This window comes from Marmota monax, unplaced genomic scaffold (genome assembly GCF_021218885.2).
Source record: "Marmota monax isolate L192 unplaced genomic scaffold, Marmota_monax_Labrador192_F-V1.1 WCK01_AAM20220418_F8-fsc00046, whole genome shotgun sequence".
Classification (NCBI taxonomy): Eukaryota; Metazoa; Chordata; class Mammalia; order Rodentia; family Sciuridae; genus Marmota; species Marmota monax.
In genome coordinates this window covers 11,454,548-11,526,636 of record NW_026692486.1, presented here as the reverse complement: position 1 = coordinate 11,526,636, position 72,089 = coordinate 11,454,548, and the positions used below count along the sequence as shown (strand labels likewise).

General features: G+C 35.4%; 1 pseudogene; it reads right to left on the bottom strand.

The window, feature by feature from the left end:
• Positions 1 to 39,561: 39,561 nt before the first annotated feature.
• On the bottom strand, positions 39,562 to 69,369 carry LOC124091908 (calcium-activated chloride channel regulator 4-like; annotated as a pseudogene).
• Between the last annotated feature and the right edge of the window lie 2,720 nt (positions 69,370 to 72,089).

Below are 72,089 nucleotides of genomic sequence, written 5' to 3'. Positions count from 1 at the left end.
CTGATGTTGGATGCAAATATATATTTATAGTTGCTATCTTTTTGATGAATGGAATCCTTTTTATTATATAACATTTTTGTCTCTTTTTACAGTTTTTGACTTCAAATTTATTTGTCTGATGAAAGTACAGCCAATCCTGCTCTCTCTATTTTTTTTCAATCTGTAAAAGACTTTACTCAAGATACACAAAGAACTCTTAAAAGTCAGTAATTAGAAAGCAAACAAACCGAAAAAAAATAGGCAAAATATCTTACCAGCCACCTCATGAATGAAAGAAGATACACAGATGTCAAATAAGCATAAAAAGCTCAACATTATATATTGTTAAAGAATTGCATATTTAACAACAGCAAAATACCACTACATATAGATTAGAACCTCAATCCTGCTCTCTTATAAGAGTTATCATTTGCATGGAATATTTTGTTTAATTCCTTAATGTTCAACTTATATATTTCCTTAACATTAAAGGGAGTCTCTTATTTTACCTTGTATATAATTGTTCCTTAAAGGTTTTGTAAAACTCTGCTGTATACCCATCCGGTCCTGGGCTTTTCTTGGTTGGAAGTCTTTTGATTGCTTCTTCTATTTCATCTATTGTTATTGGTCTGTTTAAGTTGTGAGTATCCTCCTGACTCAGTCTGGGCAAATCATATGACTTAAGGAATTTATCGATGTCTTCACTATCTTCTATTTTATTGGAATATAGGTTTTCAAAATAATTTCTAATTGTCTTCTGTATTTCTGTAGTGTCTGTTGTGATATTGCCTTTTTCATCCCGTATGTTAGTGATTTGAGTTCTCTCTCTTCTTCTCTTCGTTAGCATGGCTAAGGGTCTGTCGATCTTATTTATTTTTTTCAAAGAACCAACTTTTAGTTTTGTCAATTTTTTCAATAGTTTCTTTTGTTTCAATTTCGTTGATTTCCGCTCTGATTTTAATTATTTCTTGCCTTCTGCTACATTTGCTGTTGTTTTGCTCTTCCTTTTCTAGGGCTTTGAGACGAAGTGTGAGCTCATTTATTTGTTGGTTTTTCCTTTTTTTGAGGAATGACCTCCAAGCGATGAATTTCCCTCTTAAAACTGCTTTCATTGTGTCCCATAGATTCCGATATGTTGTGTCTGTATTTTCATTTATCTCTAAGAATTTTTTGATTTCCTCCTTTATGTCTTCTGTAACCCATTGATCATTCAGTAACATATTGTTCATTTTCCATGTGATGTAGGATTTTTCCTTCCTTCTTTTATCATTGATTTCCAGTTTCATTCCATTATGATCAGATAAAATGCATGGTATTATCTCCACCCCTGTATATTTACTGAGGGTTGCCCTATGGCATAATATATGGTCTATTTTTGAGAAGGATCCATGTGCTGCTGAGAAAAAAGTATATCCACTTGATGATGGTTGATATATTCTATATATGTCAGTTAAGTCTAGGTTGTTGATTGTGATATTGAGTTCTCTAGTTTCTTTATTCAGCTTTTGTTTGGAGGATCTGTCCAATTGTGAGAGAGGTGTGTTGAAGTCACCCATAATTATTGTGTTGTGGTCTATTTGATTCTTGAACTTGAGGAGAATTTGTTTTATGAACGTCGCAGCACCATTATTTGGTGCATAAATATTGATAATTGTTATGTCTTGTTGGTGAATGATTCCTTTTAACAGTATATAATGTCCTTCCTTATCCCTTTTGATTAATTTAGTCTTGAAGTCAATTTTATTCGATAAGAGGATGGCCACCCCTGCTTGCTTACGAGGACCGTGTGCGTGGTATATTTTTTCCCAACCTTTCACCTTCAGCCTGTGTATGTCTTTTGCAATCAGATGTGTCTCCTGGAGGCAGCATATTGTTGGATTTGTTTTTTTAATCCATGTTACCAGTCTATGTCGCTTTATTGGAGAGTTTAAGCCATTAATGTTTAGAGTTACTATTGATATATGGTTTGTACTTCCAGCCATGTTTGATTATTTATCTTCTTCTATTTTTTTTTTTTAATTTAGTTTGTTTCTCCATGGTTAGCTTTCCCCCCGCCCTCTGTCTTTATAGAGGCACTTCCCACTGATGGTTTTGGTTATTGTTTTTCATTTCTTCCTCGTGTAGTGTTTTGCTCAAGATGCTTTGCAATGCTGGTTTTCTGGCTGCAAATTCTTTTAGCTTTTGTTTATCATGAAAGATTTTTATTTCGTTATCGTACCTGAAGCTTAATTTTGCTGGATACAGAATTCTGGTTGGCATCCATTGTCTTTCAGTGTTTGAAATACGTTGTTCCAGGATTTTCTCGCTTTCAGCGTCTGTGATGAAAAATCCGTTGTTAACCTTATTGGTTTACCCCTGAATGTAATCTGCCTCCTTTCTCTTGTAGCTTTTAGTATTTTCTCTTTGTTTTGTATATTGGATATCTTCATAACAATGTGTCTTGGCGTTGGTCTACTGTGATTTTGTGTGCTCGGTGTCCTGTATGCATCTACAATTTGTATATCCGTTTCCTTTTTTATTTCTGGAAAGTTTTCTGTAATTATTTCTTTCAGCAGGTTACTCATTCCCTTGGTTTGAATCTCTGTACCTTCTTCTATCCCGATGACTCGTAGGTTTGGTTTCTTTATGTTATCCCATATCTCTTGGATGTTTCTCTCGTGATTTTTAACCAGCCTTTCTGAGTTGGCTAGGCTCTTTTCAAGATGATATATTTTGTCTTCATTATCTGATGTTCTGGCTTCTACTTGCTCCACTCTGTTAGTGATACTCTCAATTGAGTTTTTAATTCGGTTTATCGTTTCCTTCATTTCTAGAATTATTGTTTGGTTTATTTTATAATCTCAATCTCCTGATAAAGATGCTTAACTTCTTCTTTTATCTGTCTATGTAATTCATTTTCAAAGTGTTCTTTCACTGTTTGGATTTGCTGTCTCGTATCTTCTTTAAGGTTCCATTCCATCTGTCTAAGGTATTCCTTGAGTTCTTTATATGACCATTTTTCTGCTGACTCTAGGTCCTCCTGAATATTTAGGCTGTCCTTCATTGTTTGTACTCCTTTTCTTCCTTGCTTTTTTATGCTGCTCATGTTACTTCTTGTTCTGTTTGACTGCTGAGTTACTGTTTACTCTTATAGATTTATTTGATGCTTGAGAGGAAAGATATTAGAAGGGAAGGGAAGAAGTCACTAAAGAGAATGAGAGTAGGCAGGTAGAATTCAAGGAAGGGGGAATAAGAAAATTGAAAAGAAATGAAAAGACAAAAGAAACAAGAATAACAAAGATTAGATAAGAAAGAAAGAAAGAAAAGCCGAAAAAAAATTTTTAACAAAAATAATAGCGATAATAAAAAAATGAAAATTAAAATTAAAAAAAAATAATAATAATAAAATAAAAAAAATTAAAAAAATAGAAACATTGAAAAAAGTTAAAGAACAACAACAAATAAAAATTGAAAATGAAAGAAAAAGAAGAAAAAAAGAAAAAAAAAGAAAAAGAAAAGAAAAAAAATGATAATAATAATAATAATAAATGCAGTCCTAGAGTTCTATTAACTTCTCTTCCAGTAGGTGGAGCTGTGCCCACTGGGCCAAGCTTCTCCTCTCAATAGGTGGGAACCATTCACTGTGCAGCAGCTCTTTCTCCTAGACTGGGCGGGTCTCCAATCCTGAGTGTCTAGGGCCTTGTCTTGTGTTTCCTCAAGCCAGGCCGTGCTCACCTGTGGCGCTCACCACAATACTGGCTACACGCCAGGTCTGCTGCTCCTGGGAGCCCTGTTTTCATGAACACCTGGGCTCACTCTCCCTGTTTGCCTCCCTCAGACCCTAAGTTTGTAGAGCTTGGGGCTGAGATCCCCCAGCGAATTTGCTTGCCCTCCTGTAGCCACACCCCCGGTAGCTGGTGCAAGAGACCTCAGTTGTCAGCACTGGTGGGAGCGGTAGCCGGGAGTTCCGCGCCGCGAGTCCCGCGCCACTCCTGATTCCCTCGGTCTGGTTATTGCGTTCACAGGAGAGCTGGGAGTGGCCCTTAAGTTTTCCCTGCTGTGTGGAGAGAGATGACTAGGGGATTACACACCTGTCGCGCTGGTTTCAATGCAGTTATCTCCTCCGCCCGTGACGCCATTTCTCTGCCATGGTGGTATCCCTTGCAAATGGTGACCGTTTGTTCCCTTTGCCGGGCGACCAATGCAACGGGTGGGTCCTGACTGTCTCTCCCAATCCCCGTTTCAGTCCTGTGGCCACTGCCTATGAAGGCTCGGTTGGCTTTTACCTCTGTAAGTTCCTAAGGGCCGGCCAATTATTTCAGCGGGATCGTTAGTGCTGAGTCACACGAAGCAGGCGAACCGGAGCTTAACTGCCTCCGATTCGGGCTCTGTGTGTGTGTTCTGAGGGACCCAGCCTGTACACCCCAGATCCACGTCAGCTCAGCATTGCCTAGTGATCCTGAGCAAACAGCATTTAGACAGTTTACGGCTCCCTATGCCCGCGCAGTTGAAGATGTCAGAGACTTGATCTCTCTGCGCCTGCCACCATGTTACATCTCCTCAGTGATATTCATGTTGCCCTTACAGCTTCCTGGTATAAGCAAGTTCTTGGGATTATACAAACTGCTGCTTCTGTTTCCAGTCCAGATTTCTAGAAATGAAACCCTGCCGACGTCGCCTCCGTCTCTGGGCTGCGCTCACGAGCGCCGCGCTTGTCTGCGACCGTAGCAGAGCCGCCCTGGCCTCCACAGCTCTTCAGCCCGGTGCCCGGCCCCAGGGGCCCAAGCGGCTGCTGCCGCGGCTCTCCGTCCCCCTCCTCCGGAGCACGGGTCCCCTGGCAGGGGGGTGCAGAACGACCCCAGATTAGGCTCTGCCCGAAGGTGCAGCGGCGAACAGGCCACTGAGACGCTCGAGGCTGCAGTCCAGCCTTCGGAGGACAGGGCTCGGCACGCAGCCCAGCTCCAACCTCTAGGTGTGGCTGCCGGACAGTGTATACAGAGCCATCAAGACAGCAAGCAGAAAGCAAATGGCGGCTCCCGCGGAGTGGATTTTCGGCACAGAAACCACAGCCCCGCCAACAATCCCAATCCACAAACTCTCCCTGTATAAAAAATATTCAAAAAAAAGAAGAAAGAAAAAAAGAAAAAAAAGAAAGAAAAAAAAAAGGCGGGGCGCACTGAGCTTTCTTTGCCTCGGGTACTTACAATCCACTGCTGATTACACATTCAGCTTCTCCACCCGGAGCCCCTTGTATATAATTGGATCCTGATTTTTTTATACATTCAGCTGATCTACATCTTCTGACTAGGTAATTTAATGTACTTACTTTAAAATAATTATTGATAGATAAGGACTTAACTATTACCATTTTGTTAATTATTTTCTGTTTTACAGTTACTCTGTTTCTTTTTTTCCACTCTTGCTATATTCTTTTGTGATTTGATGATATTTTTATAGTGATATCTTTAAAGTTTTCTTTTCCTCTTTTGTGTGCCTACTACAGTTTTTTTGTGTGAATACCATGAGATTGCTTACATTAAAAAACTTTGTTATAAAAGTCTATTTTAAGGATTAAACAACTTCAGCCACATTTAAAAGAAAAAAAACTAATAATTTTACTTTCATCTTCCACACATTTTATTTATTGATATCACAACTTAAGCCTTTTAATGTGTATCTACTAAGAAATGATTGTAACTATATTTTAATACTTAAAAAAACCTTATGTCAGAGTTAAAAGTGACTTATGCACCATCACTATCATAATAGTTTTCTGAATTTGATAGTATACTTACCTATACTAGTGAATTTTGTACTCTTATATGTTTTTCTGTTGCTAATTAGTATTCTTTCATTTCAACTTGAAGAACTCCCATTAACACATTTTTTTTTTTGTAAAGACAAGTCTAATGGCAATGAATTGCCTTAGCTTTCATTCGTTTGTGAACATCTTTATCTCTACTTCATTCCTGAAGAACAGTTTCATCAGGTAAAGTTTTCTTGGTTGACAGCTTTTTATTTCAGTGCTACATCATCCTACTTTCCTGGTTTGTGAGATTTCTGCTGAGAAACCACTAATAGTTTTATGAGTTTTCTGAATAGTGATATATCTTTATCATTGATTTTTGAAAACTCGATTATAATGTAACTTGGTAAGAACTTCTTTGCACTCAACATATTAGGAGTTCTTTGGGATTAATTGATCTGGATATTCATTTCCTCCCCCAAATTAGAGGAGTTTTCTGTCATTATTTCTTTTTTTCATTTTTAAATTTTAATTTGTTATATATGACAGCAGAATGCATTACAATTCATATTATACATATAGAGCACAATTTTTCATATCTCTAGTTGTACACAAAGTAGAGTCACACCATTCATGTCTTCATATATTTACTTAGGGTAATGATGTCCATCTCATTCCACTGTCTTTCCTACCCCACTGTCAACTTCTTACCCCTCCCTCCCCTTTTCCCCTTTGCCCTATCTAGAGTTAATCTAATCTTCCCATGCTTTGAGTCAAAGAAATAATTCAGCATTTGGGTTTTTGAGATTGGCTAACTTCACTTAGTATTATATTCTCCAACTCCATTCATTTACCTGCAAATGCCATGATTTTATTATCTTTTAATGCTGAATAATATTCCATTATATACATATACCACATTTTCATTATCCATTCATCTACTGAAGGGCATCTAGGTTGGTTCCACAGTTTAGCTATTGTGAATTGTGCTGCTATAAACATTGATGTGGCTGTGTCCCTATAGTATGCTGTTTTTAAATCCTTTGGGTATAGACCAAGGAGTGGGATAGCTGGGTCAAATGGTGGTTCCATTCCAAGTTTTCCAAGGATTCTCCATACTGCTTTCCATATTGGCTGCACCAATTTGCAGTCCCACCAGCAATGTTTGTGCCTTTTCCCCCACATCCTCGACAACACTTATTGTTGTTTGTATTCTTAATAGCTGCCATTCTGACTGGAGTAAGATGAAATATTAGAGTAGTTTTGATTTGCATTTCTCTAATTCCTAGAGATGTTGAACATTTTTTTCATATATTTGTTGATTGATTATATATCTTCTTCTGAGAAGTGTCTGTTCATTTCCTTGGCCCATTTATTGATTGGGTTATTTGTTTTTTTTTTGTGTTAAGATTTTTGAGTTTTTGATATATACTAAAAATTAGTGCTCTATCCAAAATGCATGTGGTAAAAATTTGTTTCCATACTATAGGCTCTCCATTCACCTCACTGATTGTTTCTTTTGCTGAGAAGAAGCTTTTAGTTTGAATCCATCCCATTTATTGATTCTTAATATTAATTCTTGCACTATAGTAGACTTATTAAGGAAGATGGGGCCTAATCTGAAATGATGGAGATTTGGGCCTACTTTTGCTTCTAATAGATGCAGTGTCTCTTGGCATTGACAAATTTCTAGAGTCATATGATTTGCCCAAATTGAATCAAGATAATATATCCAATTTAAACAGATAAATTTCAAGTGACAAAATAGAAAATACCATCAGAAGCCTACTAACCAAGAAAAGCCCAGGACCAGATGGATACATAGCCAAGTTCTACAAAACCTTTAAAGAAGAACTAATACCAATACTCTCCAATTTATCCCAGGAAATAGAAAAAGAGGGAGTACTTCCAAACTCATTTTATGAGGCCAATATCACCCTGATTCCAAAACCAGGCAAAGACATATCAAAGAAAACTTCAGACCAATATCTCTAATGAACATAGATGCAAACATTCTCAATAAAATTCTGGCAAATTTAACACAAAAACATACCAAAAAGATAGTACACCACAATCAAGTGGGGTTCATCTCAGGGATGCAAGGGTAGTTCAACATACGGAAATCAATCAATGTAATTCATCACATCAATACTCTTAAAGATAAGAATCATATGATCATCTCAATAGATGCAGAAAAAGCATTGACAAAATACAGCACCCCTTCTTGTTCAAAACACTAGAAAAACTAGGGATAACAGCAAACATATTTCAACATTGTAAAAGCTATTTATGCTAAGCCCCAGGCCAACATCATTCTAAATGGATAAAAATTGAAAGCATTCCCTCTAAAAACTGAAACAAGACAGGGATGTCCTCTTTCACCACTTCTATTTAACAGAGTTCTTGAAACACTGGCCAGAGCATTTAGATGAGAGAAATTAAAGGGATATGGATAAGTAAAGAAGAACTCAAATTAGCACTATTTGCCGATGATATGATTCTATACCTAGAAGAGTCAAAAAATTACACCAGAAAACATCTAGAACTAGTAAATGAATTTAGCAAAGTAGCAGGATAAAAATCAACACCCATTTGAAACCCAAAGCATTTCTGTATATCAGTGATAAATCCTCTGAAAGAGAAACAAGAAAAACTACCCCATTTACAATAGCCTCAAAAAAAAAATACTTGGGAATCAATAAAAGAAGTCAAAGACCTCTACAATGAAAACTACAGAATGCTAAAGAAAGAAATTAAAGAAGATGTTAGAAGATGGAAAGATATCCCTTGTTCTTGGATAGGCAGAATTAATATTGTCAAAATGACCATACTTCCAAAAGCACTATACAGATGTAATGCAATTCCAATCAAAATCCCAAATGACATTCCTCATAGAAATAGAAAAAGCAGTCATGAAATTCATCTGTCATCATTTCTTTAAAAAACTTCCTGCCCTTTCTCCCTCTGACCTTTCTCATCTGATTCTTTTGGTACTCTTATAATACATTTACTGGTTTACTTGGTGATATCCTATAAATCTTGTAGTTTTTCTTAATTCTTTTTTCTTTTTCTTTTTTTTCTGATTGAGTGGAAAATTTCAAATGTTCTATCTTTGAGTTTACTGAATCTTTATGTTACTTGATTCACTCTGATGTGGGAGCTTTCTATGTAATTTTTCACTTAAGTCATTGTATTTTTCAGCTTCAAAATTTCTGTTTGATTGTTTTTATGGTTTCTGTTTTGAATGTCTCATTTTTTTCATGCATGGTTTCCCTGATACCAATAATTTATATATTTGTATTCTATTTTAGTATTCTGAGTTTTAATACTATTGTTTTGGATTCTTTGTTAGGCAATTTATATACCTCCATTTTCTTATGGTCAGTCAATGGAGGTTTATTTGTTCCTTTGGTGGTGTCATTTTTTTTTTAATGTTCTTTGAATACTTACATTGTATTTCTCATCTGAAGAAGCAGTCACATGCTCCATTCTTTGATGAGTAGCTTTGGAGAAGAAATACCTTCACTACTCAGATTGACTAAAGATCTGGAGATGTTTTAGAACTTTTCTACTGATATATCCACTCTACTACTCTTGTTCCTTCTTAGGGGGGGTAAAGATTAGGATTGTGAGCCTTTTCTTTTCTTTTTTAAAAAATATTTTTTTAGTTGTTGATGAAACTTTATTTTATTTATTTATTTATATGTGGTTCTGAGAATCAAACCCAGTACTTCACACATGCCAGGTAAGTGCTCTACCACTGAGTCACAACCCCAGCCCTCGTGAGCCTTTTCTTGATCCCACAAAAATAAGCCAGTTTCTTAGAGCCTCTAATTTATTTCTTCTAATATAGTACCCTGAATGATCAAGATTGTGTATCTTCTTCCTATTCAGCAAAGTTGAGCCTCTACTGATATATATGTGCTGTTTGTGGAGGCTAATTTTTGCCATCTATAGGGGAACACGTGCACTGTCTACAGGATAGAGTTTGGGATGCCATCTGGGAAAGATTGTGGGGATGCTTATGATGGTGAGGGTGTATGTGGCATACTGGGATGTGTTTCAGCTATTTGTGTGGGTGGTCTGTGGGTTAGACTCCTGATAGAGTCTGCAAGTGGCCTATAGGGTCTGTGGGCTGTTCTGAGTTTGGAATTCTGTGAGTTACTACCTCATTTTCCCATTCCTAGTTTTCCTCAAATGATTCAGCTGTGCTGATCCCTTCAGTCTTCTTCCCTTCAGTGAGATAGAAGTAGGTCTTTTGGGCATTGTCTCACAATGGGGGGAGTTAGGTGCTTACTTCATCTTTACTTTCTTCCCCTGTGGGAAAAGTCCACCAGCAAAGAGATGTTATTGGCACTAAGCTCTGCTGCTTTGGAAAAGGGTGACATGTGTAAAGTAATACTGGTTTACACTTTAATGCATCTATTCCTGGATTTTTTTCTACACTGAGGTTTTCAAACCTTTCAGTTGGACCCTTAAGCCCTCATAAAGGTATTCTTATCCATGGGTGTTTGTTATAATTGGTATTTCTATGGGGGTTTGAGAGTTGAACTTTCCTATTCCTGTTATGTTGTTATTGTCTAGTTAGAATCTTTTTACCTTTATACCCTGAGGACAACGCACAAAATTTGGTAGGTACACATTTAAAAGACACGTGTTGTAGACTTTATAATTATAAATAATTGAATGACTGATCTAAACATTAAAAAACTTTTGAAATTCATGAACAAGTATTTATCCAGTGCCTGTATGAATCATTCTACGCTTTGTAAATGCACTAAATTGTAAGCTGGATGGAATCCCTATCTTCAAGGTTCTTATCAAGAGGTGACATTTGAGTTGAGGCTTAAATAATGAGGAAACTTAGCAGTTTGAATATCTAGGGAAATAATATTCCAAGCAGAAAAACAACAAGTACAAAGTGCCTGGGAAAAACAAATATACAAGCAAACAGGTAAGTGAAGAAGTGGTAATTCATAAGGAAACTGGGAAGGATCAACATGGCTAAGGGGTAAATCACTGGCAGCTCAAGTATTACCCTTGTTTCCTGTGAAAAGTTGTAGGTTCCTCGTCTAGCAGAAGGATTGGTGACCTTCTTATACAGAGGCTCTTTTATTATATTTTATCACTTCTCATTTCAAAGATATAATGTGGAGTAATGATCAAAAGAAGAACTATTCTGCTAGTCACTGCTATATTCCTTGGGGCTTAGCCATGTCCACCACTGCTTGGGCCTTTCTCATCTGCTTAACTGGCCTTCTTTGGCCTAGTGCCAGGCCTCTGCTGAGACTCCCTCTTTCAGAATCTTTTATAGTTTCTTCTTCTTCAGGGGGAACCTTTCCCTCCATTCACCTGCCTTCCCTTCCCACCACACCCCTTACACAAAATGAAGTGATCATTCTCCTTTCTCAGTCATTAAAGCTTGCCAAACAGATACTACTCATGCATGATAAATTATATTAAGTCTGTTCTCATGGACTAATGTGAGAAGGCTAAGAACTTTGCTCCCATGCAATGAGCATTTGAAACATAAAATTTTTGTGCAACTAATAGGCACTCAAAAAATATTTGTTAGTTCACTTGAACCTGAAGAAGTGACTTTACTAATCAGAGGTGAAAAGGGAGGTGAAAAGGCAGGAGGGGAATAAGGGGGTGAAGGAAACACGATAGGGAACTTTATACAAAAATAACTGCAAGTAAACAACTGTTTTACACCTGTATAATTCTGTGAGGTATTTTTCTATGACAATAATCAGATGACATTTTTGTTAATATTTCTCCTTCACAGGGTCGTGTTCTGTATACCAAGATGGCTAATGTTATCATATATTTGAACTAAAGTAAAGAACCGTTTATTATTCAGATTTAGGAAGTTTGAATGTTGCTACAGCAAAATAGTCATTAATAGACATTTACCTCTTTCTGAAAGCCAAGAAAGATAAAAACTACACAAATGAAAAGACTGAGGGGTGGTCAGGGCCTTATTGAGATATCTGTAAACATGCTGAAAATGGGCTTATTAATTTCTCAAAGCAAATTAAAACAACTATGGAGAACTTTTGTATTTTTAGTGCCTGGCACTGCATTAACAGAGTTAAAAGCCAATTGATAACAAAGGCTTCTTCTCTTCCTCTTTTTAGAATTCAGTTGTAATTGTAATTGATTAATTTCACTTCTTTTCAGTCTGAGATTAATTCTAAGAGAGTGGGGATTACATTTGTCTCATTTATCCTTATAGCTCAGGACCATAGTAGATACTCTGCAAACATTAGAAAGGAAATGATATGAAGACAGGAAAAAATGATTGAGCACATACTAGGTGTGATCATTTTGACAGGTGCTTATAAATTACAGTATCTACTTTATTTTTATTTCCCATGACTATTCTTGAAGAGATTTATTTTTGCAATTTTATGCTTAAGAAAACTGGAAAGGAAAACTTACATTGTTGAATATTTACTATTTGCTAGATTTTATGCCAGGAAATTTATATACATTTTCTACATGTAGATCCTTAAAATACCACAGAATATGTGTTTTAAATTTAAAGAATGTTGCTACAGCTTATTACAAATTGGATACAAATAATGTTTGATGAATAAATTCATGGATCTTTGGTTCTTATTAGTTTATTTATTGATTCATAGATACTTATTTGTTCATAAAACTCTTATAAAAAGTAACTTTACCCATAACACTTACCTTAAGCAAAAGTAAATGTCAGGCTTCCACCTAAAAAATAAAAACTGGTACTTTGAAAATGTTTTCTATATAACTAACAATAAATGTTGGTGACGATGTGAGGAAAGAGGAACACTCATACATTTCTGGTGGAACTGTAAATTGGTGCAACCACTCTAAAAAGCAATATGGAGATTCCTCAGAAACCACCATTTGATACAGTTATCTCACTCCTCAGAATATACCCAAAGGACTTAAAATCAGCATACTATAGTGTTGCAGCCATCTCAATGTTCATAGCAGCTCAATTTACAATAGCTAAGCTATGAAATCAATTTAGGTGCCCTTCAACAGATGAATGGATAAAGAAAATGTTGTATATATATAAATAATGGAGTATTATTCCGCCATAAAGAAGAATGAATTAATGGCATTTGCTGGTAAATGGATGGAACTGGAGACTATCATGCTAAGTGAAATAAGCCAATCCCAAAAAATCAGAGGCTGAATGTTCTCTCTGATATGTGGAGGCTAACACAAAATTATAAGGGGGTGGTGGTGGGAATAATAGAAATTCATTGGATTATGCAAAGGGGAATGAAAGGAAGGGAGAGAGATAGGAGTAGGAAAGACAGTAGAATGAATCAGATATAACTTTGTTATATGTTTCCTGTGTTCATATATGAATACAAGACCAGTAAACTCCACATCATGTACAAGAATGGAAAGTTATACTCCATGTATGTATGTCAAAGTACACTCTACTGTCATCTATAGGTAAAAAGAACAAATAAAAAATTAAAAAAAGAAAATCTCTAAAATTGATTTCAGCTTCTACTTATCACATTTAAATAATCTCATTTTCAATAAAAATCTAAGAAATTTGTTCATAATATCTGTTTTTAATTAAGAAATTTCTTCATAACATACATTGAAACCCATTTTCTCCTCTTTTCTTAGTGGGAGAAAATTCAATGGTAATATATTTTGCAAGTCTTAGTCTTTATGGAGTCTCACTTGTGCATACAATGTGGTTCTATAAATACAACTGGAACTTTAAAAGACTAGCTTTAATAATAAGTATATCATTTGCAGCCTTTTAATTTCATGGCCTTAGAAGGATATTCTAATAATTTAAATCTTTGAAATTTCACATCCTTCCATTTCCTGGCCTTGGGTTGTAAAGTTTTCCCATTTTTAATTTATGCCAGTAGTAAGTCTCCTTTTCTGATATTTACTGATTTGTATTCCTTTTTTTTTATTTAAAGAAAGAAAAGTGTTTTTTTTTAAGGAAAAAAAAAAAAACCTTTGTTGAAGGTCTTCCTTTTCACAGAACTGTGTTAGAAGGTCTTCCTGTCAATGAAGTGACAGTGTTGGAAGTTCTGGGCACAAAAATAGTTTATGGTCCTTCAGATTAGCTGAATCAAAGAGGGTAATCAAAGTGAGTGATATATTTAACAGGCCTATTCCTCTCTAATCCATATTGAATGTTCCAAATTAAATAAAATGAAAGATAAAATTTGATTATGAATGTATTCTGTGTGTATATAAACAGTTGAAACCTTTCTAATTATATATGCAAGATATAATACAATCTGGGGCTGGGGCTGTAACTCAGTGGTAGAGCACCTGCCTAGCATATGTGAGGCACTGGGTTCAATTCTCAACACAATATATAAATAAGTAAATAAATAAATAAATGTCCATCAACAACTAAAAAAAAAATTTAAAAAGATATAATTCAATCTTACGAACACTGTCAGATTCAGAGCAGAATTTTAAAATGTTGCTAATCCAGTTTAAAATCTAAATGAATCAGTCATTAGAAAAACACAAATTAAAACCTCCAAAGTATGCATTCATTTAAATATCATAATGAAACAGGCAAATTTCATATTGCAAATACAAATCATCAAAGTAGAACCAGTCATAGAAAACCTGATTAGACAAAGAATCAAATTATGCCTAATGAATCCATAAGGAAAAGATGAATATTATACCTGAAAGATGAATCAGACATAAATGCCATTTATAAATAAAACAGCCAATAAACACATGGAAGACTATAAGTTCATTAGTAAGTAAAGAATTTAAAATAAAAACCACAATGAAATATTTTAAATATTAAGTGACAAAAATTTTAAAAGCACAGTAATATCCAACTTGGTGAGAATTTGAAGAGGAAAATACTGTCATGTACAGTTAATAGTAAAATGAGTTGCTAACACTTTCTATAGAGTAAACTGCCAATGTGAATTTTAAAAAAGTAAAAAAAAGTTCTTGTCTCTGAAAATTCACTTCTAGAAATTCTCCCTAAAAAAACTAGTAAAAGATATGAACTAAGATTTTGCTATAAGAATATTGATTTATAGAAAATGTCATTTTAAAAGAGTGAAAAATTAGAATGGATCTAAATTTCCTTGAAAAATTTTTGTTACATGCATATAAGAATATTAAACATGAGTTTATATTTCAATGTTAGTGTATAGCATTGAATTTAATAAGTTTGTAATGTACTTCAATGAGAATGAACAAAATGTAACACTACACAGTGATATAAGTGACTCTCACATATATATTTGAGTGAAAGCAGCCATTGACAAGAGTATGTACTCTAGATGATTCCACTTGGATAAAGCCCACAAACTGGCAGAAACAGTCTATGCTGTTAGAAGTCAAGATAATAGGTATCTTTGTGGGAGATGATGACTGGAAGAGAGCAGAAAGGGGACATCTGGGATGCTGGTAATGTTCTTTTCTTAATATTGGTCTTAATTACATGGATGTGTTTGGCTTGTAAAAATTCATCTAGTAAATAACCAGACCTTGTATATACTAAGCTCTAGAAAAAAGAGTAGAAAAACTGATAACCTAATCAATAAATGGGCAAAGGAACCAAACAGAAACTGTTAAAAAGAAGAAATATGAATGGTCAACAAATATATGAAAAACTGTTCAAGATCTCCAGCAATTTTAGAAAAATGCAAATTAAAACTACACTGAGATTTCATCTCATTTCAGTCAGAATGGCAATTATTAAGAATACAAATAACAATAAATGTTGGTGAGGGTGTGGGGAAAAGGGTATACACTCATACATTGCTGGTGGGAATGCAAATTGGTGCAAACACTCTGGAAAGCATTATAGAGATTCCTCAGAAATCTAGAAATGGAACCATCATTTGACCTGGTTATACCACTCCTAGGTATATATATTCAAAGGATTTAAAATTAGCATACTATAGTGACACAGCCACATCAATATTTATAGGAGCATAACTCCCAATAGCTAAACTATGGAACCAACCTAGGTGCCCTTCAACAGAGAATGGATAAAGAAAATGTTGTATATATACACAATGGAGTATTACTCAGCCACAAAGAAGAATGACTTTACAACATTTGCCAGTAAATGGATAGATCTGGAGAATATCATGCTAAGTGCAATAAGGCAATCCCAAAAAAACAAAGGTCAAATGTATTTTCTGATATATGGAAATTAACCCGGAGTAAGGGAGGGTGGGAGGAGAAGAATAGAAATTCATTGGATTAGACAAAGGGAAATGAAAGGAAGTCGGGGGTGGATAGTAAAAAAAAAAAAAAAAGACTGTGGAATGAATCTGACATAAATTTTCTGTGCACATATATGGATACACCACAGTGAATTTCACCATCATGTACACCCACAAGACAGGGGTTCTAATTTTTTAGAATAAGATATATTCCATGCTTGTATAATTATATCAAAATGGATTCTACTATTATTTATAACTGAAGAGAACCAAAAAAAGAAAAACAAGTCACCACTGAGAAATGTACAAAGGAAAAAAAAATGATAGTGATTGGGTTGTCAGGTAGGCCTCTCTGAAGAGATGAAAAGAGATCTGAAGAAAAAGATTTAGGGATCCAACATGGCGGCGGGCGGAGAGGCAGTGATCTCAGTACCTGCTCAGGGTTGGGGTCAGAGAGACGCATAAATACGCTTAGATTCTACCTGTGGAGAATCTCCTAGCAAAATTCCACTGAAGAGAGACCAGCCGGGAGTTACTAGGATTTCTAGAAGTGACAGTTTGCCCCAGATGAGTGAATCCCCGCCACGAGACGCAGAGGTGCAGACCCGCCAGACGCTGTCCGCGCGCCGCAGCGCGGCTGCCCGCCCGTAGCAATCGTAGCAATCGTGACTGGGTGGCTAGCCTCCGAGACGCAGCTTGGCAGGAAGAGGTCTTTAGCCAAGCCTTCATGAAATAGCAAGCCGGGAGCTGAGGCCAACCGGGGATGGACCAGTCCGACCCCTCCCTTCGGACACTCCGGCAAGGAGCCTGGGGCCCGCCATAGCAGACAGGTGACGTCACCGGAGTTCGGAGTTCGACTGATGGAATTCCTTCCCAGCAGAAGCCACTTTAGCAGGTGTGTGACTCCTACCCCATCCAGATACAAGCAGCCAGGAAACCTCAGGAATCTCTCCGGGGGCGTGTCTGTAGGGAAGCAGAGGGGATTCCCGACCCCCAACCCCCCATATCACCAGCAGCGACTCCCAAGGTCTTAGCCGCCAGTTTACCACAGCACTGGGGCTTAAATGGGACGCACGGTGGGGCTGCAAGTGTAACTAGATCTTTGGGGAACCACTTCCGGTGATCAGGACCTGGCTGGCTGACAGGAGGAAGGGGGGAGGGGCCAGAGAAGTGAAACCGCTCTGGACTGACAAGATTGAGAGACTCCCAGGAACTGCCTTACAGGGTTTGCTATCGGCACATAGAGGGCAGAAGCTTGGCTCGGAGGGCACAGCTCTGCCTACTGGAAGAGAAGAAAATGGATCTCTAAGACTTCAATTTGTTTTTGTTTTTCTTCTCTCTCTGTTTTTTTCTCCCCTTTTTCTTCTTTCTTTCTTTCCCATTTCAAGTTTTATTGTTCCTTTCATTCTCCTCTAATCTATCTATCTCTATCTCCTTCTTTCATTTTAAGGGCACCTTCCTTCCCCTACCCCCCAACTTTCATCCCAAGCATTATGTCTTTCATTACGTGTAATTGTCTAAATGCAAATAGGTGAATGTCTCGAGGCTGTCTATAGGGCTCCTAAATACCTAGCTACTACCAACACCCTAATCCAATCGCCTTTTAGTATCCCCCTTCAGTAGAGCAATCTTTTAAAGTAGCCAAGACATACTAACCCTAATACAATCATAGCACCTAACCTAAACATAAAGTCCTAAGAACAAACAACAAATCACTATATGCATACAGAACCCGGAAGCCTTTTATGAATTGAATGAATCAGCTTTAAAGTACAATAAAGCCCAACATTTCTAGGCATAATCTCCCACCACAAAGGAGAGACAACAGAGATATACAAAGCCAAAACAAATTTATAGGAGAAAGCAGTTACACAGAAGTCAAACAGAGCTGGAAAGTAACATGAACAACATGAAAAAACAAGGGAAAAAAGGATTACAAACAATGCAGGACAACTTAAATCTACAGGAGGACCTAGAAGCATCAGAAACATGGACAGGGAAAGAACTCAAGGCATACCTAACTCAGATGGAACGGAATATTAGAGAAGACATGAGACAGCAAGTCCAAGCAATGAAAGTATATTTTGAAAACGAATTAAACAAATTCAAACTGCAAAGAACGAGCTTTACAAGGAGATATTAAAAAAAAAACAGTAATCCTAGAAATGCAGGAAACCATAAATCAAATTAAAAACTCTAACGAGAATATTACAAATAGACTAGATCAAGTGGAAGTCAGAACATCACATAATGAAGACAAAGTTTATCAACTTGAAAAGAATATAGTCAACACAGAAAAGATGCTTAAATCTCACGAGCAATCTATCCAAGAGATATGGGATCTCATAAAAAAACCAAACTTGAGAGTCATTGGGATAGAAGAAGGTATAGAGGTTCAAACCAAAGGAATGGACAACCTATTAAATGAAATAATCCTAGAAAACTTCCCAGATATGAAAGATGGAATGGATTGCCAAATCCTGGAAGCCTACAGGACCCCAAACATTCAAAACCATAATAGACCAACTCCAAGACATATAATTATGAAGATAGCCAACATACAGAACAAGGAGAGAATATTAAAAGCTACGAGAGAAAGGAGGCAGATTACATTTAGGGGTAAACCAATTAGGTTAACGACTGATTTTTCATCACAGACTTTGAAAGCGAGAAGATCCTGGAACAACGTATTTCAAACGCTGAAAAATAATGGATTCCAACCAAGAATACTGTATCCAGCAAAATTAAGCTTCAGATTTGACAATGAAATTAAAATATTTCAAGATAAACAAAAGCTAAAAGAATTCGCAGCCAGAAAACCAGCACTGCAAAGCATTTTGAGCAAAATACTACAAGAAGAGGAATTGAAAAACAGCACCCAAAACTAACAGTGGGAGGTATCTCAGTAAAGGGGGAGAAAAATAACCAAAGAGGAAAAACTAGCCAAACTAAAATAAATAAATAAATAAACATGACTGGAAGTACAAACCATATTTCAATAGTAACCTTAAATGTTAATGGCTTAAATTCACCAATCAAGGACATAGGCTAGTAACCTGGATTAAAAAAACAGATCCAACAATATGCTGCCTTCAGGAGACTCATATGATAAGAAAAGACATACACAGGCTGAAGGTGAAAGGTTGGGAAAAATCATACCACTCACATGGCCCTCGGAAGCAAGCAGGAGTGGCCATACTCATATCGAATAAAATCAACTTCAAACCTAAGTTAATCAAAAGGGATAAAGAAGGACACTATATACTGTTAAAAGGAACCATCCACCAACAAGACATAACAATTATCAATATGTATGCACCAAACAATGGTGCTGCAACGTACATAAAACAAACTCTCCTCAAGTTTAAGAGTCAAATAGAGCACAACACAATAATTATTGGTGACTTCAACACACCGCTCTCTCCATTAGACAGATCCTCCAGACAAAAGCTGAATAAAGAAACTATAGAACTCAATAACACAATCAATAACCTAGACTTAACCGACATATATAGAATATATCAACCATCATCAAGGGGATACACGTTCTTCTCAGCAGTACATGGATCTTACTCAAAGATAGACCATATATTATGCCATAGGGTAGCTCTTAGTAAATATAAAGGTGTAGAGATAATACCATGTATCTTATCTGATCATAATGGAATGAAACTGGAAATCAATGATAAAAGAAGGAAGGAAAAATCCTGCATCACCTGGAAAATGAACAATATGTTACTGAATGACCAATGGGTTACAGAGGACATAAAGGAGGAAATCAAAAAATTCTTAGAGATAAATGAAAATACAGACACAACATACCAGAATCTATGGGACACAATGAAAGCAGTTTTAAGAGGGAAATTCATTTCCTAGAGTTCATTCCTCAAAAAAAAGAAAAAACCAACAAATAAATGAACTCACACTTCATCTCAAAACACTAGAAAAGGAAGAGCAAAACAACAGCAAATGTAGTAGAAGACAAGAAATAATTAAAATCAGAGCGGAAATCAACGAAATTGAAACAACAACAACAAAAAAAAATTGAAAAAATTGATAAAACTAAAAGTTGGTTCTTTGAAAAAATAAATAAGATCGACAGACCCTTAGCCATGCTAACGAAGAGAAGAAGAGAGAGAACTCAAATTACTAACATACAGGATGAAAAAGGCAATATCACAACAGACACTACAGAAATACAGAAGATAATTAGAAAGTATTTTGAAACCCTATATTCCAATAAAATAGAAGATAGTGAAGATATCGATAAATTTCTTAAGTCATATGATCTGCCCAGATTGAGTCAGGAAGACACACACAATTTAAACAGACCAATAACAAAGGAAGAAATAGAAGAAGCCATCAAAAGACTACCAACCAAGAAAAGCCCTGGACCAGATGGGTATACAGTGGAGTTTTACAAAACCTTCAAAGAAGAATTAATACCAATACTTTTCAAGCTATTTCAAGAAATAGAAAAAGAAGGAGCTCTTCCAAATTCATTCTATGAGGCCAACATCACCCTGATCCTGAAACCAGACAAAGACACTTCAAAGAAAGAAAACTACAGACCAATATCTCTAATGAACTTAGATGCAAAAATTCTCAATAAAAATCCTGGTGAATCGAATACAAAAGCATATCAAAAAAATTGTGCACCATGATCAAGTAGGATTCATCCCTGGGATGCAAGGCTGGTTCAATATACGGAAATCAATAAATGTTATTCACCACATCAATAGACTTAAAGATAAGAACCATGTGATCATCTCGATAGATGCAGAAAAAGCATTCGACAAAGTACAACATCCCTTTATGTTCAAAACACTAGAAAAACTAGGGATAACAGGAACTTACCTCAACATTGTAAAAGCTATATATGCTAAGCCTCAGGCTAGCATCATTCTAAATGGAGAAAAACTGAAGGCATTCCCTCTATAATCTGGAACTAGACAGGGATGCCCTCTCTCACCACTTCTATTCAATTTAGTTCTTGAAATACTAGCCAGAGCAATTAGACAGACAAAAGAAGTTAAAGGCATAAAAATAGGAAAAGAAGAACTTAAATTATCACTATTTGTGGATGATATGATAATATATCTAACAGACCCAAAAGGGTCTACAAAGAAACTGCTAGAGTTAATAAATGAATTCAGCAAAGTGGCAGGATATAAAATCAACACACATAAATCAAAGGCATTCCTGTATATCAGCAACAAAACTTTTGAAATGGAAATGAGGAAAACCACTCCATTCACAATATCCTCAAAAAAAATAAAATACTTGGGAATCAACCTAACAAAAGAGGTGAATTTTTATACAATGAAAACTACAGTACCCTAAAGAGAGAGATAGAAGAAGATCTTAGAAGATGGAAAAATGTACCCTTTTCATGGATAGGCAGAACTAACATCATCAAAATGGCGATATTACCCAAAGTTCTCTACAGGTTTAATGAGATGCCAATCAAAATCCCAATGGCATTTCTTGTAGAAATATTAAAGCAATCATGAAATTCATATGGAAAAACAAAAGACACAGAATAGCAAAAGCAATTCTAAGCAGGAAGTGTGAATCTGGAGGTATAGTGATACCAGATTTCAAACTGTACTACAGAGCAATAGTAACAAAAACAGCATGGTACTGGTACCAAAACAGGCAGGTGGACCAATGGTACAGAATAGAGGACACAGAGACCAATCCACAAAATTACAACTTTCTTATATTTGATAAAGGGGCTAAAAGCATGCAAAGGAGGAAGGATAGCATCTTCAACAAATGGTGCTGGGAAAACTGGAAATCCATATGCAACAAAATGAAGTTGAACCCCTTTCTCTCGCCATGCACAAAAGTTAACTCAAAATGGATCAAAGAGCTTGATATCAAATCAGAGACTCTGCGCCTGATAGAAGAAAAAGTTGGCTCCGATCTCCATATTGTGGGGTCAGGCTCCAAATTCCTTAATAGGATGCCCATAGCCCAAGAGTTAATAACAAGAATAAACAAATGGGACTTACTTAAACTAAAAAGTTTTTTCTCAGCAAGAGAAACAATAAGAGAAGTAAATAGGGAGCCAACATCCTGGGAACATCTTACTCCTCACACTTCAGATAGAGCCCTAATTTCCAGAATATACAAAGAACTCAAAAAAATTAAACAATAAGATAACAAATAACCCAATCAACAAATGGGCCAAGGACCAGAACAGACACTTCTCAGAGGAGGACATACAATCAATCAACAAGTACATGAAAAAATGCTCACCATCTCTAGCAGTCAGAGAAATGCAAATCAAAACCACCCTAAGATACCATCTCACTCCAGTAAGATTGGCAGCCATTATGAAGTCAAACAACAATAAGTGCTGGTGAGGATGTGGGGAAAAGGGTACACTTGTACATTGCTGGTGGGACTGCAAATTGGTGCGGCCAATATGGAAAGCAGTATGGAGATTCCTGGGAAAGCTGGGAATGGAACCACCATTTGACCCAGCTATCGCCCTTCTCGGACTATTCCCTGAGGACCTTAAAAGAGCGTACTATAGGGATACTGCCACATCCATGATTATAGCAGCACAATTCACAATAGCTAGACTGTGGAACCAACCTAGATGCCCTTCAATAGATGAATGGATAAAAAAAAATGTGGCATTTATACACAATGGAGTATTATGCAGCACTAAAAAATGACAAAATCATGGAATTTGCAGGGAAATGGATGGCATTAGAGCAGATTATGCTAAGTGAAGCTAGCCAATCCTTAAAAAACAAATGCCAAATATCTTCTTTGATTTAAGGAGAGCAACTAAGAACTGAGCAGGGAGGAAGAGCATGAGGAAAAGATTAACATTAAACAGAGACGAGAGGTGGGAGGGAAAGGGAGAGAGAAGGGAAATTGCATGGAAATGGAAGGAAACCCTCAACATTATACGAAATCACATATAAGAGGTTGTGAGGGGAAAGGGGGGTAAAAAAACAAGGGAGAGAACTGAACAACAACAGATGAGGTAGAGAGGGAAGATGGGAGGGGAGGGGAGGGGGGATAGTAGGGGATAGGAAAGGCAGCAGAATACAACAGTCACTAATATGGCATTATGTAAAAATGTGAATGTGTAACTGATGTGATTCTGCATTTTTTATTTGGGGTAAAAATGGGAGTTCATAACTCACTTGAATCAAATGTATGAAAGATGATTGTCATGAGTTTTGTAATGTTTTGAACAACCAATAAAAAATAAAGAAAAATATTTAGTAATTAAAAATCAAGTAGATGGAACAGCAATTTCAAAAGAAAAGATGACTTCTGGGTTTGAATGCTGGGTGGATCAGTGCTATTGTTTATATAGGATGTAGCAATGTATAGAGGGGTTGAATTTCTCAAGAGTGAAATAAGTTTTTTGGCTGCTTTTGGATGCGTCTGGCCTTTATATCTTTGAAGGTGATTTGAAAGACCAAAGTCACGGGCAGATGTGTAAAGGGTCACCGTGGAAGTGGGAATTGAACAAAAATATTAAATGAAAGAAAATTTATGTTAAGATCTGAATCAACCTAAATGCAGGCTGAAGGCTAGTTGGGAGATTAATTAAGAGGAAACATTAAATCAAAGTTTGTTATTGTAGTAACAGTGAGGATATAGTTTAAGGTACGTTTTCCTTAATTTAGATGGGATGACTCAGCATTTATGTCTAAAGATATCATATTTCCTTCCTGTAGCTTGATTTTCAGGTTCCTGTAGCCATGATTTTCAGGTTGTTATTGGCTTCTATTTGTGATCCTTTTGTCAGTCCTGTGACTGATTCATTAAAATTGATACTTAGAAGAAGATGGACTTCATGCTATAATTTAACAAATATTTACTTAAAAGCATAGTGATGTTTTTGCGGCATCACGATGAATAAAGGATTGTCTCCTGCCCTTAAGATTCTTATTTCCTGAAGGGAATAAAGACAAATAAATGGCAATTATGATACAAACAGTTAAAGTAAACTCCAGGGATGAGAATGAGGTGTGGTTAGAGGAATTTAAGCCAGTGGGGGCAGGAGATGGGGAAGTTATGGAGGACTTGCCCAGGTGAGTGTTGGTGTGGATGTGGACAAATATTGGAGAGGGGGCACTGATAGAGAATGATAAGCACCTACCAGTCTTGGAGAGAGAGCTCCTGGAAGGTATTCAGAGAACTAGATGCCTTCCAGGTCATAGGGATGGAACCCTGTGTGTGATGTGAGGAGATGTGAGACTGGAGAGGGGAGACGGGAGAAGGACTTAAGGGCACTCATTATCAATTATACTGTGGGGATGAGACTATTCTGAGTGCAAAGGAGAGTCATTAGAAGGTTTTAAAGAGTGACAGGATCAGATTTTTCATTTTAGAAAGACTGGATACAAGGTGAATAGTGGTTGGAATATGCCTGGGTTGCTAGCACTGAAGTCTTGTGTGAATTAGAAAAACACTTGTAAATTAGAACACTGTGTCCCTTCGGGTACACAGGCTCTCTAATAGTGCCCTGATCCTGAGAGTGGAGTTGGATGGTACTTCAGGTCCCACTCCTTGAACCTGGGTGCCTTCAACGTGTGTAAGAACTGGCTCTATTTGTAAAAGAGTTTTGTGAGGAATCCTGGTAAGAAATGCAGAAGGCCAGAAGAGATAAGCAGAGGCTCTTTAAGATATTAAGAATTGGCAATGATAGGATTTGGTGACTCACTGGGTGTAGAGGGAAAAAAAAGGGAGAGGAATAGATCTGTGTATTTATGAGTATGTTAGAATGTTTAATACTCTGTCCTTTCCTTTCTCTCTTTTACTTTCCTCAGGATGTAGTCCCCCCTCCCCCCAAGAAATTACTGAATAGTTGAGGATTGCCGGGGAGGGCAAGTATATGAACAAAAGGGGGAAGTGGTTCACTTTGTTTGAATGGGGGGAGAGGGAACCAAGAAGGGCAGTAGATGTGGCATAGAGGAAGGAGGCTGAAGTGGGTGGGGTTAAAAGTGGAGAAGGAATCATGGAGATGGTTTTCTGACAAAGTTATAACACAGTGTGGTCTTTGACAAAACTGAAAGCCCACTAATTAAAGCTATAGAACAAGAGGATATGGTTCAATTAGAGAAAGGGAAGCAGAGGCAAGAGCCAAGTGTTGGTTGCATTCATTCTTTTGACAAATATGTAGATGCCTTGCAAAAATTGATGAATAAAATAGGCAAAGTCTCTGCCTTTTCAGAATTAGGACTTCATTTATGTATGTATGTATGTATTTATTTATTTTTATTTTTTTGAGAGAACAGAAAAAGTTTTATTGCTTTGCTAGCAAAGGAGAAACACAGGGGACTCCTATCCTAGAGACTGTGATTCCTGCCCATTAGCAGGAACAAGGGACTTTTAAAGAGGTAATTCAAAGGCTACATTCCACCTGTTCTCTGTCTGGAGTTGTAATTCACTTGTTAATTTGGGAGATAGTCATTTCTGAGATCCTCTAGTACCATCCCCAAAGTCTGGATTACTTTGTTTCTATGGTGGGTGTGTACTCAAGGACAAATAAATCTGCCTAAATGGGAATGAAAGGTAATCTTATTTCTCCTGAGATTAGGGATGGGAAGAGATTAGTGGAGGACCAGAGAGGAAGAGAAACATGCCCATTTAAATACTGAGTTGCAGTGGCAGAGAAGAGCTATATTCAAAGCATAAAGTGGACCATTGTTACATTTCCCCACTGTCAATTTCTACATTCCATTTCTATGTAAAAATGGGTGACAACATCTCCAAGCTGCTTCTTGTTGAAAGAGCATAAAGTTGGGGGAATTAATCCAGAGTCCTTGAGGATATTCAGTATTAGAGCAATTCAGAGGTCCACAGTGGCTAATAGCAGGTGACTGGACAAGGCATATATAGGGCAGGGATCATGCTAAGACAACAATAAACCAAGACAGCACAGCATTATTTTTTGTAAACAATTAGCACCAAAACAAAAACAATTAGTATTTCAGCCAGTCTCTGAAAACCATGAAAACAGTAACTCATATCAGTGAAGAACAGATCAAGTTCATCACTGTAAGAGGTTAGGAAGATTTGTAAGTCTCAAATGGACTTAAAAAAAAAAAAAGATTGTGACTCTGATGGTCTCTCCCCCTCCACCCCCAGAAATAATATACTTCATAAAGGTATGATTATCCTGATACTGAAATCAGACAAAGACAATATCAAAAAGAAAGAAAACCCCAGGGACTGTAGGTGCGAAAATCCTCAAGAAAATACTAGCAAAACAAAATATTAACTATTTTATTAAATATAAAAACTATGTGCTCTGATCAAATTGGATTTATCCCAGGAATATGAGATTGACTTAAGATCTAAAAACCAATTAACATAACACAGGATATCAATTAAAGGGCAAAAAACCCACATCTTAAGTAACAGCTGCCATTTTAAGAAAAATTTTGCTTTCTTGCCCAAGGGAGGTTCTGAGGAAAGCTCATCACTCCCTCATACCAACCCAGCACTTCACCACCTGCATTAGGACCCACCTGGCTCTAATCCTTGAGCCTGCCCCATAAAAGTCCTGAACATCAATCCTGTTTTGCCTCTCTTGTCTATGGAGAGATGTGTCCTTATTTGTCAGCTCTGATGAATAAACTCTCCTGTATATCTCTGCCTAGTCTCTGTCTTTCATTTCTTGTTTGCCTGTCTCCCAGTTCCTCGCTTTCCTTTCAAATCCAAAATTCTTCTTTTTTTTTCCATTTATATCCCTTCCTCTTCCTTCACTCCACTCTACCTAATCCAAAGTACCTCTATTCTTTTCTAGCCCCCTGACCCTTATTTTGAATAAGCATCCATGTATCAGAGAAAACATTTGGCCTTTGGTTTTTGGGGACTGGCTTATTTTGCTTAGCATGATGTTCTTCAGATCCACCCACTTAGGCAAATGCCTTAATTTCATAATTCTTTAAGGCTGAGTAATATTTCATTGTGTATATATACCACAGTTTCTTTATCTATTCATCTGTTGAAGGGCAGCTAGGTTGGTTCCACAGTTTAGCTATTGTGAGTTAAGCTGCTATAAACACTGATGTGGCTGCATCACTGTAGTATGCTGATTTTAAGTCTTTTGGGTATAAACCAAGGAGTGGGATAGCTGGGTCAAATAGTGGTTCCATTCCAAGTTTTCTGAGGAATCTCCATACCGTTTGCCATAGTGGTTGCACCAATGTGCAGTCCCGACATCCTTGCCAACATTTATTGTGATTCTGCCCATCAGCAGGAACAAGGGACTTTTAAAGAGGTAATTCAAAGGCTACATTCCACCTGTTCTCTGTTTGGAGTTGTAATTCACTTGTTAATTTGGGAGATAGTCATTTCTGAGATCCTCTAGTACCATCCCCAAAGTCTGGATTACTTTTTCCCCACATCCTTGTCAATATTTATTGTTGCTTATATTCTTGATAATTGCCATTCTAACTGGAGTGCAATGGAATCTTAGAATAGTTTTGATTTGCATTTCTCTAATTTCTAGAGATGTTGAACTTTTTTTTCACATATTTATTGATCTATTGTATTTCTTCTTCTGTGAAGTGTCTGTTCTTAGCCCATTTATTGATTTTTTTTTGGTGTTAAGTTTTTTGAGCTTTTTTACATATCCTGGAGATTAGTGCTCTATCTTAGGTGCATGTGGTAAAGATTTGCTCCCATTCTGTAGGTTCTGTCTTTGCATTATTATTTCCTTTGCTGAGTAGAAGCTTTTAAATTTCAATCCATCCTATTTATTGATTCTTGATTTTACTCATTGCACTTTAGGAGTCTTGTTAAGGAAGTCAAGTTTTAAGCTGACATGAAGATTTAGGCCTCCTTTTTCTTCTATTAAGTCCAGGGTCTTTATTCTAGTGCCTGTCTTTGATCCACTTTGAGTTGAGTTTCATGCAGGGTGAGGGATAGGAATTTAATTTCGTTTTGCTACATATGGATTTCTAGTTTTCCAGCACTATCTGTTGAAGAGGCTATTCTTTCTCCAATGAATGTTTTTGGTGCCTTTGTCTAGTATGAGATAACTGTATTTATGTGGATTTGTCTCTGTGTCTTCTATTCTGTAATACCTGTCTAGGTGTCTGTTTTGGTGCCAATACCATGACATTTTTGTTACTACAGCTTTGGAGGATAGTTTAAGATTTGATACTGTGTTGCCTCCCGGTTCACTTTTCTTGCTAATGATTGCTTTGGCTATTCTGTGTCTCTTATTTTTCCAAATGAATTTCATGATTGCTTTTTCTAGTTCTATGAAGAATGTCATTGGGATTTTAATAGGAATTGTATTAAATCTGTATTACATGTTTGGTAGTATGGACATTTTGACAATTTCAATTCTGCCTACTCAAGAACGTGGGAGATCTTTCCATCTTCTAATGTCTTCTTTAATTTCTTTCTTTAGTGTTCTGTAGTTTTCATTGTAGAGGTCTTTCACCTCTTTTGTTAGATTAATTCCTGAGTATTTTTTTTTAAGCCTATTGTGAATGGGGTAGTTTTCCTAATTTCTCTTTCAGTGGATTAAACAGTGATAGATAGGAATAGGTGTTGATTTTATATTCTGTTACTTTGCTGAATTCATTTATTTATTTTTTTAAAGAGAGAGAGAGAGAGAGAGAGAGAGAGAGAGAGGGAGAGAATTTTTAATATTTATTTTTTGGTTTTCAGCGGACACAACATCTTTGGTTGTATGTGGTGCTGAGGATCGAACCCGGGCCGCATGCATGCCAGGCGAGTGCGCTACCGATTGAGCCATATCCCCAGCCCTCATTTATTTTTTGGATTTTCTAAATAAAGAATTATGTCAATAGCAAATAATGATAGTTTGAGTTCTGTTTTTCCTATTTTATCCCTTTAATTTCTTTCTTCTAATTGCTCTGGCTACAGTTTCAAGGACAGTACTGAATAGAAGTGGTAAAAGAGAACATACTTGTTTTGTTCCAGTTTTTAGAAGGAATGATTTCAATTTTTCTCCATTTAGAATGATGTTGGCCTGGGGCTTAGCATAGATAGCTTTTACAATGTTGAAGTATATTTCTATTATCTCTAGTTTTTCTAGGGATAGAAGTGCTGTATTTTGTCAAATTCTTTTTCTGCATCTATTGATCGTATGATACTTGTCTTTAAGTCTATTAATGTGATCCATTATGTTTATTGATTTCCACATGTTGAACTAATCCTGCATTCCTGGGAATCCCACTTGGCCATGGTGCACCATCTTTTAAATATGATTTTGTATGCATTTTGCCAGTATTTTATTGAGAATTTTTGTATCTGTGTTCATCAGGGATATTGTCTGAAGTTTTTTTTCCTTGATGTGTCTTTGTCTGGTTTGGTACCAGAGTAATACTAGCCTCACCAAATGAGTTTGGAAGGGTTCCCTCCTTTTCTATATCATGGAATACTTTGAAGAGTATTGATGTTAATTCTTCTTTAAAGGTCTGGTAGATCTTTGTTGAGAATCCATCTGGTCCTGGGTTTTTCTGGATTGGTAGGCTTTTGATGATGCCTTCTATTTCATTGCTTGAAATCAATCTGTTTAAATTGTGTATGCCCTACTAATTCAGTTTGGGTAGGTCATATATCTACAGAAGTTTGTTGATGTCTTCAAGATTTTCTATTTTATTGGAGTGTAAATTTTCAATATAGTTTCTAATTATCTTCTGTATTTCAGTCTTCTCTGCTGTGATATTTCCTTTTTCACCACATATTTTAGTAATTTAAGTGTTCTCTCTCTCTTTGTTAGCATGGCTAAGAGTTTACCAATTTTTTAAATGTTTTTTTCAAGGATCAAATTTTTGTTTCATTAGTTTTTTCAATTGTTTAAATTTTATTGATTTCAGATGATTTTAATTATTTTCTGTCTCCTACTGCTTTGGGGTTTGCTTTGTTCATCTTTTTCTAGGGCTTTGAGATGTAATGTTAGATCATTTATTAATTGGCTTTCTATTCTTTTAATGAATGAGCTCAATGCAATGAATTTTCCTCTTAGCACTGCCTTTATAGTGTCTCAGAGGTCTTGATATGTTGTATCATTGTTCTCATTTTTATCTAAGTAATTGTAATTTCATCCCTGATTTCCTCTATTCATTTATTATTTAATAACATATTATTTAGTCTGCAGGTATTATAGTAGCTTCTATTTTTTATTTTACCATTAATTTATAATTTTACTCCATTATTAGCTGGTATAATACAGGGTATTTCTCTCTCTCTCTCTCTCTCTCTCTCTCTATATATATATATATATATATATATATATATATATATATACACACACACACATATACATACACACACACACACACACTCACACACACACACCACACTTTGTATTTGCTTAGAGTTACTTTGTGGCCTAAGATATGGTATATTTTAGAGGAGGATCCATGTGCTGCTGAGAAGAAAGCATTTTAGTTCATTGATGGATGAAATGTCCTATCTATATTCGTTAATTCTAAATTATTGTGTTGATTAGTTCTATAGTTTCTTTGTTTAGTTTTTGTCTGGAAGATCTATCCAGTAGTGAGAGAGGTGTGTTAAAGTCACCCGGTGTTATTGTGTTGTGGTTTATTTGATTCTTGAAATCAAGGAGGGTTTGTTTGATGCACATAGATGCTCCATTGTTTGGGGCATAAATATTTGCAATTCTTATGTCTTGCTGATGTATCATTCGCTTAAGCAGTATGAAATGTCCTTTTTTGTCCCTTCTTATTAGCTTTGGCTTGAAGTCCACTTTCTCTGATATGAGGATGAAAACCCCTACTTGTTTATGTGATCCAGATGAGTGATATGTTTTTTTCCCCATCCTTTCACCCTCAGTCAGAGGATGTCTTTGCCTATGAGATGAGTCTCTTGGAGGCAGCATATTTTTGGGTCTTGTTTTTTAATCCGATCTCCCAGTCTATGTCTTTTGATTAATTAGATTGATTAGTTTAAGCCATTAACATTCTAGGTTATTATTTTTCTTTAAATTTTTAGTTAGGTATATATGACAGCAAAATGCATTTTGATTTATCCCACTCCAGTCAGAATGGCAAATATCAAAAAAATCAAGCAACAATGAGTGCTGGTGGGAGTGTAGGGAAAAAGGTACATTGATTCTTTGCTGGTAGATTGCAAAATGGTACAACCACTTTGGAAAGCAGTAGGGAGATATCTTAGAAAACTTGGAATGGAACCACAATTTGACTCGGCTATCCCACTCCTAGGTCTATACCCGAAATACTTAAGAGCAGCATGCTACCACAGTGCAGCCACCTCAAAGTTTATAGCAGCTCAGTTCATAATAGCTGACCTGTGGAAACAGCCTAGATGCCCTTCAATAGATGAATGGATAAAGAAACTTGGTATATATACACAATGGAATACTACTCAGCCTCAAAGAAGAATGAAATTATGGCATTTACAGGTAAATGGATGGAATTGGAGAATATCATGCTAAGTGATGTAAGCCAGTCCCCTCAAACCAAAGGCCAAATATTTTCTCTGATAAGTGGATGCTGGTCTATAATGGGCACAGGGCAAGGGAAGAATGGGGAAATTTTGGATTGAGAAGAGGGGAAAGAGAGTATGGAAGGGAGGGAAAGAAGAGGGTGTGTATGGGGGGAAGATGGTAGAATGAGATGGACATTATTACCCCTATGTATGGGTATGGTTGCATGAATGGTGTGACTCTACATCATGTATAATCAGAGAAATGAAAAGATGTGCTTCATTTCTGTTGAAAAAATTAAAAAATTCTATTCTTATTTTGCATGTTAATCATTCTCATTATGATGTGCCTTGGTGTGGGTCTATTGTAATTTTGTACATTAGAGGTCCTGTAAGCTCTTATATTTGATTTTCTATTTCATTATTTAGGTTTGGGAAAATTTATGATATTATTTCCTCAAAAAGATTGTACATTCCTTTGGTTTGTAGCTCCACACCTTCATCTATCCCAATAAATCTTAAAGTCGACCTTTTAATTTACCCCATAATTCTTGGAAGTTCTGTTCATAGTTTCTTACCATCTTCTCTGTGTGGTCAATTTTATTTTCAAGATTCTATATTTTGTCTTTATTGCCTGAGGTTCTGTCTTCAAAGTGGTCTAGCCTGTTAGTGACACTTTTCATTAAATTTTTTATTTGGTTTATTGATTCCTTCATTTTGTGGATTTCTGTTTGCTTTCTTTTAAGAATCTCTATAGCTTTATTGAAGTGATCCTTTAACTCCTGAAATTTATGCCTGATTTCAGTCCTTACATTATTCTTTACATTGTAGATCAGTTTAACAATGTAAGTTCTAAACTCCCCTGAACTTTCTTTTACCCTGTTGCCAATGGATTCTATAATTGGAGCATCTTGGTTTGTTTGGGGTGTTTTGTTTCCTTTTTTTCATGTTATTTGTGTGTCTCCCCATCTAGCAGTGTGGATCTGAGGAAGTATAGTTTCTACCCTATAGATTTAGTGGTCCTGAAGGTTTTCAGTACCTTGCCTTTAAGAGGGAGACCAATATTAACAGTGCCCAATGCAAATAATATACAGTCTTAAACCAAATATTTCCTATTAAGACATCTACAGTTTTGTCACATGATAAACTCAAATGATGTTTTCAATTATTGTCTATAATATCAATAGTAAGTTTGTAAAATGGTTATAATTCCAATCATGGACAAAGAGAGAACAGAAGTGGTGTTGGATGTGATGTTTATAAGGAAGGAGAAGATAAGATAGAAGTAAAGGATTATAAGAAGAGTGAAAGAGGAATCAATAGAGGTTGGCTGTTAGCAGAAGAGAGAAAGAGAATCCAGGGGAACAAGTAATTGAGAGGATATATATGTGTGTATGTATACACACACACACACACACACATATATATATATATATATAGAGAGAGAGAGAGAGAGAAGTAAAAATAAGAGAATACACAACAAAACTGTAATATACTATTCAGACGTCCCAGTCCTCAATAAACTGATGCATGAAAAATATTTGGTTTTAAAAATGGTAGAAATGTGAGAGAGAGAAAAGAAAAAAAGAAAAACATCTCAATAGAAAGTTGAACAATTGTTTCTGTTGGAGTTCAAGAGTTTCTCAGCTTCCCTTCTCAGCCAATAGGTGGTGTTGTTTGGAGTTTGAGGATAGCTCCACCCTCAGGATGGTGAGGGTTGCTAGGGTGGAAGGGCTAGTCCTGGAGGTAGAACTCCTGGAGGTGGGGTATAGCAATTGCCAGTCCACATTGATAGACTATACCCCCTGGAATCTCCTCTGGGTTCTACTTGTGTGATGTAGGAGCCTGATCTTAGCCCTTTACCTTGCCTGCAGACCCCAGAATTCCTGGTTTCTGACTTAGACTCCAAACTTAATCTCTCCTACTCCTGCCATTTTGAATTCCCTGTCAGGCACTTCTCTCCCAAGCGGTCCTGAGGGCTGAGTGCTGGGGACCTGTGCAACTGTCATGGAGAGCTATTCTGTATCAAGACCAGATGCTGAGAGCTGTGGGATGACCACATAACTGTGAGTTCTGGGCCTGGTTGGTGGCTAGGGAGGGGTTTGGAGACTGGGAATTAGGGAGCTTGAGTACCCTATTGGGTGTTGGATCTTGTGGGACCAGGGGATCATTGGATGTCAGACTGGGGAGGGGGTCAGGGACTAGGCTGGTGACAGGGCCTCACAAGTGCTGGCCCAAGTACGCTCTGGGAACCTGGTGGATGCTGGACCAGCTGGCTGGGTGAGCCGAAAGCAAGATGCTCTCACACCCACTTCTAACCTTCTAACCCATTGTTGCCAGCCCTTTCTACTTCAGGACTCACAGAACTGGGGAGAGCCCAGCTTTCCATAGGATTGCTAGGCTTGGGCAGGCTCACATAGACCTAGCTATGAACTCATGGATCTGGGTTTCAGTTTCTATAGTCTGCCATGCTTCAGGCCTAAGATCTCAATGTTATTTTAATTTACAATTAGACACACTACCAGGAATGTGCTCATATAAAGGAAGATACAGCAAGATGGTAGCTATTAGCACATATTAGACCATGTGAAGAAACAGCAAGATGGTAGCTATTAGCACACCTAGCAGGAAGACCTCACATGTAAACAAACCTGCATGCACCTTGATAATGGAGTTCCAGGCCCTTGCTCATGTCCCAAGATGGAATTGGGCATGTGGTGATGGTGGTGGTGGTGGCAAACCTGCAGGCACCTTGAAATTGGACTTTCAGGTCCTGGCTAGTGCCCCAGATGGAGGCTGCCACCTCTCTAGATGGCAATGGTGGCGATGGTGGTGGTGTCCCAAGACAGAGGTGGCTACATTCCGAGACGGGATGGAGGCATTGGGTTGGGTATCAGTGTTGGGTGGCATGGCAGTCTAATAGTGTCCCTCTCTCTCTCTTTTTTTTTGGTACTAGGGATTGAGCTCAGGGGGCATTCAACACTGAGCTACATCCCCAGCCTCCTGTGTATTTTATTTAGAGACAGGGTATCACTGAGTTGCTTAGTGCTTTAGTGCCTTAGTGCTGTTGCTGAGGCTGGCTTTGAACTTAGGATCCTCCTGTCCCAGCCTCCCAAGCCACTTGGATTACAAGTGTGTGTCACCACATCTAGCCTGATAGTCTCTTTTGATAGTTATCAAGCACTCCTGTCTAAGAAACTTTCCTTTATAGCTTCCGGCTTTACTTACTTTTGGTGGGACTGACAGAAGTATACATCTTATAGTAAAAAAACTATTGTTTTTCCTTTTGAATGCCCATGTATGGCTGTCCTTTGGCTGTAACTCTCTTGCCAGGTGTTTAAGACCAAGCTGGTCAATTGACCTTTTTCCTATATATTGTTAAGTGTCAGCTGAGTTTCCTCAGGGTGTCACTCTTGGGAACTTGTGAGAAGCCTCTTAGTTTCTCTAGAGGAATCTTCCAGGATAGATCAGGGTCTTGCTAACCATGCATGGCTTTTGTTGGAAGCATCAGGGACATTTTCTTCTCTAATAACTCTCCTTTTTGCAGAATGTTCACTGGTTGGTGTCCTGTTCTCTAGGGTCCCATTGATCCCTGTGTTTGGGATATTGTGTGGCCCAGAGTTGCAAAGCCCTTAGAGAAGTAGGACTTTTGTCTTGAAAGCAGTGTGGGGGCTATTTAGGTTTTGCTCAGATTAATTTGGGGTGAATGTGGTTTGGGGAAAGACTGATGATACAGAGAGTCTTTTCCAGAAGATAAGGAAGGCTGAACTAAGGTAGTATACTGAAGTGGCAAGAGTAGGTGCGGAGAGAGGTCAGGGTGAAGGGAATGTCACAGACAGCTTGTTCACATTTTTGATCTAAGGGGTAATAAAATTGGAGGCTGAAGAGATGGCCTTCCTTTTGTTAGGTGTAAATGACTAGGTGGTGAGATACTTTTCTTTCACCAAAATAGAAATTCAGCAGATAAAGGTGAAGAGAACGAACTTAGTTTCATAAGAATTATACTATTTATTGACCCAAACTCAAACCTAGATCTAAATATATCTTGAAAGCACATGTTGGCTTGGATTGCATTAGGTAATATTCCTGAGGATGAAGTGAGGATTAGAGGTGCAACAGGCAGACCATAGTGGACTTTCCTATTTTCTTCAGATAGCATTATCTGACACTAGACTCTTTGGAATTTGGAGAGTTCTGATTTGCACTATAAAGAAGGCCTGATTGAGACTGCAAACACATTTGAAAAACTGTAATGCAGGTTTGGAGAAAACCACAACATTTTGATAGATGATAATTACAAGTCCAGTTACAACTTCAAATTGTGGAATAAATGATGGCTCTGATTTTATGCTACCAGACTCTTACTGTCCATTTCTCTTGGGTCTCTAAAACAACTTGTAAAAGGCACTCCCTTATTTCCTGAAGATCAGGTGACAACAGATAGCAGGACACACAGCCTATAGGACTTTGCTCATGATCCTAATGCGGTTAAATGTACCAACACCTAATGTGCTGATTATCACATAGATTATCAAAGAAAATAGGGCACTGGGACCATAAATCATATAATTAATTTTCAACTATTATCATATAAAGAGACGTTATTTATTAAACTATGCTGTCAGGTCTAAGGCTTTAAAACAACTTCTTATCACAAGGAACAATATAAAATCATCCACAAAGAACACTTATTTTCTCTTATGTTAGAGTAGGACTGCCACAGGAGGATGCAGACATTGTGTTGTAAAACTCCAGTGGTTATTCATGAAGAGTATGATTTGAACAAATCCCTTTAGAGTTCTGTGATATGGTAGCCCTAGATAAGAGTGAGGGTCATATGAGAGGAAAATACAGAAACATAGGGAAATCAGGCTGATATAAAGCACCAGAACAAAAGTATTGCTGGGAAGCAGAAGCGTACAGTAGATGTTAAGGAGCATAGGGTGTGAGATGAAGACAAGTACTTGCCAAGAAGTCATTATGTGAAAAGATTGGAAAAAGGAAGAATGAAGGATCCTTGAAAGAGGGAGAATGGATGATGAAAGTAAAAACAAAAGAGTTCTCTGTAGAATGGAAGGAAGTAGAAAGACAAGTAGGAGTTTGGTGTCCAGAGAGTAGGTCTGTATGTCAGTAGATTTGTCACCATAAACTTAAGCAGTGATATTGTTGAATATGATTGCTATGAAACACGTTTACTTGAGCAATCTCAACTCACTACAATATAAGCATGAAAAACCTCAATATTTCCTGGTAGCTATAATTGTGTATGTTCTGTTGAATTCCCCATCTTATCCCAAATGGATTAAGCCCAGCCACCTTCCACAGTGTCCACTTTGTAAATAAGAAACTCTCCACTCCTTGGTGTACCAAACATACATGCAAACCCATCTCTTTAGTTTCAGCAGTATAAAAATGCTGTTCATCTAGTGGTCCAGTCATGCTGAGAGGTTTACCATCTCTTGACTTTCATGGTCTCCTAAGAATCACACTGTACTTGGCAGTGAACTTTCAGAACATCTCACTTTCCTTTAATGCCAACTAATTGCTCTCTTCTGGTTTTCTTCTATATTGAGAGTTTCTTAGAACAGTGGGAATGGTGGATAGGACTACAATTTTGGCTGACCCAGCATTTCTGACTTAATTTAAGAAGTTGCAGCTGGAAATTTTCTAAGCTTGAAAGCTGGGATACATAATACTCTTTGTTTTCAGATTTGGTCCATCATAATTGATTTTGGCAAAATGAAATTCATATAACTATTAAATTCTATTCAATTTAAATAGCAAAGGTTTTATGTTGAGAGGAACTCTGTGGACTCCTGGACAATCTGAAAATGAAGAGAAGGTCATGTTGTGAAAATGCCAGGATTTTTGCTATGGGCTTGGTGAGTTTCATGGGAGATAGGGTTGCTAACTCAGGGTGTGTCTTAGAAAGGGATAGCAAACTACTGGGATCTAGTGGAGCCTACTTATTGTACTGGAGTATTTGGGAGGGAAATAATCAGGCTGGCAGGCTTTGCTTCCAGAGTTATAGGGTAGATAGGTGGGAAGGACACAGGGAATATATGACTGCTGTATAATATTTCTATTGACAACACAGAATTTTGGGTCTTCATTCTCTTCTTGGCATATGGCCAGTTGTCTTATACTTATTTCTTTTCCAGATTTTCTTCATGTTCACTTCTATAGCCTTAGGCATCATCACTGACTTATCTGGTACTAGCCCACTAGAGGAACGATGATTGCTAATAGACCTTCTGTCTGAACAGCCCAGTCCCCAAATGTCTAAATGCAGACCTCATGTTCCACTGAATCATGAGAGTAAATCAGAGCATCCCTGTAATCAAAGGTTTCCCACTTTCATTTTCTCATGCTCTTTTTCCATTCCCATTTAAATGGTAGGGCTCATCTTGCCACATCTGCAATTTAAATGGGAAGTAGAGAAGGAAGCAAATTAATTCATAATAAATTAATTATGCCAGGCTAATAAGTGTGATTGAAAATTGTTAGGGGTGATACTAGACTCAACTGACATAGTTTACATTTTGGTTTACTTCCAAACCAGGAAATAACTCCTGCCAAGTGTACCTGAGATAAGGATGCAAATGAGAGGATACTATTCTTCAGGTAATCAGGGAGCTGAATTTTGGTGGTAAAGTTTCCAATATAAAGTGGGAAAACTGCCAGTTGAACAAACAAAGAAACCATATACTTGTAAACTTAGACTTAAAAGTCTACCTACTTAAGGGAAATTCTTTCAGCACCCAGATGGGCCATAGTTATATGATCTGTGTTCCAGTTTGTTTACATCATTAGGGCCTCAGCATGCATGGCCACATCTTGCCATTGAACTCTGCTCTTCTTAATTTCCATGCTCTTGTTATCGATCTCATTCATTACTGTTTTTAATGCCATCTACATACTAACAGCAGTGAAATGTACATCTTCAATTAGTAACTGATGTTGAGCCCTAGGCCTTGGGATCCAATGGTCAGTGTAACAATACTGATTAATATTTATTCACATGTTCCTCAAATGTCTTATCACCAAGGTCAGCTATCTGTTACCTTTATAGATATTTCTTCTCCCTGAGTCTTTCCACTTCTCAGTAAATGGCACTTCCATTTTTCTGTATTTTCAGTTTGAAACTTGAAATTCATCATTGACTGGCTTTCCTTTTTTCTCCATACATGACCATATCTTCTCTGCTCCCCTTAATTTATTTTTAATGTACCCACTTTTCCTCATCATTCTCCTCTAAGCTAAACTCATTTCTTTCTGTAGACTATTCCCATAGTCTTATCACAGATAGTATTTCCCTTTATGTATCTCCAGATTCCCTTTGCTACACAGCAAACACAATCATTGTTTTCAAATGAAATGTATAATATACTTACAGTTTGTCAATAACTTTCTCTATACTTAGAGTGAAAGGAACTTGGACTCATTTTCATAATTTTTGGGCTTGTCAGGATGTGGTAGACAACTGTACCTCGAACACTTTCTTTTGAAATTAAGAAGATGATGTTTTGAATTCTGTTTCTTTCCTTTAGTCTGTGACTCAAAGGATAAAAGATATAGTGTGTATTAAAAGTATTTTTCATTTTTTTAACCTGAAAACAAGGGCAATATAAAGTAGCTTCATTAATTCTTTCCCACTATGAAAGAAAAAGTATCTAGGGATGTGTTACTTCTTAAGGACACAGGCACAGATTATATGTTTATATTGAGATGAAATAAGGAAAACATGACATCACAGATGGTGAGTGATTTCAATGTTTTTACTCTCAATTTCTATAAACCACAGTAAACATAACCTTAGTTATTATAGCACAATATTAGATGTGATAATGTTAATAATTCTCAATAAACTGAGACCAAATCTGTTTTTTTCCAAATATATTGTTCTTTTTTTCTATTTGTTTCAACTATATGAATATATAATTTTAACTTCAATGAAGTTTGAAATAAATTCCAAAAAACTTTTGTATAAAATAACATAACAGTTTTATACAATAATATAAAAGCTCTTTTATTCATCGCTATATATGATAAAATGAGTAAATACAATTATTAATTATTAAAGTTGATTTAGTCTGTATTTTGAATATATTTGGATGTTTATATTTAATTAAAGTATTCTTTCTAGACCTCTTAAAATTATTTTTATGAGTTAATTATCCAAAGAAGAATTTAAAAATTCACAGATATCCCTCAATTTTGTTGATCATATTAAAACCAAGTCCTTTGTCTACTTGCATTTTTTTTCTTCTTTAAAATATAAATGGTGGTACTTAAAATAATACTAACAACTACCACAGATCCAACCACTGACAACATCAAGGTAGAAATGTTAACTCCAGGGTTTGGTTGGCTTTCATCAGGACCAGGATCTGCTTGGGGGATAAACAAAGCTACGTGTGCAATGTTGGATACTTTTGATATCAAATTGCTTTTGTCTACACTTTGAATGGCAATGAATATGTGGGTTGCATTTTCTTCTGAGATGTTTCCTGGTTTAAATTCGAAGGTTTCCTTGGAGTTGGCCTCTTTTGGTAACAGGTTGGTAGTATTAACTTGAAGCGCATCATCAAAATTGTCTCTTAGATCCATAATACTTCTACTTATTCTTATGATATACTGTTGAACTAAGAAAAAAAGTTATGCATGTTGTAGGATCTAGAGTATACCATTTTAAATTCCTTTTTATTTATTCTTTCAAAAATGACTAATCATGCAAAGAGATGCTTATATTTACATCATTATTTACCTTTTGATAGCTGTTAAATTCTGACTTTTACAACTTTGCCAAATGCTAACTTTTTTTTTTTTTTGGTGAGAAAAGTTTGGACCAGGTTAACATGTGTCATTTGATTAAGTCAAAGAATCAGATTATAAAACTAATTCTTTGTTAAATCATCAATTAAAAACTTCCCCACTCCTCCACCTTTATACCTTCAATTTTGCAATGAGTACCTTTCATTTATAACCATAAAACATTCATCCTTACCTTTTCCAACATCAAAATTATCTCCTGGTGCTGTCCATGTTAGATTGATCTGATTCCCCTCAGATGTGGCATCAAGGTCTGTGATTTGACTTGGTGGGAACTGGTCAGGCAAAGGAAGCTGTGGAACTTGGGATACCACAAATGCACCTCCAGATGCTGTTCTGCTGAAACTCTCCAAAAATGTTTGAGTATCCTCATCATTTTCAGGACTTGGTAGATTCTCTTCAATTTTACCTGAGTTAAAAATTTCCTGGTTTTTAAGGAACAGAACAGTACTAGTACTTTTAAAACTCAACAAATGAAATTCTCCACTGGTCTTTTACTTTTTCTTCATATACATGTCACATTTTACTAAGTTTTGTGACAAAGTCAAAGGTCAAGAAAGAAAAAAGTGTTGTGAAACTGTAACCCAGAAGTATTATATAAAGGTTATAAAAATCATTTGCTCAGTATTGTTTTTAATGATTTCTAGAATATTCTTACACCTGATGTTTTTGAATATATAACATCTAATTGATCAGATATTCTTTTCTTGACTACTACAGATTACCCCTTTACTATCCTATGTCACACAAATTATATAGCTAACTTGGTAATTCAGATACTGCCTATGCATAGGTGATACTGTTCTTCAAAAGTTATGAGATTCATTGACTTTGTTTTTGTGCATTCAAAAATCTTTGGTAAGGGAATTCTATCTTTAGCATCCTGACCAGGATATTGCAGGATACAATCAAATAATGAATTGTTTTTTAATTAAGGGTACTTAGAATGGAAATAATGTTACATAATTCAATAACTACCCTTTTACAGTCACATAATAATTGTACATATTTATTGAGTATAATATAATGTTTTAACACATGTATACATTGTGTAATTGTCAAGTCAGGGTAATTATATATCCATCACCTTTTATCATTTTTTGTAATTGTGAGAACATTTAGCACTATTAATTTCTTTTTCTTGCCTAGTTGCTTTGGCTAGGACTATTGGTACTGTCAAATAGAACTGGTAAGAGTGGCATTCCTGTAATATTTTCTGATCTTATAGGACAAACTTTTAGATTTTCAGCATTGAGTATAATGTTAACTTTAGGTTTTTCATATGTGGGCTTTTTATGTTGAGCTACTTTTTTTCTAGTTTGTTGAATTTTTATCATGAAAGACTTAAATTTTGTCAAATTCTTTTTCTGCATCAATTGAAATAATCATTGTCTTATTCTGATAATGTGGTATACTATACTAATTGATTTTTATTGGACTATCCTTGCCCTCAAAAAATAAATCCCACAAGGTCATGGCATACAATCTTTAAAATATACTACTAAATTTTGTTTTCTGATATTTTTGTTGGGGACTTTTGTTTCAGTATTCATAAGGAGTTGCAATATCTGAATGTTTGTCTCCAGAATTCATATTCTGCAATCCTAGCCCTTTTGGTGGTAATATTAGGTGGTGGAGCCTTTGGGAGGTGATTAAGTAATGAGGGTAGAGTCTTCATAAATGGAATTTGTGTCCTTATAAAGGAGGTTGAGAGAGTCCTTACCCTTTCTGTTTTGTGGGGTTACAGCTAGAATACAGATATAAACCACGAAGTGGGCTTTCAGCAGACATTAAATTACTGGTGCCTTAATCTTGGACTTCCAAGACTCTGGAACTATGAGAAAAAAAATTCTGTTGTATATAAACTACCCAGTTTAGATTATTTTTATGATAGTAGCTCAAATGGATTAAGATAGGGATACAGTATGCAGTGTTTTTTCTTGTAATATTTTTGGCTTTGATATCAGTGCTGGCTTTATAGGATGAATTTGGAAGTAATTGCTCCTTTTCAATTTTAGGGGGGAAAGTTGAGGATTGTTGTTAGTTCTTTAAATGTTTTGTGGAATTCACCTGTGAAGCTATCAGGTTCAGGGCTTTTCTTTGTTGGGATTCATTCTTCTTACTAGTTAGAGGTCTATTCTGATTTTGTATTTCTTTTCATTATAGTCTTGGTAGAGTTTGTGTATCTAGAAATTTCTCATTTTATCTAAGTCATTTAATGTGATTATTTACAATTTTTTTAATACTTTCTTCTAGTTCTTTGTGTTCCTCTAGAATTGGTAATAATGTTCTCACTTTCATTTCTAATATTTGATTTTAGTGATTTATCTCTCTTTTTTTAGTTTATCAAGATAAAATTTCATCATATTTGTTAACCTTTTCAAAGAACTCTGATTTTATCGATTTTCTACATTTTTCTATTTTATTTTTGTCTATTCTGATCTGTATTATTTTATATCTCTGCCAAATTTGAATTGTTTGTTTGTCTTTTTCCTAATTCATGAAGTTGAAATGTTAGGCTGTTGACTTGAGATATTTATTCTTTTTTTAATGTAAGCATTTAGAGTTGTAAGTTTCCCTCTTAGTTCTGAATGTATGTGCACTTAAGAATTGTTTTTTTTTCTTGTTCAGTAGATTGTTCTATATAGATCTATCAGATTTTGTTGATTTATTGTGTTGTTAAATTCCTATTTTTCATTATTTATATTTTCTCTGCGTGTTCTCTCATTATTGAAGTCTCAATAATTGAAGTCTCAAATTATCATTGACGAACCTTCTGTTTTAGTATTAAATTCTATCAAGTTTGTATTCATAGTTTGAAGGTATATTACTAGGTGGATATATGTTTATAATGGCTATATCATTTGCTGTGTTAAATGAACCTTTTATTAATATATAATGCCTTTCTTTGTCTCTTATAAACTTTTTAAATGTAAAAATCTATTTTGTCTTATATTAATATAGCATTCCAGTTCTTTTGATTATTAGTTTCATGGAGTATTTTTTTTAATATGTATTTTTTAGCTTTAGGTGGACACAGTATCTTTATTTTATTTTTATGTGGTACTGAGGATCGAACCCAGTGCCTCATGCATGCTAGGCGAGAGCACTCTACCACTGCACTGAGCCAAAACCCCAGCCCTGGGGTATCTTTTTATACTTTTTCACTTTCAAGCTATTTTTGTCCTTGGATCAAAAGTAAATCTCTTATAGCCTTTATATATTTGGATTTAAAACCATCTATTCTGCTATAATCTGTCTTGTGTGTGTGTGTCTGTGTGTCTGTGTATGTGTGTGTGGGGGTGTTGCTAAGGATCAAAACGCAGATCTTGTATATGCTAGGCAAGCACTCTATAACTAAGCTACATCACAATTCTTATCTTTGTCTTTTGATGACAGAATTTAGTCTATTTGTATTTAAGGTAATTACTAATAAGTAGGGCCTTACTTTTGCTGTATTTATATTTGTGTTCTTTATGCCTTATAGCTTTTTTGGTCTCTAATTTCCTGTATTACTGTCTTCTTTTTGTGTTTCATTGATTTTTTTGTAGTAAAACATTTTATTTCATTCTTATTTTCTTTTATGTTTATATTATAGCCTTTTTGTTGTAACATAGATTATATTTAAAATCTAAATTAATAACATTCTAATTTGAAATCATACCAGCTTAACTGCAAAGGGATATAAAACCCCTGCTCTTATACGGTTCTGTACACATCGCCTCTCAAGTACTGGTGTTATAAATTGTATTGCCTTGTGTGTCCAAAAACATGGACAAATAATTGTTTTTACTCATTAGTTTCTTAAATCATGTTGAAAATAAAAAATGTTGTAGAAACCAAAAATACAACAAAAGTAGCTTTGATAATTTCTCATGTATTTTCTTTTTTTCAGAGATTTTTATTTCTTAATTTGGCTTGAGAATATTTCCTGATTTTTTCATTTTGAACTGAGAGATTCTGTTTAATTTTTTTTTGCAGGGCAGATCTAGTGATAATTAACTACCTTAACTTTTGTTTATTCAAGAAAATCAACTTTCTCTTATTTTTGAAGGATAGCTTTGTTGGATACAGGATTTCAGTTGACAGTTTTCTTCTTTCAGCCTTCAGATATTCTCCCTGCCCTGTTCTATCTACTCTTTTTCTTCTGAGACTATTACTATGTGCATATTGATCCACAAGAGTTCTTCCACAGATCCTTTCAGCCCTTTTCACTTTTCTGCAACTTTTTCTTTCTGTTCCTCAAATAAAATAGTTTTAATTTTCTTAACTTCAAGTTCTCTGTTTTTTCATTCTTCCCACTGAAATCTTTAGAATCTGTGTAATAAATTTTTAATTTCAGTTATAATTGTCAGCTCTAGAATTTATTTTTGGGTCCTATTTATATTTTTTAACTATTGATATTGCCATTGTGTTCACATTTTTTTTTCCCTTGACTGTGCACATCTTCCTTTAGTTCTTTGAGCATCTTTTTAAAAGGTTGTTTCAAAGTCTTTGTCTAATCAATCTACACCTGGTCTTCCTCAGGGACATTCCTTATCAATTTTTTTTGAATGGGCCATACTTTCCTGTTTCATTATATACATTGTGATTTTTGTTGTTGTTGGAAACTAGACATTTGAATATTATATGTGATAATCCTGGAAATCAGTTCACCCTTTTTCAGAGTTTTCTGTTTTAAAGAAATAATCATAGAGTTCCTTTATGACATAAATGAGCCTGAGGTGTAAACTTAAGGATTCTCTGTTCTTTTGTGAGCCTATGTTTTTCCTTAGACATGCATGGTGACTTTCTAAATTACCTACATATGTGGTTGCATTTGAATGTCATAATCTTTAAGTGTTGGGATCCCAAAAGTGGTAATAGGGAAAAATGACAGAGAAAAAAACAATCTGTCTTTTTAAGTCCCTTGAAAACTGCTTCAACTGGAGGGGCTGCTTCTGTTTCTATTCTCCATAATCGGAAAGAACATTTAGCTAGTAGTGAGGGTAAGGTTTTATTGCCCACCCTGACTCATTCAACCACCCCCAGAGTATGGATCATATGCCATGGAACTAGAAGGAAAGAGTAATTGCTATGAGAATAAGAGCTGAAATTACCCTCAGTTTCCTGCAAAGTATAATTGAAATTTTCCCCTGGAAGCTGAAAGCATTCAAATAAATTCTAGAGTTCCATACTCATTATATTAGACAAATAATGCCAGTACAAGTATTCTCTAGGTAGAGATATGGATTCCTGGCACTGCCTACTCTGCTGTCTTCCCTGATAGCAATTCATCAAGAATGTATACTTTTTTCAAATTTTTCTTTTTTTTATTGGTTGTTCAAAACATTACAAAGCTCTTGACATATCATATTTCATACATTAGATTCAAGTGGGTTATGAACTCCCATTTTTACCCCAAATACAGATTGCAGAATCACACTGGTTACACATCCACATTTTTACATAATGCCCTATTAGTAACTGTTGTATTCTGCTACCTTTCCTATCCTCTACTATTCCCCCTCCCCTCCCCTCCCATCTTCCCTCTCTGCCCCATCTACTGTAATTCATTTCTCTCCTTGTTTATTTTCCCATTCCCCTCACAACCTCTTATATGTAATTTTGTATAACAATGAGGGTCTCCTTCCATTTCCATGCAATTTCCCTTTTCTCTACCTTTCCCTCCCACCTCATGTCTCTGTTTAATGTTAATCTTTTCTTCCTGCTCTTCCTCCCTGCTCTGTTCTTAGTTGCTCTCATTATATCAAAGAAGACATTTGGTATTTGTTTTTTAGGGATTGGCTAGCTTCACTAAGCATAATCTGCTCTAGTGCCATCCATTTCCCTGCAGATTCCATGATTTTGTCATTTTTTAGTGCTGAGTAATACCCCATGGTGTATAAATGCCACTTTTTTTTTATGCATTCATCTATTGAAGGGCATCTGGGTTGGTTCCACAGTCTAGCAATTGTGAATTGTGCTGCTATGAACATCGATGTGGCAGTATCCCTGTAATACGCTCTTTTAAGGTCTTCAGGGAATAGTCCGAGAAGGGCAATAGCTGGGTCTCAAATTTTTCTTTTTTCACTGTGTGCATTATAGTTACACATAATGGTGGGATGGATTTGTGTTACATATTCATACATGCACTTAGTATAACAATATAATTTGACTGATATCATTCCCTAGTGTTTCCCTTTTTCCTCCCTTAGTCCTTTTACTCTACTCTACTGATCTCCCTTTGATTTAAGAATATATTCTTTTTTTTGATACTGGGGTTTAAACTCTGGGGCACTCAACCACTAAGCCACATCTCCAGTTCTATTTTGTATTTTATTTAGAGACAGGGTCTTACTGAGTTGCTTAGTGCCTCACTTTTGCTGAGACTGGCTTTGAACTTGCAATCCTCCTGCCTCAGCCTCCTACAGGTGTGTGCTACTGTGGGCGACTAAGAATGTATTCTTAATCCTCATCACTATGTGAAACCATACATTTTTATCCTTTTAATTTAATAAATTGTTTTCTTATTAACATTTCTTTTATAGCATATGTAATCTGAGGGATGAATTTTGCTACTGGCTTGTATTTAACTTCATAACATATAGGCTTCTTTCCTTTGGCCTGAGCTGAAAATTTGATTCATTATTGTTGATCTTTGTAAGGTGCTCCAAATTAATATAATAACATCTGACATTTACTGAATGCTTACTAGACACCAGATACTATGCTATGTCTTAGATTAATTTGGAGGCAAATCTCAATATGACTGAGATCATCAGTACAGAAATATGAGAAGTTATATAGTTGGCCCTTTATTTTTGCAGGTTCCATGTTGGAAGATTTAACAAATGATGGATCAAAATTATGTTTTTAAAAATATTTATGTTTGACCCTTGTACTGAATATGTACAGACTTTTTCTTATCATTATCCCTAAGTAACATAGTATATCAATTATTTACATGGCATTTAAATGGTATTAAGTATTATAAGTAATCTAGAAATAATTTAAAGTGTGCAGGAATATGTGTATGTGTTATGCAAATACTATAACATTGAAATAAGAGACTTAAACATCCATGAAGTTTGGTATCCATGATGGGTCATAGAACAAACAAATAAGTATTTCCATATACTTAGAAATAACTATACTTTGAGTTATAAAATCTTTAAAGCTTTAATCATATCACCCCATAAATATTATTCAAACCAGCACTGGATTTCTGAGGTAATGAAGTACTCACCATTGACTACCCAGCCTGAGAGACGTGCAGCAGTATTCAGTGGGTGTTTTAAGCTTCTCATGGCAGTATTTGTTCCTCCATAAGCCTGTACTTTTAAGCTATATATTCCATTTTCTTCATAAGCTGTGAAGTACCTGGAGTATACCCCATCATCCTTGTAAGAATCAGCACCTTATTATAGAAAGAAGGAAGAAGTTATTATTGAAAAAAAGAGAAATTTATTATTTTCTAAGCCAAGCATATAGGGCTACCGTCTCCAAAATAGAGAATATTTCCATTATGCTTTGGTAGAGCATAATATCTTGTGTTGATAGTTTTGAAGAATTATGAAATATATAGATTTGTGGATATAGTTCATATTACTTATGGCATTATAAATTCATGTTATTTAATATATATACAATAAATACCTCACATGTGTATGATGAGTACCTCATACATATGTGCATGTATGTATGATAAATACCTCTGGCCCTTAACATATTATATTGAGATTATCCTATTATCCTTCTTATTGTTTTCCCAGCTAAATGGCCTAATTTTAGCTTTATATAAACATTTATTATGCCATCTCTGTTCAATTCAAAAGGCCTTACTAAAGATGTATCTTTGCTTAGTATTGAGTTCTTATCCTCATCAACTACCAAGTATCTATTTAGACTTAGCTTCCACTTTATTTATTTTTTAATCCATGGTTCTTGCTTTCTTGATTCATTAGCTCTCTGGTCTGTCAGTGGAAAAATCCCATTTACTTTTAGAGTGAATATCTAGGGGACTCAAGAATACTGTGTTATAAGTATACTTCTAGATTATTACCAGCATTGGAGTTCCTCATTAAATTCCCAATTCATTTTCCAGGGGGTTTTATACTCTAACTCAGAGATCCTGAAGTGATATCCTTAGTCCAGGAGCATCTGCTTTTCTCTGAATTGTTTTCAGAAATGCATGCTTTCTTCCAGCTATGGGAATTACTCTTCTCTCCCTTTTCCTCCCAAGGGCCTGGGTTAATCCCATCTGACTGCTTTGCTTCATCCTCCTTGGCCAGACTCTTTTGATGATGCTCCCCCTAAGAAGCAAATGTGTATATTGATTCTATCCTTGCTCTCCTGAAAGAGACCTTCTTAACTGGTGATAGACAATGGGCTCTCTAGTGACAAGCAATAAAGATGACAATAAATAACATTTATTGAGTGGTTAGCATTCGCAAGACACTTGCACTTTGTAGGTTTTACCTTATAGAATTTCCTGCTGGTTCTGCTATTCTTTGGGTACCTGTCTTTCTGCCCCAGGCTACCACAGAGCCCCTTACTATATCCTGGGTTATAACAATATAAGCTTATTCATAAAAGTCTGTGAATCACCTGCACCATTGTCCAAAAGTTCCAAAACTTGTGTTTTTCCACTGTTTGATTCAATAAAAGCAGTCACACTGGCTCCAATAATGGGGACATATCCTTGTAGAACTTGTGCATAAATGATCATCGGGCTGGGGAAACTGTTTGTGTCTTTGTTCATTTTAGCATTCGCTGTGATTGGAGGCACAGAAGAATTTGCTGCCCGAGAGGTTACTGTCATTGTTAGTGTTTCTGGGTTTGCTTTGGCCCGAAGACTGTAAGTCCAAATGCCCACCTAAAATTTTCATTGAAATATAATAAGTTTCTGTTGGCAAGCCATTTTCTGTGTTTCCATTATGCAACTTGAAAAAAAATCTTGTAAGAGAAACCAAACAGACTTTTGAGGGATTTCATGATATCCCATGATAAGAACTAAGGCAATTCATTTATAGAATCTTGATTAATGTCATGAATAGTGTCTACACCTGGTGAAATTTCTGGTTGGAAATACATAGTTTGAAAGGTGGTCTATATTTAGGTCTTTATTCTTTGGCTTGAACCTATGCATTGCATTCTTTTTTTAAAAAATTTTTTTAATTGTATATGGACACAATATCTTTATTTATTTATTTTTATGTGGTGCTGAGGAATGAACCCAGTGCCTCACACGTGTTAGGCAAGCGCTCTACCGCTGAGCCACAACCCCAGCCTTATACATTGCATTTTAATTGGAGTTAATTAGGAAGGAAATTTTAGCAATGTGTATGCCATGTTCAAAAGCTCTCTTACATTTACTCTTCAAAACTTTTTAAAGGTAACTTATATTTTATGTCCCCCCCCTCCCCACCGCTTTTTTCTTCTTACTCCTACTTAAGTTCTTTTTTTTTCTCCTTCCATAAAATTCTTAGGATCACACATAGATGGAAATAACATTCTATTTTACCATAATTTTGAACATGATATCATTATTGGCACACAGACATTTAAAAATTACATTTATAGCATTAAAGAATTTGTTTTTATGTTCTGAAATTTTTTTGAAAGAAATATAGAAGCTGATTGCTTACCCGTGCATTTCCTGGAATACTGAGATAGGCCATTTTGGAATGACTGTCCACTATGAAACTTCTCATCAGTGTTCCATTAGGATCCCAGAGAGAAATAGTAGGAGGCTGATTATCCCATGTGATGAAAAAGAATGAGTCTTTTCCCACTGTGCTATCAATTACTAGAGAGCCATTCATCCAGGGATTGTTGTTCAGTGCTAATCCCTTACTTTCAAGCTGTTTAAATTAATTTAAAAAAATAATGATTGCAGAAGAGAATATTATATTCTTTTTAAGATGATTCTCACTTTTTGGCCTGAGAGCAAACTTACATATTACATACAACCATAGATTCATGATCTTTCTAAAGCTGATTGGGATGTGAGAATTGTCAGAAAGCACAGAAATATGGGGTCTGAGTAAAGAATAGAGTGCATTGAAAGTCTTAGAGCAGAGACTGGGTTATGCAGTTGGAAGTATAGCCCTATTATTATTTCATAGTTGTCATGGCAAATACCCACCCAAGGCTTTAGCATTTAAGGATGGTGTAACAATAGAACATAATTAACTGTAGGGGGTGTACTTGTGTGTGTTTGCACCAACCCTTGTTTGTATATCTTCATGACCTAAAAGAACATACAGGGGCTGGAGATGTGGCTCAAGTGGTAGCGCACTTGCCCAGCGTGTGTGAGGCACTGTGTTCGATTCTTGGCACCACATAAAAAAAAAAAGATATTTAAAAGAATAAAATACATATTGGTGAATAGAGTAATTATTATTTTATTTTTTTTGGTACTGGGGATTGGACCCAGGGCACTTAACCACTGATCCACATCCCCAGCCCTTTGTTATTGTTTATTTTGAGTCAGGGTCTTGCTAACAGGTTAGGGCCTTGCTAAATTGCTGAGGATGACTTTGAACTTGAGATCTTCCTACTTCAGTATACTGAGCTGCTGGTATTATAGGTGTGCACCACTGCACCAAGCTGGATAGAATATTTAAGTACAGATAGTCAGGGGGACCTCAACACAAAAAGGAATATTAGCATATAACTGGGACAATTTCACCATGGTTTTTTCTCCATGTGAGAGTTTAATTTTTTTTCACAGACAATAGAGTGAGTAGTCCCTGAGTAAAAAATATGTCGGAAGAGAACAAACAAATAGGGCAAGCTGATGTCTATGAAAGTTGGAATCCTGAGAGGCAAGAAAATGAGATGGAATTTCTCTGAGAGGAGCTTTGAAGAAAAAGTTTTTAGAAACTTTGCAGATAATCCTTAGTCAGAAAATTCAACTTTATGACCAAGAAGATGTTTCCTAGAATGGTGTCATTTCAGGAACAGTGGGAAGTACCACTTCTATTCCAATTTAGTCCTAAACCCACCTTGACTCCATTTCTGAAGGAAGTAAGAGAATTCTACCATCAAACATCAATGATCTGATTAAAATCTCAGTCTTCTATTAAGTCCTTGAGTGGACAAAGTATTATCAAGTTAAATATGAATGTGAATACCTTTTAGGCTTTTATCAGAAATTACTAATAAAGGAAGAGCTCTGGCTCTATAGTAGTACTTAGGGAAGATAACCCAGTGGAGTGTGGAGTGCAGCTTTCCTTCCATATATCACCTGCCATCATTCAAGTACAAGTTCTCACCAACTTATATGTTATCATCATTCTTTAGTTAGACCAGTTGAAAAGCTCAGAATGTCCTGTATTCTCCTTCAGTTTTACCTCTCTTGACAGCCAGGTACATCTCTAAACCAATTTGTAGAACAGGTTTCAGCTAAATTTACAGACAGATTTTCAAATCAATCTGTGCCTATTCAAAGTCTGCATCCTAGGATATCTGCTCTTCATTGTTGAGAGGAAGAAAATAGGTTTATTAATATAGGCTGTAATTTGACGAACTAAAAGATGGGATACATTAGTTTTGATATAAAGTGATATGATATAGACTTGGTAAGAGTAAATATGGCAAGAAATCGATTTTTGTAAAACATTTTGAAGGAAACAATCTTTGTTGACATTTGTACACATCATGTACATGAACAAAGAAGAGTCAAGGCTACTCAAAGATTTTGAGTCTAAGTAACAACAGTAATACTATTGAGATCCAGATGTTGGGAAAATGAATTGAATTCAGGAGAAGGTATAAAATAAAAAGCCAGTTGGACTGCTAGAAGAAAATATAGGGTTAATACTCCAACATATTGTGCAGGTACTTACTTCCCAAATAAGACTCCTGGAGCTCAAGAAATAAAACCAAAAATAAATAAGTGGGATGGCATTAAATTTAAAAGCTCTGTATAGCAAAGGGAATGATTAAAAGCATGAAGAGAAAGCCTACAGAATGTGAGCAAAATCTTTGACAGCTACTCCTTTGACAGTGGATTAATATTCAGAATACTTAAAGAACTCAAAAAACTTAATACCAAGAAACCAGATAACCTAATCAATAAATGGGCAAAAGAACTAAATAGGTATTTCTCAAAAGAAGAAATACAAATGACCAACAAACATATGTAAACATGTTCAACTTCCCTAACAATCAGGGAAATGCAAATCAAAACTTCATTGAGATTTCATCTCATTCCAGTCAAAATCATAATTATCAAGAATACAAATACTATAAGTACTGGAAAGGATGTTGGGGAAAAGGTACACATTGATATATTGTTGGTGGGACTGCAAATTAGTACCTCTCTGAAAAGCAGTATTGAGATTCCTTAAAAAACTAGGAATGGCACCACCATATAATCCAGCTAACCCATTCCTTGGTATTTATCCAAAAGAACTAAAAGAGTATAGTATAGTGATATAGTCACATCAATATTTATAGCAGTGCACCACATAATAGCAAAGTTATGCAACCAGCTCAGGTTCTTCAATAGGTGAATGGATTAAAATATTTTATATATATATATATATATATATATACACACACACACACACACACAATGAAGTTTTACTCAGCCATAAAGAAGAATGAAATTATTATATTTTCTGGTAAATATATGGAACTGGAGAATATTGTGCTAAATATGGCAATAAATTGATTTTTGTAAAACATTTTGAAGGAAGCAATCTTTGTTGACATTTGTACACATCATGTACATGAATAAAGAAGAATCAGGATTACTCACAGATTTTGAGTCTAAGTAACAATAGTAATACTATTGAGACTCAGAAAATCAAGAGTCAAATGTTTTCTCTCAAATGTGGAAGCTAGAGCAAAATAAGGGAAAAATCATCAGAAGACATAAGAATAGAGGGAAGACAAGTGGAGTGGAAGGAGGCTAGAAGGGGGAGGGAAGGAAATTATGCTATGTGTATGTATAAATACACTACAGTGAATTCTACCTTTTTGTATATCTATAAAGCGCCAATTAAAAATAAATAGATTAATAAACATAAGGAAGACAAGTAGAAGAGTAGAGGAAGGGGAATAAGGGTAGGAAGAAAGAGAGGGAAAGAGGAAGTCTGGGGACTGAAATGGAGCAAATTAAATTTCATACATGTATGATTATGTCAAAATAATCTCAACTAGATGTAACTATAATGCACTAACAAAAGCATAAAAAACAACAAAAAAATCCACTTGGAAAAATGTTTGAAGAGTCAAAAGAAAGAACTATGATCATAGATAAGTAATGATTATTGACTCATTCCTGCTTAATTTATTTTTCAAGAGATATTCTCTCCATTTCCAACCTAAATTGTTGAGTTCAGTTTTATGACTTTGAATCTATTTCACAGTTGGCAAGGGGTGGGGTGGGTGGAAGACTTGGAAGTAGGAGATTTTCTAGCAAATTCTTAGAATAATGGATATTATATCTTTGTAAAAAGTCTAACTTTAGGAACGAAAATTTGACATTGTTAGGTTTTGATGTTATTTCTTAAACTAAACATTCTGAGAAAGAAACCCTATATATCTGTCAGTGCTGTGTATTCACAGATGTTCTTTAAATTTAAATATTCTTACTTTATTAGAATAAATGGACTAGAAATTCACAATATTCTCACTTTTTATTGTTCCGAAAGTTTAAAAGTTTGTAACGAATGGCCATGGGGGTGGGGAGCATGAGAGGAATGGAGGAACTTTAGATAGGGCAAAGGGGATAGAGGGGAAAGAAGGGAGCAAGGGGATAGGGATGATGGTGGAATGTGTTAGACATCATTACCCTAAGTACATGTATGAAGACATGAATGGTGTGAAAATACTTTGTGTACAATCAGTGACTTGAAAAATTGTTCTTTATATGTGCAATATGAAATGAATTACATTCTGCCATCATGTATAACAAATTAGAATAAATAATTAATTTAATAAAAAATTAAATTAAATTTTAAAAAAGAGACAATTGAGGACCAGAAGGTGAAGAATTGCACTTAATATAATTAGAATTTAAACCTAGCATTTCATGTTGGAAACATACACTAGAATGTCATGCAATTCAGAAAAGGGTGTGAGATTCTATAGGGTAGGAGTAGCAGGCAAAGCTACAAGAAGGAGAGAAGATTTTGAAGAACTGGTAGAATTATAACATGCAAAGACAGGAAAGAAAAAACATTTTGGCAGAGAAATTGCATGAGCGAAAGTATGGGGCAACTAGCACTTGGTGGGCTTGGAGTACAATACGTGCAGTAAATTTTTGGAGCATAGAGGAGAAGGGAAGAACTGAGAAGAAGGCTGGGAAGGTAAAAGAAGCTGGAAGGCTCCGAATAACATCAGGCAGACAAATTCAGATTTAATTTTATAGACTGAGGGGACAGAGAGGATTTCTAAGAAGGAAAATGACACTGATATTGATTATAAGTGCAAGATGACCATTTGTATAAAAGTGAGATTCATAATAGCAGCTATTATACATCATATATTACTTGAGAGTATAGCATTATGGTTCTAAATATGTAAATGTATCATTTCATTTAAACTTCATAATAATCCTATATTGTGGACATTCTTGGCCCAAAGTATTGTTATACAAGGTAATTTGTTTGTTGCCCTAAAAATTGGTGACTTTTGCTGCCTTAGAACATTCATTCAACAACCATTTATTTAGCACTGATTTTTGCATGATAACAAGACAGACACAAAACACAAAGTGAATTTTTATCCATTTATTCACCCAACATTTTATTCATTGAGTAAATTATTCATTTAAAAATTATTTGAGTTTGTTTCTATGGGCTTAGTGCTGTGCTTTTAATTATGTTAAAAACAGCAGAAAGTATGTGCAGTAGCAATTAACAGAAATTTCCTTACAAATTAAAGAAGTCTAACTATTTTTGAGAGAAAATTTTCACCTGAAATGCAGCTTCAATTCCAGAGCAGATGGAAATTCCTCCTGAAGCTTCTGTAGGTAAACTCTCTAAGAGCTTTCTTCTTTCATTGTCACTTATTATTTGAACTAGCTGACTTTTGACTTGGGCAGTGATATCATACTCAACTATTCCTACCCAGGAACCGTTTTTAATGGTTTGAAGCAGGAAATATTTGGCTGCTTGATTCATTCGATTTAGCCGGTTAGAATCCTAAATAATAAACCACAGGAAAAAGAACCAAATAGTTTTGACTAAAGTATAACAACAGACCCACAAAATATGTTGATAAGACTTTTCTATAAATGGTAACTGGTCTTATTAAAGGAAGCAATTATAATTTTTTACAATTTATAAAATAGAAAAATAGTGTTATATATATTACAGAACATGTGTAGTTATGAAGGAGCTCATCTCTCTTTAACTAGAGATGATTCTTGGTCCCTAAGCAACCAAATTAGTTATGGGGAGAGAATGAGGAATGGACTGAAATTGGGGACTGATAATGCACATTGTAGAGACTCTATTATTACTCCTTAAAGTCTCGGTGCCAGTTGGTTCAAAATAAAACTGCCCTAGAGCTCACAGAATCAATTCATGCTGTGGTGGATGGACCTCAGTCAGAGACTGAAGTCTTTCCATCAGTTGGGGACTAGATTACTCCAAAGGCAAAACTTAACAGAGATTCAAATGAATCCAGAGAGACTCAGTTCTTGTCTCTGGAAAAAAATGTGTGTGTGTGTGTGTGTGTGTGTATAACTTTCAAACATACCTTCCCCATTTGGTGAAGAATGTATTTTTGATCTTTAGCATTCTCTATTCTGCCTCAACTATGCCATCCTACTGGGTATTTCATCATATTGCATCTGTTTGTTTGTAATCCATTCATTTCAACATTTATTGATTATCCATATGTGATAAAGTCTGCTCTAAGGCCATAGGGATGCAAAGATGCATCATAAAAAGTTTTGATTTCTCATGAAGCTCCCAATGTATTAGGGAAAGGCATTTAATCTATTCTGGGGAATGAGGATAAAAATATAAATAAGGCATGAATCCAAGTCCTAGAGAAGTTCCCAGTCTATTATGGTTTAGATATGAAGTATCCCCCCAAAGCTCATGTATGAGACAGTGTAAGAATTTTCAGAGGTGAAATGATTGGTTTATTGAGAGCCTTATCCTAATCAGTGCATTAATCACATATATGGATTAATTGAGCAGTAACTATAGGCAGGTAGATATGGCTAGAGGAGGTAGGTCACTGGGGGTGTGACTTTGGTTTTATATTTTGTCCCTAGTGAGCAGAGCTCCTTCTCTTCTTCCTGTTGCCATGTGATGAGCTGCTCTCCTCCACTGTACCCTTCTGTCATGGTATTCTGCCTGACCTCTGGCCCACAGTCATGGAACCAGCTATCTATGGACTGAACCTCTGTACCATGAATCCCAGATAAACTTTTCCTTAGCTAATTGTTCTTGTTAGGTCTTTTGGTCAAAGCCATGAAAACAAAAGTGACTAAAACATAGTCTTAGGAGAGATGTTGTGTCTGATATCAAAATAACATATGGAGACCATCAGAAGGACCCTTAGTCCATCTACTCCTGGAGAACATAGGTACCTTTACCAAATTTTGAAGGATGAGTCTGAGTTAACCTGCTAAAAAATAAAGAGTAAGAAAATGTTATGTATTCAACTAGACACTCCTCAAGTACATGGATCTCTATTCTTAAAGTCTAGCACAAATACCTACTATTTACTGAATGTAGAAATTACTGGTTGGATATTGCCATTTATTTTTCATGGTGATGAATTTTACTTGGTTTTCTGAACATAAATCATTTATATAGGTGGTACACATCAGATAAAGCTGCATTAAGAATTCTTATTTATCTTGTTCCTTGATCTGAATTATAGAGTTCGGCAGCTCCTAATCCACTTTATTTTCATGTCTTTCAATTATTTCCAGTAGATAAAAAAGCAAAGAAAATATTTCCATATTTCAATCTATAACTCTGAGTCTCTAAATTAAAGCATTACTAAGGGCCTAAAAGTCTTAATACTAAGACTTCACCCTTTTCTGGAACAAAAGGATACTTCAGTTTGGCTTGTTTAACTCTGTTGGCAACTTTCCTTCAATAAAATATTTCACTGTCCTTCTTGAGGTCCTTACTACAAAAAGTAGTGTCACTTTTTGTCATTGTGCAATTTAGAATAACCCATGTACAGGAAGAGCTCAGAGGGTTCTTATCTATTCAATCTTATGAAACTTACCTTCATGTTTTCAGACTTATCAAGAACTAAACACACAGTTCTTTCACTGATCCTCAGCAATGAGAAGGCAGGTGGAGGGGGAAGTGCCACCATAGGCATGGTGTTTTTAAAATCCTCAGAATTGCTGATTACTTCCCATGTACTTCTGAAATTGCACTTTATATTGTGTAGGCTTGGAGCTTCTTGGTTATGGTTTTTTGCATTACAGAATTCAACAACCTGGGAGGTTAATATAATGAAAAAATATTTTATGCATTTGAAAATCTGTAAATCAACCAAATGTCAATCTCTTAGGCAATTTTGTTTTTTGAATAAAATATGACTTATTCAATAAAAATTATAAGGCACATTTTCAATAATTATAATGATAATAACTAAAACCAAGAGCTTACCATGTGCCCATCAATGTTAAAAGAGCTTTTTATTAATACTAATACATTTAATCCCTTAGTTCACCTGTAGAGATGTTTTTAAAATATATGTTCTTTGATTAAAAATTCTTATAATATTTTAGGTATTGGCATACTTACAGAATCTATACTTTGCGTAAACATTATGGATGCTTTTTCTGTTTGAATTTTATCAGGTAAGAATTGACAGTTCTTTTCATACAATTTTGTTGTATAATTAATTCTACATGGTATATTTACACAACTGCCTCCTTGACACTTATAAACTCTATTTCTGCTGGTGATACCTGTGGAACACCTGAGAATATTTGACAATTAATCTTTGAGGCAATTTAGTCATTAGCTTAAAAAAATCTTTACAGGTTGTATTTATGATGATCATAGTTTTTCTTCTTATTGTATACTGTATACATCCTATTTTGCTTTAAAGAATTAAAAGTTCCTATCAAAGCAATTATCTATTTTCCAGATATTGCAGAGGGAAATTTTTGGTAGGACTTCTTGATAGATGAAATGGCTGAGTTCTTTATGGGATTAGTTGCTGCTGTCTTGTTTGCACTAATGGCTGGAAGTTCCCCTCTCCCAGATCTCTTTCCTGCTGGCCTTATGTTGGTAAGTCAGGCACCTGGATGAGGGAATTAGAAAACCAATCACTCTGGATATCACCTTAATTTTAAGTTATTTGTAGATTTCTTTTTAAAAGAGACTTCTCCAGAGGGATATGTCATGACATAGCCACAAGTGTTTCGATTATTCAAGGAGAATTTTTATCCAAAGGGAAATGTGACTGTGAGAAGACAGTGAGGTGCTGTCAAGAAGGATGATACAATAAAAATTATGGAGGCATTTTAGACACATGTTTATTGCATGGAATCAGCCACAAGTGATAGTGATTATAGCAAATATACTGGGATGTAACTGTATCTCATCTTTTCCATAGGCTCCAGTTCAAATTGGAAATGATGACTGGATTTCATTGTCATTTAGTGAGTATCCTAATATGTATGCTTCCATTGCCCAAAACTTGGTGGATCTGTATGAACAATCATGATGAATATTCTGCAGTAGGAACTAGATATTTAGGAGGAATATGACATAAACAAATATAATCAATGTAATACTTTTAAAAATATTCCCCTGAAAACTGATGCAATGGAGTAGAGGAAAGGTCTTTGTTGAAATCCTGTACCTTTCAGTTTGTTCATTATGATCAATCCCTAGCCCCAGGAAGACATATGACATTCATGAAGTTAATGGCACCCAATTTTAAGAGGATTCCCCCAATCATTTTGCTCTTTCAATATAAGAATCAAGAGGATAGTCTATTATTACCTATGATGCTAGGTTGAAGTTCTAAAATGACCTTTATAAATACCTAAGAAGTTCCTATTTGGCTCCTTAAAGCTGTTTGGTTTCTAACTCAGTCCACATTTAGCAGTACTTAGCCATTTTTATTTATTCTTATATAATAGGAATAACTTTGATCTCCCAACATATGGTAAGTCTATCTATCTAGTGCATAACTTCAGTCTGAGTTCTGACAGCTATGGTAGAGAGGTGTAAAATATGTCAAATTGTCTACAAATGCTCTGGAAGTTATGTGAACTTTAATTAGACAATCAGCTGCTTTAAACTATATATACACAGACACACACACAATAATACACTTATGTATGTATATGAGATTTGTAGATTCTGTATATATACACATACATTAATTGATGTTTTTATTTATATATAAGTTATTTTAGGAAATGAAAACATCAATTATACACACACACATACACACACACACACATATATATATATGTGTGTATATATATATATATATATATATATATATATATATATATATATAAAAGTTATTTTAAGAAATAAAACTTCAATTATTACATATTGGGGCAAACATGAATGTCATTTGAAAAAAGTCAAAGAAAGGAAAATAAGACCAGTTAAAAACCTCAGGTCATCAAAGAATTTGAGTATCCATGCCTTGTTGCTTCAATTTTTTTTGACTTGGAGAAGTAATAAGGCTTCTCTTCATTGTACTCATCAAATACTCCCCAGCGGAGATGGGCCCACTCATGAACCAACACTCTACCTGTGGGAAAACATTTTCAAATATACAGTTATATCAGGTGACAATTTTTTCTGTTAAATATTTAACTATCAACATTTAATGTTTTTTAAATACTATATCATATGACATTACAGTTTATTACAAAATACAGCATATCACTATTTTTTAATTACACAAGTTTGATAAAGAAAACATTTTTTTGAGTATTTTCATGGACCCCAAAAGATTGTTCTTCAGGCATTTGTAGCTATATATTAGGAGAGACTAACATCTACAACATAGTTTGTAAGTTTGTTCAGGTCAGGAAAGGCAACATTCTTTTTGCATTATTCATCTTTATATCTATCCACCTAATTATTCATTTATTATTTTATTTATCCAAATTTTATTGCCCACTTTTAATTGTGTTCTTGAACAAATTACTTTTCTATGCCACAATTTCTTATGCTAAAATGCATTCTCAAGGGAATAGTAATGTTTTTAATGGGGCAAAATTTGTTCTTGGGGGTAAAAAGTCAGATATTACAATGATGTGAGTCTCAGGATCCTAAGTCCAAAGCTAACAGTGTAAACAGTTATATAGTGTTTCTGGGACAGTAAAATGTCATAAGGGACATTAGGAAAAATTGCATAAGAAAGTTCAATTACATGAGTAAAGATGATAAAAAGATGGATAAACACTACTATAGATTATATATAATTACAGTGATGTGGAAATAAAATGATTCATTCAAAATTTAATACATCGTTAACCTGCATTATGTAACAATTACTATTATTATTAACTTTATATTTAGCATGGCACTAGGCACCAGAAAATATGAAGATGAGTAAGATACAGTCCTTGGCTTGGAACTGCTTAGAGATGAGAAAATTCGAACATTTTTTTCCCTAAAGAACTCAGTGGATGGAAGGATATAAATAAATCAACAGTGTAAGTTGCAGGAAGGAAAACAAGTGAGGGGAATTTTGCATTAGCCATGATAAGTAAAAACTTCTCAGGATCTGGGTGCAGTGGCCCATGCCTATAACCCTAAGGACTTGGGAAGCTGAGGCAGGAGGATCACAAGTTCAAACCCAGCCTCAGCAACTTAGTAAGACCCTTAGCAACTTAGACCTTGTCTCAAAATAAAAAATAAAAAGGGGCTGGAGATGTATCTCAGTGGCAAAGCAACCCTGGGTTAAATACCTAGTACCAACAACAACAACAAAACCCAAAACCAAAACCAACCAGCCAGCCCCCCGCCTCCCACCCCTGGAAAAAACAACAGCAAAAGAACAAAACTTCTGAGAAAATGGAGATAAAAAAAAGGAGAGGTCAGAAATATAGTCTGTTCTGTTTTGAAGTATGCTTTTGTATTGTAAATTTACCACATGAGATCTGAAAACAGGTGAAAATATCAGTATTATATAGAGTTCATGTTTTTTCATTTTGTCCTTGCTACTCAAAATATCATTTTGAATCATCAGGATGAACATCTCCTGGGAGCTTATTAGAAATGAAAATCTCATCTCAGGAGGTCAAGCCCTGGCCCAGATCCACCCACACCAACCTGTACGGGTCCCAGGCTCACAGCAGGCCCTGTCCACTCCTCCCCTGGCAGGGCAGACACCCACCAGAGTCTAGCCTCTGACAAAGGACCACCCCTTCTGACCAGCAGACCATAGAGGGAGGTCAAGCCCAGAAGCCTAGATCACCCACACTAACTTGCACAGGACCCAGATACAGGATGTAGTAGCATTCATTGAGGGACTCCAGGAGGGTCTGGAAGCCTAACATCAAAGTGAGACAATCTGCATGCAATATAGGAAAGAAAATGCACTATCTTAGATCCACACTGCAAGAAAGGAAGACACATAGACAACATAAAAAAACAAGGGAGGAAAGTGCCCCAAACAAACCAGGACACTATAATAACAGAACCCACAGACAGTGAAGTTGATGAAATGTCAGAGAAGGAGTTCAGAAAGTTCATAATTAAAATGATCTGTGAATTAAAGAATGACCTAAATGAGCAAATACAGGCAAAAATTGATCATTCCAACAATGAGATAAGAGAGCAAATACAGGTAGCAAAAGATTACTTCAAGAGAGAGGTAGAGACTCTAAAAAACAACCAGTCAGGAATCTTTGAAATGAAGGATATAATAAAATAAAAAACTCAATAGAAAGCATAACATAGACTAGATCACTTGGAAGAAAGATAACTTATACAATCTTATACATTGGAGAGGCCTGGGTCTCCTTGCTATGACTGGGACAAGGAAGAGTTTTGAAAATGTCATTTGTTGGGGATTCATTTTCATGCATGACAAAAAAAATGTATCTAACATATCAAACTTGTGTTTCCACAGATAAAATGACATCAAGTTTGTTTTTTTTTTTCTCTTAAAGTGAATTGATTTAAAGATAATAATAGAGAAATTGTACCGTGGGTACAGGAGTGTGCCTGAGGTTGGCAATGTGTATGCATGACTTAGTCCATGGTGGTACAAATACAATCATCTCCGTTTTCTTAAATGTTGAAAACAATTTTACAATATAGTTTAACTATAATTGAAGAATTCCATTATTGATGAATATTTCTCTGCATTCAGGTTTCCAGTTCAGGGGATTATAAAATGTAAGGAAACTTTTCCCATACCTTTACTAGTCCTAGGAATTACATTTAAGATTATTTAGCAGCTTTTGGTTGTTATTGGTATCACTTGCATTTCATTAATTTCTTCTTTTATTATTAGTCATTTATTTTGTTACTTTTTGGTTTCTAATACAATTCTCTAGCTGCTTTACCAAGTTAATTGCTTAGCTAATTTATTTTTGTTTGTTTTATTGTTGTTTAGAAATAAGGTTAAAACAAGTACACTGACTACTATTTTTGGCCACATCCTACAAGTTTTAGTATAGCAGTGTCAATAGTCTCTTTTATTCAACTTATATACTTAACATTTGTTTCCACAGAGTTTTTAAGGTGAATTTCAATTTTTATTTCCTCTCTAATTCTACACCAGATTGGGGTATTTGATGTATTTAATGCTGAGATTATTTTGCTACAATCCTTCCTGTGTCCTTGAATATCATACACAAATTTCAGATTTATTTGTACAAATTTTTATATCACTTTTAATAGTATCTTTAAGTTTATAAGTGCAAAAATGCAAAATTGGTAAATGTTTCATTTTTTTTTCAAATATAATTACTATGCACTATTCTTAAATAAAACCTTTATTATGCATAATCTTTCAACTTCAAGTATGGTTATATTAGACTTAGTTTTCAGATCATAACTCAAAAAGGAAATCAATATATAAAGTTAAATTAATAATTGTTTTCATATGATTAATGTAATCTTTGTGTGTATATGGAAATATCACAGTGAATCCCATTAATATGTATAATTAATGTGTGTGAATTTATAAAGAATTGAAAACTGATTTTGGTTCTGTCATACAGTATTGACATTTTGGGTTAACATTTAAGATCTTAGGAGAACTTATCTTTACTGGGTTAATAATTCTCTCTTCTACTCCCTTTGTAGCTCTAACAGACATTTTATTGACTCAATAACTTTTTTTCAAGAGTCACAAAATAAACGTATTTGTACTTTTCCATGTTAAATTTATCATGAGAGAAGTTCCTTACTTATTACTCAGAGGGAGAATGAAAATGCCAAGTACATAAAATGGAGTGCTAATTTTCTGTCTTTTTTTTTTTTCTTTTTGCCATCCCATTCCAGGCTTTCTGGGTCTTCAGATGAACAACACTGAATTCTCCAAGTCGAGTCAGAACTGACTACCATGATAATAGAAGGATCTTTTGTCATAGGATTTTAAAATCATGGGTCAGTCACATGTTAGAAGAGTAATAGCCACTTTCTTTCATTATGATAGGAATATTTATATTATTATTTAGGTAGGCATGTGGTCTATTATTTCATTTCTGTTCCTAAAGGAATCATATTTCTAAGAAAAAATGGGAAGAGTTTCTTTTTGCAAAGCCTAGTTGCTCACCCTTACACATTTTCTGAAGGTGATACTAGATTTCAGTTATTATAAGTTACTCGCCATTAGCGCAGAACCTGGGATATAAATGGGTTGAAATTTATCTAGGAAGTTTAGTTTCTTCCTCCTTCTTTTTGATCTTCCCATCCTCAGTGTGTGCATTCTGCTCTGGATTCCTTGGGCTGAGCACACATGGTCAGGGTACTGTCCTTTTGAAGAAAAGGCAGATCTGGAAACCAGTTTTTCTTTCCCTACCATCAGATTCTAATTAATGTGAGCTGTGATTCCCTTTGTGCATAGTGAGATGAGCATCTGTCTTTCAGACAATATCTTTGGGGTAATAAAAGGAGGATTTGTCTGATTTCCAGACATGAGGAAAAGCATTAGATATCCCAACTGTGGCTTTAGATCAAACCACACTTGTTAGTTGAACTTCACTATATATACAACTAATGTTTCGGTCATGACTCCTATGTCTATTTCCAAATTAGTTCCAGACTCTGAAAGAAGATGGCTGTGCTTTGTTTTTGCCAGATTAAAGCAATACAGTGAACCAAAACCAAATACACCAACACAAGGAACAATGTGAAATCACATATTTTTACATTTTTGATACACCCCACCATTAAAAATGGCTTGTTGACCCTTTCTTTCTTAGTGTCCATCACCCTCTTTCCTTTATTCTGTTCTTTTTTCTTGGATTGCTAAATTCCTGGAACCCCAAATAACTTTTATTTATTCTACAAAACCGTACTTCAACTCTTTCATGTTCATCCCCAATTTACACATTCAAACCCATCATCGGGAAGTGATTATGTTTATAAAGAGCTTCTCGATAACACTAGTTTTGGAGTCACCTTTGAAATTGCAAAACACATTTCCAAGGAGGCTTTACATTTTAACTAAAGGAATTAAAATGAGGTCCTTGGACCAGTAATACCGGTTTCTCTAAAAATCTAGAGATGTTTATACATGTAAATCTCTCAGACTACCATGGGAAGGGCCTCAGCATTCTGTGTTTTAACAAACTCTCCTGATGATTCCCTTTAACACTGAAGTTTGAGAATGCCTGCTCTAAGCCATTGTTAATCAGTAATGCTTTCTGAGGTAAAGGCATTTCAAACTAGCTATTTCCCGATTAGCTAAATATTCATCTGGTAAAATGCTAAGGAATGAAGTAAGAGAGATAAGTTAATGTGGTATAGATGGTTTTATGGAAAGGAAAAAAAACCAAAGGATAGTTGTGGAAATATTCTTATACCGAAAGAAGATATTGAGGTGCACCTAGGAACAATTTGCCAACTCTAGTTTTAGACAGTATTATAAAATGACAGAGTAAATTATATTGGGAAAGGTACTGATAGAAATCTGTTACAATTCAGTTGTGTGTAATTGCTTATTTTCTTGCTCAATTACCTCTTACAAGAAGGTTCAGTTCAGAGAACAATACAGATTCTGGAAATAGGTTTTTAAGCACTACAAACCCATACAAAGAAGGGGAGACAGAGATGGCTGGCATAGTTCCTTGTTTCCTACATTAAGATCTTGTATTTGATATCCCAGCCATGTGCCCTCTCTCTTGCAGCAGCTCTGACTGGCTTTGGCTCTCAAGACTCAGTCTTTGTTCTAGCTGTTGGGAGTTACTCTTGTTTCTCACCCTTTTTCTTCCAGAGGCCTGGGTTAATCCCATCTGTCTGCTTGTGCTTCACCCTCCTTATCTGGACTCTTTTGATGATGGTGATCACTGGGCTGGTGAAACTGTGTCTTTGTTCAAATTAGCATTTGCTGCAATTGGAAAGCACAGAAGAATTTGTTGCATGTGAAGTTACTATCACAGTATTTCTGGGTTTGCTTTTGCTTTAAGACTGTTACTTAATAGTTTCAGTGGCAATATGATATGTTTCTGCTATGAAGCTATTTTCTGTTTTCCTTATGCAATTTGAAAAAAAAATCTTCTGAGGGACCAAATAGATTTTTTTTGTGTGTGTGTCCCAATAAAATTTTATTTATAAGAACAGGTAGCAGGCTGGATTTGACTTGCAAGTAGTATTTTATGTTGCCTGATTAACACTTAATGTAATTATCGATATGGCTGGATTTCAAGAGTACTAATATTTTTTATGCTTTTTTTTTTCCTGGTTGGTTTGTTCCCTTTCTCCCTTTTCTGCCTTCTAATGGATGATTTGGCTTTTTAAAAAATCATATTATTTTATCTATTGACTTTTTGGTTATATCTTTTTGTTTTGTTTTGTTTTAGTGGTTACTATGAGGATCACAATATGCATATTTAAACTTCTATACTTAATTGGAGTTAAATTCACTAATCTTAGATCTTTTGGTATGTCCCACAGTTCCTTGAGGTTTTGGTCAGTTTTTTAAACATTTTTTTCCTTTTTCCTCTCGAATATTCCTGTAAATAATGTTTGTTTTTACTAACTCTTTTTTTTATGTCGACTTCATTCTGTTTATGAAAACTAAATGACCAAAATACATTGTATTTTTCACTATCTAAATTTACTTTTGTTCCTTTTTTATGGTGTGTGTTTAGACATTGTGATTTAAATTTTTTAATTCATGTTAATTAGTTATACATGACAGTATGCATTTATGCACTTTGATATATCATACATAGATGGGATATAATTTCTCATTTTTCTGAGTGTACATGTTGCAGAATCATATTGGTCATGCAGTCACATATATACATACAGTAATGATGTCTGCTTCATTCTACTCTTTCCTATTTCCACATTGCCTCTCCTCCCCTCCCATCACTTCCCTCTACCTAATCTAAGGCAATGCTATTCTTCCCTAGTGCCCCACACTTATTGTGAATTAGCATTCACATATTAGAGAAAACTTTCTGGCCTTTGGTTTTGTGGGATTGGCTTATTTTGATTAGCATGATATTCTTCAACTCCAACTATTTACTGGCAAATTCCATAATTTTACTTTTCTTTAAAGCTGAGTAATATTCCAAACAGATTTTTGAGGCATTTTATAATATCCCATAATGAGAACTAAGGCAAATTCAGTTATATAACCTCAACTAATGTCATGCATAGTGTATACACCTGGTGAAATTTCTGGTTGGAAATGCATATCTTGAAAGGTGCCAATGTTTAGGTCTTACTCTTTTTAGGTCTTACTCTTTTAAGAGTAACATTTCATGGTTCTAATTGGGATTAATTAGGAAGGAAATTTTAGCAAAGTGTGTGCCAGTTCAAACGATTCTCTCCACATTTACTCTTTAAAACTCTTTGGGCAACTTGTATTTTACCATTTTATTTTATTTTTTTCTTACTCCCACTTAAGTTCTGTTTTTTTTTCTCCTCTCATAAAATTCTTAGGATGACATATGAAAAATAATTGTGAATATAATTATTGCAACATAGACATTTGAAAGTCACATGTATGACATTAACAATTTATTTTTATTTTCTGACAAAATTTTTAAAAAGTTTACAAGTCGATTGCTTACTCATCCTCTTCTTGAAATACTTAGGTCATTTTTGAAACAGTGTCCTGTGTGAAAGCTTACCTTAGTATTCTGTTGGAATTCCATGGAGAAATACTGGGAGTGTGTCCCATATGACAAGAAGAATGTGTCCTTTTCCACAGTGCTATCAATTATTACAGTGTCATTCATCCAGAAATCATTGCTCAGGGTTAATACCTCACTTTTTAGCTGTTTAAATACTAATGACTGTAGAATATAATAATTCTATTATTTTTCTTTTAAAGATTATTTGCAATTTTGCAATTTCTGATCTGAAAATAATATATGGCATAACACCTTAGACTTGAGATCTTTCTGAAAGCTCTTTGGGATGCAGCAGTTGTCAGTTGGAAAGTGTGGAAATAGAGGGTCTTAGAGAAAAACAGGGTATGATAGGAGCCTTAGGTTGCAAGAATGGATTTATAGTTGAGGGCATGATTCTATTATTATTATTATTATTATTATTATTATTATTATTATTATTATTTTAGTTTTCTGGGTAAATACCCATGCCAGTCTTTAGTATTAAAGGGTACTATAAGACTGTGGGAAAGCCACTCATGAGCTACTTGAGGGGGTCTTTACTCAATACTGAGCCATGGGGACTTAGGATTTTTCCTTGGGAAATATCCTGGCTTTTTCATGCATACCAGACCACCCAAGGCATGAGATCTCTGTCTTTGCTTTACCAGTAAGACAACTCTTGTGGCTCTGGAGTTGGGCGTAACCCATTGGGAACTGGACAGTCCACCTCCTACCTTATTTGGCAAAAAACATTCCATTGGAAACCTTTGATGTCCCCCCATAAAATAAAGCAAGTGTAGGCTCCATTGATATCTCTTTCCAGAGTGGAAGCTCAATCCCTAAGGTCAAAGAGCCAACCTGCCCCACTTTTCAAAATTACTTCCCAAGTACTGTGTTTTTTTTTTTTTTTTTTGCTGTTTTCTCTTTATTAGCTTTTATTCCACAGCCAGCCCACTCCACAAAGAGGGATCCCAATTCCATCGTCTGCACTGGACATGGGCAAGAATCGACAAAGAAGAACAGGTGTGTGTGTGTGTGTGTGTGTGTGTTGGTGTATTACCCTCAGTTTACTCATCTTCATGATGATATCCAAAAGATACTGCTCATGAGTGACTAGAATATTTGAATAGAGAGAGCAAGGGCCTTAGAAATAAGGACCAGTAAATCATTGGAAAAGCTCTCATGGATATTTTCTTGATCTAGAATCTTGAAATAATTTTTCATACAGGATAGAGAGTGAAGCTCTGGACACTAAATAGATTCAACAAAATTGCAAACTGACATGTGCTGAATGGAATCCTGAGAAAAGACAAAGTAAAAGATAGGGACTTCTTGGAAGGGAACTTTAAAGAAGATATTTAAATCTCTGTGGTTAGCATTTAGTCTAGAAGAGCCAACTCTTTTGCTTAATTAATTTTTGTTTTAAAGTGACAAAAATTGTATCAATTTTTCATGTACAGCATGTTTTGAAAAGTGTATGCACTTAAAACTGTGAACAGAGATGTTTGTTAAAATGAGATATCTAAACCACATTTCCTACTTGATGGCCCATACTCATTTTGTATTTTTCCAAGTACATAGTTGAGGGTGAAATGAATGTGTTCTGCTTTCTTTCCATAGTTTGTGAACTGCCTGGTGTCGGGTTCATCTCTGTCTGGGAGGACTGGTGCTGTAACTCCAACATGAACCTAAGAATGTTTAAAAAGATCATTAAAACATCAGAACAGAAAATTTAATATTTAGTTAGAAAGACTCTGATGCAATCAATTTGTGGCAAAACTGAGAAGCATTAGAATTCTTTTTTCTCTGAAAAAAAAAGCATTCTTTTTTTTTTCAGAGAAGATATTGATACATGTTTGTAGCTGTCATGTTTTCAGCCTCCTGTATTCAGAACTTCTTTCCCAATTCTCAGGAATTCATATAGAAACATTTTTGAAAGAAAATCTTTTTTCAGTCACTTCAGGCAAGTAAGTAGTTGCTATAGTGACCATGTCCTATTATCAAAGAAAAAAATATGTGAGAATGACTAAGTGAGAATGGACTGATGGAGCAGGGCTTATCTCAGGCATTCCTATCTTTTGTTGTCATTACAAAAGTAACTGCCTGATGAGGAGTGTCTCTGCCAACCATTCCAACTCTTTCGCCCATCAGTCACAATCTACCACTTCATCCTGCATGTTGAAAAGCTTCCCAGTCTTCTACATCTTTATCAAAGGCAAGTACCTGGCAATATTTAATAAGATAAAAGACATAGACTCTAGGGTCATCTAGAGTTGGTTCTAACCCTGACTTAATATTTTCTGCCTATTAAATCTTGGCTGATTTATATAACTGCTCTGAGGTTTAGTTCCCTTGTTACATAAATGGACTATTTTTAATCTATGGTTAATTAAATCATAGAATAAATTATAAAGTACTGTGCACATATTCAATGAAATTGATCAATAGCATTATCATTTTCAAAAAACCTTCAAAGAGAAAAACATTAGTTGATGTAAGCTAAAGAGGACAGTCTGTATCATTTGGACAAAGAAGTCTCTGAGTTACATAATGACAACAGAGAAGAAGCTGGATTTGGAGTCTGGGGTTGGAGGATGAGTGATTGAAAAAATCACATGACTGGTAACCTTGTTATTCTGCAAAACAACTTCAAAAATTCTATCACTTTATATTCTAGTGTTTGGAAGCCTGAGGATACAATGATGTATAAGGTTAATAGTCCCAGAATACAGCTTACGATCTAGTGGTGAAAAATTCTTATGTTGATCACTTCTACATAATCAAACCCACTGAATTGTTGAGAAGATGCTGGATGGTGGAGTCAATCTCTTCATCTTGCTAGCAACCTCAGTCTCTAGTGCTATTTTCTTCATTGTAGTCCTCTTCTTCCATGAGACTTTTTGACCTAATGAAGCCCACAGTAGATCGTTCTTCAGGAATTTTAAGGCTCACTTGTCTATTTTCTTGAAGAGGGTCTAGTATGCTAAATATTGTTACTGATGAAGTGAGAAAATAGTTTAATTGAGTTCACAGTCATGGGATCAGTCAGAAGCTAGAGTTAAGGGGCCTGAAGACTGACAGCATTGGCTGGGATCTGAGAAAATCATGACAGGAATTCCAATAGCAGTCATTTCACTGCTGGCTTAATGCAGATGAAAGAGTTCTGTTCCTAAGGATCCCTCTCCTTTTTTAGACATTTAAAGATGCTTATGTCTCAATAGATTATCACTTTTTTTTGAAGCAATACTGTCTGTATGTTATATACTAAAGATGTATTTGGTGGTTTGAACTGAGGTTTGGATGGGAAGGGAACAATTGATAATACATGATTGTTCTGGTTGTGCACTGTACAAGTCCAAGGGATGCCATTTACTTTGAAATCACTGCAATGATATGTTCTCATGTCAGGATTTATTTTGCAAGTCCTTTAATTAGATGACTGATCCCCTGGGGCTAGGTAGTTGGCTAATGAGGGTTTCCAAGCAGAATTCCTAGACTGTTCCTTGTGGATTCCTTCTCAAAATTGTTTCTGGATCACAGACTGAAGGTGCAAGAATGGGAAAAAATAAATATACCATTTACATGGATCTCAAAAACAACATCTTACTATTCTCATACCAGATAAAGTAGACTTCAAGCCAAAATTAATCAGAAGAGACAAAAAAGGTCATTTTATACTGCTTAAGAAAAGTGATTGTAAATATTAATGCCTCAAACAATGGAGTGTCTACATAGATCAAACAAACCCTTCTCCATATTAAGAATAAAATAGGCCACAACACAATAATACTAGGTGACTTTAACATGCCTCATACATTGCTAAATAGGTCATACATACAAAAACTAAACAGAGATGCTACAAAACTAAAAAATACAATTAATAATTTAGACTTAATATATATATATATATATATATATATATATATATATATATAATATTTCATCCAGAAATGCCTGAATACACTTTCTTCTCAGTAGCACATGGGACATTTTTGAAAATAGACATGTTTTAGGCCACAAAGAAAATCTTAGCAAATAAACAAAATAGAGATATGAGATAATAGCTTTCATTCTATCAGATCATCATGGAATGAAATCAGAAATCAATGATAAGGTAAAGAATAGAAACCACTCTAACACCTGTAGACTAAATAATATACTTTTGAATGATGGAAAGGATAACAGAAGAAATCAGAGGTAGAATAAAACAATACTTAGAAGCAAATGAGAATAATAATACAACATATCAAAATCTCTGAGACACTATAAAGGCTGTTCTAAGAGGAAAGTTCATAGTGTTCAACTCATACATTATAAGAATAGAAAGATAACAAATGAATAAGCTAACATCACATCTCAAAGTCCTAGAAAAAGAATAAACCAACATGAAAGTCAGTAGAAAACAGAAGATAATTAAAATCAGAGACAAAATAAATATAACTGAGATTAAAAAAATTAAAAACTTGTAATGAAACCACCATTTGACCCAGTTATCCCACTCTTTGGCATATATCCAAAGGACTTAAAATCAGCATACTACAGTGGTATGGCCACCTTAGTATTTATAGCAGCTCAATTCACAATAGATAAGCTACGGAACCAACATATGTGCCCTTCATAGATAAATGGATAAGGAAAATGTGGTACGTATACACAATGGAATATTATTCAGTCTTAGAGAAGAACAAAATTATGGCATTTTCCAGTAAAT